Source organism: Salminus brasiliensis, chromosome 5 (assembly GCF_030463535.1).
Source record: "Salminus brasiliensis chromosome 5, fSalBra1.hap2, whole genome shotgun sequence".
NCBI classification, from domain to species: Eukaryota; Metazoa; Chordata; class Actinopteri; order Characiformes; family Bryconidae; genus Salminus; species Salminus brasiliensis.
In genome coordinates this window covers 21091329-21163417 of record NC_132882.1, presented here as the reverse complement: position 1 = coordinate 21163417, position 72089 = coordinate 21091329, and positions in this window count along the sequence as shown.

Below are 72089 nucleotides of genomic sequence, written 5' to 3'. Positions count from 1 at the left end.
GGCTAAGGCCTTCACTAAGACCCCTCACCACAAGCTCAATACTGTCCCTGTCAGCACGCCTCACCATCCCAATACACGCCCGCACACACACAAACACGCACACACTCATTCACTTTTCACACTATGTCAGAACCTGAGGATATACACTTGTTTGTCCCATACATACACACTATGTCCAAATGTTTGTGGGCACTCCTTCTAATCAGTGCATTCAGCTACTTTGAGTTGCAACCATTGCTGACATCGATGTGCAAATGCACACACAAAAATATTGCCAATAGAATATGACTGTCTGGAGCAGTAAAACATCAATTGCCACCATGCCAGGACAGGTGTGGGCTGGAGAGGGGTATAAAGCAACCCCAGCACTGAGTTGTGAAGCAGTGGAACTGTGTTCTCTGGAATGACGGTGCTTCATCCAATACAATCTATGATGTTCTTTTTCCATGAAACACTCCATGTGTTTTGGAGTTATGGCATAACTACATTTTGGAAAAGGACCATACCCCTCACTCCTCCGACTGGCCTGCTTTGTGTACATTCGTTCTTGCTAGTCACCTGCTTAGAAGAGACCATGGCTGTCGATTGTTGAGACAAGGTTTAGGGAGTCAGAGTATTTATACAGCTTCGACATTTGCATCACCTGGCCATTCCTAACGGTGACTGTGAACAAGCTATTACCTTAAATAAGATCTGAGATCTTGGTAAAAGTTTCCTGAGAGCTCAAATCTTTTGGGATGCTCTTTGGGATGGACATTTTGCATGGTGGTATTTTCCTTTTTTATAAAAAAAAAAAAAGTGTGCAAAATAATAAATAAATCCTGCTTAAAATAATGAAAATAATGTTTCATCTTTAACTGTGTCTTCTATTTGTAGTTGATCATAGGTCAAGGTCTATTTTGACTTCATCATTCCACAGCACTTGTTTCCAAAACTGATCTGCCCCGTGTAGATGTTCTGTAGCATACTTCAAATGTTGTGTTTTCTCAGAGCTAGTGCTTCTTCTTATGGCTGTTCCATGAAGATTACGTTTGTGCAAGCTTTAACATTTACATTTACGGCATTTAGCAGACGCTCTTATCCAGAGCGACTTACAAAGTGCTTTGCTATTTACCCAAGAAAAGCCTTAGCTAGTTAGAATAGACTAATAATTCAAAAGATACCTCTAAGCTTAGACATTGCTAAACACAATACAATAAGGCGACCATAGAACTATTCATCCAAGTACTCTCTGAAGAGGTGGGTCTTCAGTTTGCGTTTGAAGACAGCGAGCGACTCGGCCGTTCGGACACCCAGGGGAAGCTCGTTCCACCACTTTGGTGCCAGGACAGAAAAGAGCCTGGACGCTTGTCTTCCGCGGATTTTAAGGGATGGCGGGTCGAGCCGAGCCGTACTTGAAGCTCGAAGGGTTCTTGGTGCGGATCGGCTTTTGACCATTGCCATCAGGTATGGAGGGGCTGGTCCGTTCTTGGCTTTGTAGGCCAGCGCCAGGGTTTTAAATCTGATGCGGGCAGCTACAGGAAGCCAGTGGAGAGAACGCAGCAGTGGAGTGACATGGCTGAATGTTGGGACATTGAAGACATTGGGACATTGGGACATTGGGACACCCTCTTGACTCTAACCTTTCATGTAGGTTCTTGGCAGTCATATGGGGGGGGTTGAGGAGTTCTATCAGTAAAGGGAAGAGCAGGGGAAGTGGTGGCTCAGTAAAATCACTGGGTTGTGGGTTCTATACTCGTTTCACTCAGTTTTCATTGTTGGGCCCTTGAGCAAGACCCTGAACCTTCTCTACTCCAGGGGCACCTTAGCATGGCTGACCCTGTACTCTGACCACAGCTTAGGATATGCAAATAGAAGAATGTTGTTCTTTGTTCGTCATGTACGAGTATAATGACAATAAAGGTGCAAATCCATACAGTTTCATGAGCTTCCAGATCTCACCTTGACTTCCATAGTTCCCCTGAATTGCCATTTCTTGAACTGTGGAAAACACAACCTGGAAATGCTGGCAATATTTTAATAATCTATAGCATTTGCATAACCTAATCTGCTACAATTTGAGAAAAATACAATGGCTATATTAATTACTATTTTAAAAAGATTGGATTTTTGTCCTGAAAATGTGTGTAAACAAGTACACACACATACACACACGCATACAAACATCAACATAAACAAAATCACCCTCAGTGTGAACGTCTTGCTTGCACAAGATGACCCGACAGCACCTCTGACATGACAGCTTGAATGTGAGAGCAAGGCCCAGTACCCCTGTAACCCCTCTCCCCTCCTACCTCCTCTTTCCCTCTCTTCTTCTTCTTCTCTCTTTCCATCTCTCTATCCCCTGGGGAGGTGGAGCAGGCTAGTCTCTCGTCCTAGAACAGCTCCAGTGGACCAGAGAGAGAGATAGTGAAAGAGAGAGTGAGGCTGAAAAAGAGAAAGTGTGTGGTGCCCTGGCCTCCGTGCCCTAATAGGAGCTGACACTGTTGAAGCCACTCGGATGGACAGAGAGAAGGGGCAGCATATTGCGGGCGGCAGCCTCCAATTATTTTTCTGGCTCATAAGTGCAGCTTGTTTAACGGCGGGCCTGCATGGCTGACGGGAGCCTGATCTGGCAGCAGGCTGTCACACAGCCACGGCCACGAGTGCTCCCCAGGGCAAACGCAGCCAACTCCACTCTGCTTTACACACTCACACACACAAACACACACACTTACACACACACACACACACATGCAAAAAAGAGGGGGGCTGTCTGTATGTAGGTGTATATGATGGTCTGTATTTAAGAGTGACGTTTTTGTGTTTTGCATGTGTGTATGTGTGTGTGTGTGTGTGTGTGTGTGTGTTGTTTATAAAGCTTGCATGTAAAGGCTATATATATATATATATATATATATATATATATATATATATATATATATATATATATATATATATATATTGTATATGATGTGTATTTATTGCAATACAACTTACTATAAAACATTCACTTATCAATCATTAAGTAACTACTGTAAATATTCAGCAACTACTGTAGATTATACAGTAACTCCAAATTATTCAGTTATTACTGTATATTAGTATTTGAACATGAATTTAGTTCATAAATTCTATATTATTCAGTGGATATTTTAAATTAGTCAGCAATTACTACAAATTGTTCAGTAACTATTGTAATTTTTTTAAGAAGCTATTATAAAATATTTAGTGGCTTAAATTAACTGCTATAACTCCTCTAGGTATTAAATAACACTCAGTATCTACTATGCGTTATTCAGTAACTACTATAAATGATTCAGAAATGATTCAATGATTCATTATGTACTAAATAATGTATAAATTGTTCCGTAAATAGTATAATTTAATATTTAGTCCTCAAAGTTATTAAATAACATTTATAAATTATTCAGTAACTACTATAAATTATTCAGTAAATACAATAAATCAGTTATTTTAACTACAATAAATCTTAGTATAAAGTAATTAATAAGTTAACACATACATGATTCAGTAACTACTATAAATTGTTCATTAACTCCTATAAGTTATTAAATAACACACACAAATCATTCTATAACAATAGTACTGAACAGTATACAATAGTCAGTAACTATAGATGACAGAAGTAATATAAAAGGTATGCAGTTCTAAAAGTTTTGGTCCAATTGAGTTTTGGACCAAAACTTTTAATGAATAAATTGAGTTTTGTGCACGGCTGTGTGAGTGTGTGTGAGTGAGTGTGTGAGTGTGTGTGTGTTTGCATATATGTTGAACCCTTTCAACTCTAGACATATTTTATTAAGTTTTCAGTTACTCATCTTGAAGGCCTATAGATATAACTGATGATATCTCGCACACCAACTGCAGTGTCATTTTACTTGCCATCTGTTCTCAAGCGACATGAACTCACTCAACCAAACGCTGTTGTTTTAGGTGTTGGCATGGTGACAACCAACAAGGCTTATCAACATGATTTAACTCATGCAGCAACAAATTATTTTTAACATTGTTTTGTCTGTTTTCTCACGTATGGTCCTAGCATAGCCAGAGGCAGCTCAACCTGGGCTAAAAACACCTGAACTGAGTGTGAAAGTGCTCAGAAAGTTTCAGCTCCTGAATGAGACTGTGAAACATTTCATTCTGCTGCCAAGTTCCCCAAAAGAAAAAATGGTTCAATTGTTTAAATGGATTATGATTGGACCCAATACTCAATAACTACTCTTAAATTACTGTGCTGTGTGTGTGTTCTCTAAAGTCAGCAGTTTCAGAGAAACAGGGCTGTGTGTGCATGCATGTCCAAATGTTTGTGGACACCCCTTCTAGTAAATGCATTCGGCAACTTTAAGTTGTAGAGGTAAGAAGTATTGCAGGACTCTCTGGAGCAGATAAACACAAACATATTGGTGCCATGCCTAATGTCAGGCATGGTCTAGAGAGGTATAAAGCCCCCCAGCATTGATCTGAGTGTGTTCTCTGGAATGATGGCCCTACATCCAATACTTTTTGGGATGAGTTTGGAAAAATGGGATGAGGTCGGTTGGGAATCATCCAACATCCTGACATTACTTACTCTCTTGTTGTTGAATGCAATCAAATCCTCACGGCAGTGCTCCACTACCTAGTAGAAAACTTTCCATGATCAGTTGAGATAGTTACTCCAGCAAAAGCAGGATCAACTCTTTTTTTGAACCCTTAATTTCAGAAGAAACACTGAACGAGCAAGTGTCCTAATACTTTTGTCCATACAGTGTGTGTGTGTATGAACATGAACATTTGTGCTGCCATCCCTGTTTTGTGTGTGTAGGAATTGCCATGTGAATGCGTGTCTGGCCTGTCATGACTGGCTCAGTGCACTGCTTAGCTGTTTAGCATCTTGTGTCCTCCTTGTTTGTAAATGTCCCCCCTTCTTCTGTAGGAAGCAGCGCGCGTTTGGCTGTTATTGATGCTCAGACGGCCGGCTGGATGGCCCCAGAGCTAATCTGCGTTGTTATTGGTGAGGGGCCACTGAGCATGCATGCAGCATATGGTTGGCTGGGAAAGTGTTTTTTGCGCCACTTTGTAGCGCGCCACAGTTTTTGTAGTGTGCGACTGCGTCGAGATAATGAGTCGAGCTGGCCAGCCAGCCGCTCACACAAAACACACTCATTTACACGTGTGAAATATCTCTGCACTCGCTGTATGTGTGTGTGTGTGTGTGTGTGTGTGTGTGTGTGTGTTTGTATCCGTGTACTGACAGAGTAGAAATTGCTGTCATGGAATTTACATCAGTAGCCAGAGCCCAGCACTAAATTAGTCTGACAAAAATCAAGGCGTGCGATCGCCAGCTTTTGTGTATAAATCAATGAAGCAACTGTAGAGAACAATATGTTTGAAAAATGACTTCAATTTTTTTTAGAAAGAAAAGGGAAATGAGAGAGATCTTTCTCCTAAGTCTTTGGTTAATACCATTTGAGACTCACATCAGCGCCCCCCTCCCACCCCCTACCCTCCCTCTCGCTCTCCCTCCACAGTAAATCCTCGTGCTGGGAATTACACATCGAGCCAGCATAATTAACACATTAAATAAAACAGCCATGCATCAATGGGAGGTCTAAAGGTGGGCCAGTGAATTATTGTTTAAATTAAGGAAATACCCAATCTTTTCAACAGGCCATAATTTGCGCAGCCTGTCCCTGTGTTGTGCAGCACTAATCAGGGTTACACACTCGGCTGCTAAATTTCATAATCGGCTCAGGAGTGACTGGGTTTCCCCCTGTCATCGGGCTGCTGGGCCACGTCAGCGGCTGCCAGAGAGAGGTGCAAATACACACACACACACACACACACACACACAGTGACTTTCCACATGCACATTTGGCATCAAACATACTGTGAATAACAGTCAGTGAAACATTCTAGTAAATGTTTGTGTACCTGTGGTGTATCTGTGTCATCAAACATATATTCTTGCCAAAAAAAGTTTTCTTTTTTTTATTGTTTATTTATTCCTACATCAATTAGACACAGCAGCTGCTGTAATTATTTAATGATGACAATAGAAATAATATTACATCTCTTTAATTTACAGTCACTATTAATCCTTTAACACAGCAAGGCTTATTACACACGGCGGTGTATTACTCAGTAACTACAGGCACTTCTGTACAAACTGATGGAGTTTGTAATAACACTTTTGGCGGTCCATAGGCTGTTTAAGGGGTTAAGGTTTTTGCTCCTATAGAGTTACCAGATTAATTTTTGCATTTATTTATTTATTCATGGATTGTTTTATTATTATGTAGTATTGCTAATATTATATAGTAGTGTTTTTAGCAAGCATCTTCCTCCCCATTTTCGGGCAAGAGAATAGCAGTTCCTGCATTGCCTTTCTCTATACCCACCTTTCTCCCAGGAGCACTTCTGTACTTCAGCGTTTTTAAACAATTACATAATAGCAAATGCAGTTCACTATCACTCCTCATGAGTACAGTTATTGACACTGTTTTACATATGTTCTGATTTAGAGATGTTGCCATAGGGTAATATGAGTGTCAAAAGCTATGTAGTTCCCAAGTTAACATGTTTTACTGTGTAGAGATCTGAGCAGTTAGAAGCAGATTTACAGTGTTTCTAATTCACTATACTTGCAAATAAAACAGCAGTAAATATAAATCAAATCGTTGCTGTCAGGCAAACATCTTCTGTCTATATTTTGTTATTTGAATTGTTGACATAATTGGAATAATTGGAACAGAATCTGTTGGGTGGGGTGGGGGTTGCATGACAGCGAATATATATTAGATTATATACCACAAGAATTATATAATGTATTATTTAATTGTGTTTAAATACCATACATATATCATTTGTAAATGCTGATGTTGTAACTGAGCAAATTAGGAGCAATTGGTCAGTAAACTAGTCCTTAACGCTAAGAATTAAACTTGATTCCACACAGCACGTCTTAAAACACAGCACCTCTAAAACAGAATTTGATGAATTTTCGACACATGATAATTTATTGAAAAATTGTATGGGAGATTCACTCAATAAAACAGTAACAAATTGGACAAATATACTGTCATATACTGTTTGCATATTTAACATTTAATACAAAATAATGAGACATATCACACCGCCTTCCACATACTTCCTGCCAGGGGAAGTGACATCACTGTTTACAGAAAATGTATGCAGTTTTATATGAGAGGTAAAAGAGTTGACCAGAACATTGGGACAGACATAAAATGTGTTTTTAGGAACTGAAATGACATATTCTGCATAAAATAGCTATTGTATGCAATTAACCTCATAATTATTTAGCACAAAATTAGACGTAATTATTTAATGTAAAGTTGAAGTTGAATGAGGTAGAGACAGTCAATAATGTGTGTGGTGGGAGTCATTTAGTTAATATTTTGTATTGGAATAATAATGCTTTTTGGTTTATTGTTCATATGTTAATAAAAGGCAAAGACAACAGCAGTAAAGAAAAGCTCAGTTTGATAGGTAGGCAATTCATGGAAACACACACTGGGTCTTTTTGGTTGTAAAGAATGTGGTGGCATTTCTTTTCTAAGGACCTTTTTTGCTTATGTGTATGAATGCCCTCGCACACATGCACACACACACACTGACATACACACTCATACGAGAGGCTCTCTGTGCTGCTGTTGGTGAGGTGCAATGCAGAACAGGAGCTTTTAATGCATTGCATGTTGCCTGCTCTGGCTGAAGTGCAGGGGAAGCAGGATCAATACTATTGAGCTGTTTACCTTAGTGCCGAGCACACAGGCCCGCACCACGGCTTACCACTTGAAACATTAAACCAGACTATTAGTAATACTTTGGTCCTGCTCTTTAGCAACTGACCACCCTGACGTAGGGGCCTTGTACCTGGCACAAGAGTGGGGTGGGGAGGGTACGTCGGGGTGGGTTGCAGGTGGAGATGGAGCTACCCATAATCCTATGCTCCGAACCCCTCCAGGTTTGCCTTGTTTGCCTGCGGAAGCTAATGTGGTCACTCAAGCCTGGCGAGCTGCAGGGCATTGTGTTGCGGCTGCATCGTCCGAGAGCTCCCTGAAGCGCTTTGGCCTTCCCCTCCCCCCCTCGTCCTCCCCCGACCAAAAGAGCAGAATTTCTTTAAATGCTTATTTTTCTCCCGCTTCCCCTTTCCTCGTGCCCTTACACTTGTTTGTCCATTGATTTCTGCAAGGCCCTCCAGCCTTGGCCTCCCACTCCTCCCTTCTCCGTCTTCTCACCAACCCACCCCCCCCCCCCTTCTCTCCAACCTCTTCTATTTCTTTTAATCTTGTCACTGGGGTAATTTGTGGGGGGTGGAGAGGGGGGGTGATGACTTTTCATCAATACGAGTTGGACGCAGCTTTGCTTTTTTTAGGGGGACTCATTTGTTTGAGTCGTGTTTGGGTCCAAACGCTCATAACCACACACAGCTTATTAGTTTCATAGTACTAACAGAATAATTTACATGATTAATTATTAAAGATTAATTAATGAATAATAATCAAACAAAACATGGCTGGTGGAGGCTCCCAGTTGTCTCCTGGAGGAGGTGAGTGACACTTGGCCTTCTATGGCTATGATACTCTCTCTGTCTTGCCCCCCCCCTCCCCCCCCCCCACACACACACACCTACTCTGTTCTGTTCTTCTGACAAATGAAAGATAAAAAAACACAAATATTATGACATTATTACATAGCTATTAAGAGTCTCTATAATGTGCATTACCTAGTTTTTCATATGCTATTACATTATTCCACAGTTTATGTAATGTAAATAGTTAGTTTAGTATAGTTTTTGGTCTGTAGAAAAGAAATTTCTGCACAAGAATTACTTTTTTATTACATTTTATTATATGAATTATTATATAATAAAACATGTTTAACTTACAACTGCATCAATGAAAAGTTTAGAATCTGCACTAAAAAAAAAAATACAACTGAGAAATAATTTAACAAAATATAAGTGGTGTCATAAAGAGTATACGCCATGGGGGGGCCTGCTGCTGCTTTGCTGAATTCTGTGTGTGTGTGTGTGTGTGTGTGTGTGCGTGCATGTGTATGGTATTGTACTGTAGACTGTGCTGTGTCAGGCTGCTTCTGTCTATTTACTAGTTAGTGTCGAAGGCTGTGTGATTGGCAGATGTCAGTCATGCAGTGTGTGCGAGGGTGCTCAGCAGATGCCTGGCTCCAGCAGGAGCTCACGCCGGAGGAGCGCTCACAGGCCATGCTCAGAAGGAAACAGAAAAAAACAGACTTTCACACATTTAACACACACACACACACACACACACACACACTGTCACTCATTTTTTTCTTTCACACATCTCTTACCCATTCTCTCCTCTTTCAATCGTTCTCTTTCTCGCACTCTCTATTGTCTTTTTCTACTCTCTTTCAATCTCGCTCTCTCTCACATGCTTTTACTCAACCTATCACTCTCACTTTTTCTTTATTTTTATCCTTCCCATTCTCTCTCTCTCTCTCTCTCTCTCTCTCTCTGTCTCATTCTCTTTATCTCTCTCTCATGCTCTTTTTCTCAGTCGCTTACTTTCTCTGCCTTTTATCTTTCTCTCTCACTCTTTTTCTCTCTCTTTCAAACACTCTCGTCTCTCTCTCTCTCTTTCTCTCTCTCTCTCTCTCTCTCTCTCTCTCTCTCTCTCTCTCACTGGTTCTAAGGTCATCACAGAATTCATGTTCCTTAATCGTGTGACCTTGTTCACTCCAGGCCTGTTTGCCCCACCCTTGCTCACTTTGCATCTGTGATTGTGTCTTAACCTCGCACCACCATCAGCATACAGAACGCAGCAGCAGCATCACAACCTTAAAAGCAGGCAACGTTGTGTAATTGTAGAGACCTTTAAAAGGTCCTTTTAGAAATCAGCATAAATCAAACCAGAGAGCATGAGTGATGTAAGCCTTCCAAAAAAATTAATTAATACTAAAAAAAAAACCTAAAAAATAGCATGGCGACAAGAGAGGGAAAAGAAGCAGTGCTGCTCCATTATCATAATGTTTGTGTATGCAGAGCGGCAGATGCCCGGCAGAGAGATTCCTAAATGAAGGTTTTGACCTTGGACGAGCCCTCGCTTAGTTCATTAGTGACCCACCACTTATCTGCTATAGCACTGGCCAAAAGCCCATGCACTCTCTGTGGCCAGAGTGGACCGCAGAAAATGGCCATCGTTTAAATTAGCGAAGGGCAATTCCTCTTACTTCTATTCTCTTCCTTTAGAAACACACATAAGCACACACACACACACACACACACACACATACACACACACAAACCTATTTAGTTCAGAAAAACAGGGATAATGCCAGGTTAACTATCTCATACAGACTGACCCTTGTGTATGTGCAAGGTCTAGCCTGAGGGGTGAGAGTATATGTGTGTGTGTGTGTTTGGGGGGTAAATAAATGAATAAATCAGAAAAGGAGGGGAGCGGGGAGACAGTGTGTGGTCGATAGTGTCAAAAGCGGATGACAGATCTAAAAGAATGAATATTGATCTGAGCGGCACTTGCGCAGGACGACCGGTGGGAGGTCAGTCTGTGTAATTAGAGCACTGTGTCCCCTAAAAAAGCTCCAATTCTTCAGACACACACACACGATGTAATGCAAAAAACTGTCATGCAAAAACCTTCAATGCAGGTGTGTTTCTAGACTGCTTGTTGTACTGGGGTACACACATAATTTAAAATGGGCACAGCTGTCTAATAATATGATAAATTATTAATAATAATGATTAATGAATTAATATTATTATTATTATTAGTAGTAGTAATATTACTGTCACACACAGGCATGAAACATTTCTATGTGAGCTATAGGTAGAACTCCTTACATTGGCAATATCACAATGCTCATTTTGCAAGCTAGTGTTATCAATTACCCTGTTACTTGCTAGCATAAATAAAGCCTATGCTAACAGAACTGATGCTAGAGTTATTCATGCTGTAGTGGTCTATTATGTATTTTGGTAGGTTGGTTATACTGTTATACACGTGGACAAAATTGTTGGTACCTCTCAGTTAATGAAAGAAAAACCCACAATAGTCACAGAAATAACTTGAATTTGACAAAAGTAATAATAAATACAAAATTATATAAAAATGAACAAATGAAAATTCAACCCTTGATTTTGAACCATACTTTAACAGAATTATTTTAAAAAATAAACTCATGAAACAGGCCTGGACAAAAATGATGGTACCCCTGAAAATAATGTGACCAAAGGGACATGTTAAATCAAGGTCCACTAATTAGCATCACAGGTGTCTACAATCTTGTAATCAGTCAGTGGGCCTTGTTTTTAAAAGAATTCTATTGAAGCATGGTTGAAAAGCCATTTCTGACTTTCATTGGTTAATTTTCATAGCATTTTTATTTATTATTACTTTTGTCAGATTCAAGCAATTTCTGTGACCATTGTGGGTTTTTCTTTCATTAACCGAGGGGTACCAACAATTTTGTCCACATGTATATGTGGCTATTATAAAAACATAACTAAACCAAAATAAACTGGTTGTGACTAAAACTATTAGCAGCTCAAGCATTTGAAAGGGCGCTGGGGCATTATGGGAAATGTAGTGCCTGTAGTGAATTTGCATGGTGAGTCCTGTTCAGGATGAAATTGCCTTTTTATTGCTGTGATTTTAGTGGGGCATAGCAACATTTTAAAAATTCGGCCCAATGGCCCCTGTTTAAATGAAAGTCTATGTAAAATAGTTGTTTTGTAGAACTTTTGGAGCATTTCTGTTGGACCATTCATCATGTAATTTGAATATATTGTGAAGAACAACTGCCAGATTTACATTCTGTAAAAAAGTGGAAATCTGGAGGTTGGGATTTAAGAACAAATTCAAAAGTGGCACAAGGGGAAAATGTATAACTTACCCCTTCTTAAGTGTGCAACAGACAGTGGCGTTAGGTGTGAAAGCCTTAACCCCCTAATTCAGCAAGACTTATTACACACTAAGGCATAATATTTAGTATCTACAGTATCTACTTATTTACAAACTTAATATATATATATATATATATATATATATATATATATATATATATATATATATATATATATATATATATGTATTTATTCTTAAATATATTTTTTTTCAACGTTCTGTAATAACATTTTCTGTAAAAACACTTTTTGTAAGAACATAGGCTATTTAAGGAGCTTAATGTCTGGTAAAATGGAACAAACACAGTTCATTCAAAATAGTTCAACAGTTTTGAACCAGACAAGTCTTTCAACCTAAATATATAACAATACTGCAAATAATGCTGCTAACACAGACAACCAGAACACCAGTACGCCTCTATGACCCCAAATTCATACCAGTCACAGGTAGTCAGCATCACATGATCCCAGTTTAAGTAAAGCTACACTGACCAAAAGTGGTTCTTCTATGGTATGGCTCAGAGAATCAGTAGAATCACCTGTGCGTAACTACTTCTGTACCAGCTGCTTTTCCTCTTTATATTGTGTAATTAAAGAGTTTTATAGCAGGTTTTAAAATGTGACAGCACAACCAGCAGACGTGTTAATTATGGGAAGTTTGGATTGCCTTTTGATGTTAGAGATGAGAGTCCTCTACGTACCATTTGTACCATTAGTGGTCTTTGTGCAGCTAATGGGACACACAATTTGAATGGATTCCGATGGAAATTGACCTTTACTCACACAACAAGAGATCATAACATTTGCAAATATATGACTAAGATCCCACTTACACCTGGTCACTTCATATGACTAGTATCTGAATTGTATTCTGATAAGATTTTAGCCACATGATTCACAAAAGCAGTTGCTATCCACTGGTGGGACTGTTTTGCCAAATACACACAACCTGTCTGCAATGTATTTAAAGAAGAATTAAGAAATGCCCTATAACTGTCACTACAGCTACAGTCATGCTGTTTTTCTCCATTGTGGAGAAAGATACAAGCTGTACAGGGCTAGGGCAGTACTGTTAGCTGAGGTAACCTGACCTGACTGGCTGCTTTTCTCTGTGTACATTTTAAGTCACAACTATATGTGATTGACACAAGCTTGCTGTGGTCTCCATATAGCTTTAATTAAACGTAGTACTGTCAAAATGATGTCACACTGTTGATTTTTTTCTGCACTAAATGCATTTTTCATTTCTTTTGTCCTGCTTGACTTTTTTGAAAAATGTGCATGTGTCCATCTGCCTGTGTGTGTGTTTGGCACTGGTTTTATTGGTGGACGGCACAGGGCTGATTTAGTTCTCCTCTAAGATTCCCCTACCCCATTCTCAATGAGCCACACCCCCACGCATCTCTAGGCCATTACAATCCATGGGACCGTCCCCCATATCATATATACACACACACACGGCAGGGCTGTTACCGCCCGGGGACATCTCATGGTAAGGTGAACTCGGAATGAACCCACTCCAAACATAAATAACGTCTCTCATCTTTCCTTTATTCAGCCTTTTCTCTCTTCTCTTCTTCTGCTCCCTCTGTACCCCTACCTTTAGTGCCCCACTATGGTCTTACACAAGTAGCCGACACACGCCCGCCTTCTGGCAAAGTGCACACACACATACACACACACATAACGTCTTTGGGGCATATTCCCACTCACTTCTCTACCACTGTAGCTAAATGCTACGCTAACACTATACCTCCAAAGGGCAGTTGGTTAATAAATAAATAAATAAATAAATAAATATGTACATTTCCACATTTTCAAAGTCACCCAAACATATAGTCCCTACAAAGTCCTTAGTCCTTCCCCCCACTCCCCACCCCCAAAATACACACACACACAAATATACCAATTTATACACCTGATCATGCAATGTTTGTGGAGTATTTTTGTATAGTTCATAAAATGATTGCTGCAGTAACAGGCTCTACTCTTGTGGGAAAGCTTTACACTAGATATTGAACCATTGCTTTGAGGATTAATGTGCATTAAGTCACAAGAGCATTAGGGAGGTCAGGTACTGATGTTGGATGACTTGTTCTGGATCACAGGCATCACTCCAACTCATCCTAAATGTGTTGGATGGCGCTCCATCACCCCAGAGAACACAGATGCATTGTTATACCCTTCTAGTCAAGGCTTGGAATTGATCCTGGTGACCTTAGGCTCATATGTGGCTGCTCCAGAGTGTTCCTTTCTTTTGACTTTTCATACCATGGAGATTATAAAAGCTTTGTGTGTGCAATTTGAGGATGTCTGCAATGTGTGCACATTAACACAACTGATTGTACAATCTTTGAGCATGAAGGGCCCATTTACACCTGGCATTGACATGTGGTTTGTATCTGGAAAGTGTCTGGATACACTTTGATCAGATTCTGTTTACATTTGTCATTAAAATGCATCCCCTGCATGACCAGGTGTCACGGTAAGTCAGGCTTGGAGACGGAGGTGGACGTACATGCAGGATATCTTTCAATAAAGGGAAATAATACAAACCAAACAGAAACTAAACAAGCACTAAGATTACCAAATAAACAATACAAGAATCACACAAACAGGCCAACTTAACAAACCATGAAACCGACATGACCACACACCAATATCGACATGCACACATGCACAAGACCAGACAAAGGAATGCTGAAACAAAGGGGTACTAATAAAAAGGATAACGAGTAACACCTGGGAGTAACAAGGGGGGCGTAGTTACAAAGGAAACACAGGTGGGAACACTAATGGACAAGTGGGGCTAGGACAGACAAGACACAAAAAGAGGCAGACATGACACCAGGTGAGATACGATTTTACTTTCCCATGAAAAAAGCACATGAACGTGTGTGCACGTACCTCATTTCTGTTTTTAGTTCTTGTAAACAACAAGATTCTCATCAAAATAGTTCTGCTCTGGGAGACTGCATTTACAGTGGTTGCTCGATAGGATTTTTCTAACGGCCTGTGACTGACAGCAGCTCTAAAAAAACATTATTAATTCAGTATTTTGCCAGAAGTATTACAGTTGTGGGGCCCAGTGTTATATCTTTTCATGGAACCCAACGTCCATGGCAGCACCCCTGCTCATATTAACATTTTTTTGACAGACGTATTTCCGCTTGCATGACGGAGTTTGATCACAGAAAACACATTCCATTTACACCTGTTTTAAATGTGGATGAGATCCGTCTCTGACCACCTCTGAATGTGATCCGACTGATCCCATTGTAATCCCATCATAATGCATCTTTGGGGTGACAAGAGACAAGAGAAATCCCAATGTGGTCTGATCCCCAAAAACACATGTTAATGCCAGGTGTAAACAGGCTTAGGCTTTCCTTATACTAATATCATGACATTGAGTAGATGTCACAGTTTGATCTCCCTTGGTCAAATGGCACATTTTGTCATTTTTGAAACTGATCAAACATAAGAATAATAGATTTAGCACATTTTAAAACCGTTACTTTGTGTGTCTTTCATAACATGAAAAGATAATACATTAAACAATGTGGTCTGTGCAAATGTTTCAACAACCTAAGCGTTGCAAAGAATCGTTTTTTTTTTTTCTTGATTATAAATTTTGAACATCAGTCCTATGGCACGTCACAATTTGAAACTCATAACTCTAAGTTGAATTCAATTACTAAGCCCTTTTTACAAACCTTGTGCTAATACTCATCAAACATGAGCTTCTCTAAGTAACTGTCTAAAATTTAAGGTAATCAATGGCCACAAGGTAGAAAAAGACTTTAAAATGATCACCAAGCATCTCCATACAGACACTCACTGCTCAGATGCTGGTAAGGAAGACAAATCAAATATGCTGCAGAAGTCAAAATGAAACTCCTTAGCCACAATCGGCAGAGATACATTAGGATCTATCATGCTTTGGAGCAGTGTTGATGTCAATGGCATTGGCAGTATTCCCCAGGACTCTAGAGTATCCAAACTTTTGCACAAGCTACAGTAATGATTTAGGCGGTTTTATGTTATGAAAGACAGTTTAACTGTTCATTATGATGTCCTGAAATCACTGGGTTTATGCTTGATTAGCTACAGAGGCTGTGTTCACTACGTATCAATGAAAAATAACAACAGAATGTGTCATTTGGCCACGACTCTCCAAACTTTTGCATACAATTGCATAGAAGAAAAATAGCCAGCCTTTATTTCTTCATAAACCGCTTCCTCTTGTTTCTCCACTGCTGCACTGAGCTGTGTTAATAAGTGTCTCCTCCATGCTAACCTCTAGCCGTGGTGCTAATGATAAAGCCAGGCTCTTTACCCCTCTTTATCCCTCCCTCCCCCAGCGCACGGGTCCTGTTAACACACAACGCAGTTATTGATAGGCCATTGCCATTAGCCGTGTTTACCTGTCAGCTGGCACTGTGCTAATGAGAGAGCTTTGGGAGGAATAATGAGGAGGCATCTAACGACTAATGGATGTTTACAGCCTCTCTCACTCTCTCTCTTTCTCTCTCTCTTCCATTCTCTCTCTCTAGGCGCTAAATGCTAACGCTAAGGCCATGGCCACCCCAGCTCTCTCTGATGGAGGTGCCGTGGGTAATTGGTGGCGTGATTTGGGCTCAGACCGCCACAATTATCCAGGGAGCTGGACTAAGAGAGGGAGAAGAGGAGAAGGAGAAGGAGTGTGATCGATAACTGGAGGATCGGAGCTGACCGTGGCTGAAGGTCCGCAGAAAGTGAGAAGTGAGTGTGTTTGTATGTGCTTGCATGTGCATGTGTGTGTAAGGGGGCTTGACTTAGTTCTTTCAGGCCCAAAGGGTCTCCAGGATTATGGAAAATGTTGATATTGTCGAAATATCGATATTGTAAAAGGTTTAGACATTTTGCAAATGAATTGAGTAAAACCAAGCATTTCATTTTGGTATTAGTTAGTGACAAATCTTACCTTTAAGTGTGTGTAAAATCAACTTGTTACATTAGATTATTATATTATATTATAATATTTACATTTTATTATATATATTATTACACTGACTATACAATTATCAGGAACACTACTTGGAGACAGATGTGGTCTTTTGCTGTTGTAGCCCACCCATCTCAAGGTTGGGCTTCTTGTGTATTCTGAGATGCTCTTGTGGTTAACACAATTGTACAGAGTGGTCTTCTAAGTTACTGTTGTCTTTCTATCAGCCCAAAGCAGTCTTGCCGTTTTCTGCTGACCTCTCATCAAAAAGGCGTTCCTGTCTCCAGATAGAAATTATTCAAGGTATAATAGGAACCATGAAGAGGTCATGTTAACATGTACACTGATTACCCAAAGCTATGGCAAAATTATGACCACTCGCCAAATATGCTGTTGGTATGTTGCATACCACCAAAAACAGCTCACTCCACAAGGCTTCTGTGTGTCAGGATGTTAGCAGTAGATCCCAAAAATCCTGTACATTTTGTGGACCGGACCTTGTTAAAATACACCTCATAGATAACAGTGCACACATACCTAACTGCGATGTAAAAGAAAACAGGACTCATCCAACCAGGCAAACTTCTTCCATTGCTCCTGCTTTGACACTTGTGTCCATTGCGAATGCTTTCGGTTGTGGACAGGGGTTAGCATGGGTACTCTGATCCGGCACTCTTACAAAATGTCATAATGTTTTGGCTCCTTAGAGAAAATTAAGAGGTCTCTGCAAAGACACAATCCAGTGTTTTACAATACATTCTACAAATACAACTGTATTTGTGTAGTGGTCCAGAGTTCAATAGAATTATGGGCTACAGTTAAGGAACCAGTAAAACAGATCTCCTAAAGGCAGCATTCATCAGAACCTGTGATGATTCCAGCAGCCCCAAGCTCAGAGCACCTTGTGAATGCCTGTTGTAATTCTATCTCTGTCTCATGATGTGTTTTAGTATCTCCCCTTGGTCTCAGACTCTCTTCAAATAGGCAGTCCTGACCCTGCTTCCTTCTCCACAGTGGGAGCCAATAGATGGAGAACCCTGAGGAGCACTGGAGACTCATGCTGGTTGGACCTTATCGCTCGGGCACTCAGTCTCCACGCTAATTAAAACAACCCCTCCTCAATGGGAGAATTGGGAGGTACAATTACGGTGCAGGCCTCCGGAGCCTCATCGGATCTCTATTAAAGGAGAGCGTTCATTGTAATGATGCCAGGGTTTAATTACTTCCACGCGGCGGCCGCTGTAAAACACGCTGATAAATGGGCCGACACACTCGCGCATCATTATCCCCCCCCGCACACCCTCCCGTGCAGCGGCCTTGTTAGTGCGATTATGAGCTGAGGAGGAGGAGAAGGAAGCTACCTGAATACCAGGCTGAGCTCATACTGAGGAAACAGAGGGGGGAGGCAGGTGCCTCAGCATTTTACCACAACAGATTATACAGCAAAGACCTCACATAGGCATTTGACAGAAAGTTTGGAGGCACACACACAAAAAACACACACATGCCTACACACAATCAAACACACACACACACACACACACACACACACATATATATGCACCTACATAAAGACACAAACTCTGAGGTGTATATGCAAACACAGGTATCAGAGAAAACCATGCTCGCGCACACGCTTACCCCACGCTGCAGCAGCAGATAAACAAATGTACATATTCATAGTCATTAATTATGAGTTTTTTGTGGGTGCCCACTGGTAGGCTCCTTCTGATTAATCTTGTACCCCCGTTCTTCCCCCACACTTATTAAAGTGCTGAAGCAAATATCTTGCATGCAATAAATCCCACACGGAACATGATTAATCAAAGGTGTTGAACAGAGGGCCTCTGGCAGGTGGAGTTACAGTGTTAAATCACCTGCAGGGCTGGATGAATGGTCCTGTGCTGGAGCTATGAAGTAAGGATGGTTCTGTGGCATAAAAGACTGAAGTACTGTACATTGGGCTTAGCTTCAAGGCAGCCCTCTAAGGTCAATGTGTCGGGACCCTGCACACGGCAGAGTGGGGTCATCGATTCTGCAACAAAGCTCAAGCCAGGAGGGTCAGCAGGATTCTAGGTGGATTGACTTAGAGCAAGCCTGGGGATTATTGTCACTTTTTTTATTTGTCCTGTCGTTTTTTGTTTTTTTTCCTTTGTCCCGGAGGCAAGTTTCCTTTTTGTGTATTTCTTTTCTTGCTTATAATTGGCGAATGGTAACCATGAAAATAGTTTTAGCATTTTTATAATGTTTTACACTAAATAGACAAAAGTTTTGGGACACTTGCTCATTAATTATGTCTTCTAAAATTATGGGCATTAAAAAAAATAGTTTTTCCTGCTTTTGTTGAAGTAACTGTCTCTACTGCAGCAAGTTTGTGAGAATTGTACTGTGTTCAGCAACAAAGAACATGTGAGGTGAGGTCAGGATGTTGGATGATCATCCCCCCCCTTCATCCCTAACTCATCCCAAAAGTGTTGGATGGAACACCAACCATCATTCCAGAGAACACAGCTCAATGCTGGGGGGCTTTATAATCGTACAAGACCCTCACTACCCTACAAGAAATCATTCACTTATAAATCAATCTTTTAGTGTCATGATGAGTTTAAATTTTACCCTTTGGTGAACGATACATTCTCTAGATTCTTTAACACTCCGATCTGGCTGCCTTTAAACCCTCAATTAGAGCAAATAAATATGCTAGCAACACAAATAGCATTTTTCAACCAGAGCTAATTTTAGTGTAGCAGGCCTTCCCAGATTTACGCTTAACTGGATCATTCTTAATTTTCTACACCACTTCTCACTTTTTCTCTTCCCTCAGTAGTTGTGACAAGATTGACTTGACGGGCAGCTTAATAGCCGTAGTTATTTGACAGGCTAATTCACATTTCTGATGCGTTTAGACACTTCCCAGCTTTTGAGTGATGGGAAATGTCATAGCCACAGAGCTACAAGAGCCACTCTGAACAGTCATTTACTTACCAGTGCGTACTAAATGTGCATCAATATCCTCTGAATATTTAATCATGCACTAATTACTGATTAGCTAAGACAAACTGTTGCTAAACCACTTATGGGAAAATGTATGTAGAGAGGACACACTCTCGATGGAAAAACACTGAGTGTTAGTATACCTTTAGCTTAGCTGTTGTGTTTGAAAGTGAGCATTCTTTCTCAGCTGTCTCACTTTCCACTGCTGTAGTATTAGCATGAAGTGTACTAGACTACAGTGTCTTAGAACTAGCATGTCATTAAATGGTTTATAGAGACATGTGAGTCTTATTAAAAGGTTCTTCACATTCACACATCTCTATTAGAAATGTGGTTCTTAATGTGAAAACATCTGTTTTCCTTATTTATATTTTAAAGAAAACTTGCTCTATTGTCCTAATTGCACATTCACACAGCTTGCATAATCCCCGTAGAGTGCCAATAGAATAGGACTCTCTTGAGCAGATAAACATATGCCTAATGCCAGGCAATGGCTAGAGGGATATGAAACCCCCCAACACTGAGCTGTAAAATAGTGGAACTGTGTTCCCTTGAATGATGGAGCTCCATCCCATACTTTTGGAATGAGTCTGGGAGTCTAGGATGTGGTGGGATGGTGACAATGCAACTTTTTGACCTTGTTGACGCTCTTATTGCTCCATACAATCAAATCCTCACAGCAGTGCTCCAAAATCTAGTACATAGCCTTCTCTGGACAGTAGGGACAGTTACTCCAACAAAAGCAGGATGTATATATATTTTAAAAACATAGAAACACTAAATGAGCAGGTGCCCCATTACTTTTTTCCATATAGTGTATCAGAGTGGGATTACACAGTGCTATGTCCAGTAGAAACTGAAACTCCACCGTTCCCTCAGAGGCCTTGATTAGGGGCATGCTCCAAGCAAGTGTTATATCAGCCATCTCAGTGCTGAAGCACACTGCCAGTTTCAAGCTAGTGCAGGCAAACACACACCACCTAATAGGTTGCAGAGAGCTGAGGGAGCGGGCCCTCCATATACATCGAGCCAGTGCATCACAAACGTCATTCTCCCTGGCTGTGCCTACCAAACAGCACTCCAGCTTGAACAGCGTCTGGTCGCGTAGCAACACAGAGCAAATGGGCTTCAGGTGGGATGTATGTGTGCATGTTTTAGCATGTGTTTTTAAGCTGGGGAGGTGTATGGGGAGTGTGCCTTGCATGCAATATGTGTTTTGTGGATTTGTGTGTTTAGATGTTGTTGCGAGGTAGAATTAGATGACATGACGCAGGAGGAATGTTGCCACAGCAGTCGAAGACGTATCTGAGAGGAGCACCTTAGATCCCCTAGTTGAAAAACTGGGGAGGGAGGGCTGTTTAGTTTTATGTTAATAGTGTGGAGGTTTACATAAAACTCTATTGACAGTTAACATGCCCTTCAAGGTGTTCTTTGTGGTTCAGCACTTCTGTCAAGTTGGGAGGCGAGTCATTTCGCCCTCACCTTTATTCATATGCTTGACTACTCTGAGCATTACGGAGCACCGGAGGGCCCAGAAATGTGAAGGTGGGGGTCAAAGCCTGCCCTGCTGCCCCAGCCAGGTGTTCTGGGTCTGGGGTTAGTCAGAACGGGGGAAGGGGGGGGGGGAAATAATGAAATAAAGTAAACATCATGGCAGGAGGCATTATGCAGAAGCAGAGGAGAAAGAGATGCAAAGACAGAGGGCATATGCACAGAATATTGGCGAATACTTTCAAACCTCTGCAGAGTCTTTTGGATCTTAACCTTACCTGAGCCCAACAACAGTCTGTTTAAGCCCCACTGCAGACACCAAATGAAACTCATTATTCTCAGTGGTAGCATCTCATAAAGTAGGTTGTAGTGTAATATCAAGGACCGCTATCATCACCTGGGACAAAATGTTAACGTAGCCTTTCAGAATGACCTGTATTGCATTAGGTTTAGATATCACTTTACCAAATGTATTTATTTCTCAATTCATGTAGATTCATAAAACTACACGCAAACAGACATGGAAAATTTGGTACAACATGCAAAATATGTGGCATAATAGTCCTAAAAAGTCCTATTCCTTAAAGTTCCTGTGGCAGTGTTAAATATGCTATAAATGTGTTATAAATAATTCTTTGAGTGATGCCAGGGTGGAACCATTTTTGTAAAAGAGATGTGAACCTTTTAACCCTTTGCAAGTAAGTTCTGGGGACTCTAAGGGTCCACCCAGAGAGAATTCTTTTCATTTGAAAGGGAGAATTCATGCATTTAAGGGATGCGCTGTATGTTGTGGGAAGTCTAACCAGTGTACGGATTGTTGCATCACATTCAAAGCTAAATCTTCGGACACCATGGTACAAATATCTAAATTAATTCATATACGTTTCTTAACCAATTTAACATCTCAGAACCCTTTTATAAAAATGGTTCTGTATGGAACCAAATGATTGTCCATGTGACATTTCCATAGAACCTTTTGCAGCACCCCTTTATAAGAGTGAATGTGCCACTATCTTTGTGCCACTGCAGTGTTTTTATGTATGACCTCAGTAACACTCATGTGTGCCATATTATTGAGCTAAAACATATTAATTATCAATGCTTCACATGTTTTGATGCCAAAATGGACTGACATTCCTCCGAATTAGAGCCACAGATTTTAAAACAGAAGCAGAAGTGCTGTTGAAATACAGAAAAATGAGACTGGGTATACTGGGTAAACAGACAATATTAGCCAAATATTAAATGCTTCAATAGCTGCTAATCATAGTCAAACATGAGAGAAGGACAACAACTATGGAAAGTAAAGGCAGAGAAGATGCGTGTGTCTGTGTTTGTGCACGAAGGCCTGCCTTTGACACCAGTTGTTTGTAAACAGTAAAGAAAAGATCATTAAATTTACATTGGCTACCTTCTGGGGCATTTACTGCCATATTATTATTTTTTTGTGTGACGGTGTGGTGTATGAATGCAGGTGCTAATGAGGGGAATGTGCAAGACTGCAAGATTTCATGCAGATGCTAAAACACGGCAGTAATCCTTGTTTATGAATGAGCACACATGTTTCAGTATATCTGGTGATGTGGTTTATGATCCTGGCCCAATGCCTTCGAACAATATCACACAATTGTAGGGTATTACTGCTGCTGGGGAGGTACACAATGATAGCTGTTGGCTATGTTTGATATGATTTGATTGTATTCACTCATTTCACTCATTTGTTCTATATTCAAGTACTCAACCACACACTTCCTCAAAATGCCCGTTCTTGCTTGCTGCCAAGAACATAGTTTCAGAACAGATGATGAAAACAATAAAAAAGGAGGGAGAACAACTAGAAAGCACCGAAATCCATTGGAAGTGAGGGATGGATGGTGAGTAAGCTGAAAGTGAAGTTTAACCCAAAGCCCAGCAACTAAAACCTGGCATGAACAGTCGGGTCTCCTCAGGTTCAGACAACAACGTCTGCTCCATATACAGAGGGTCTATGGTACATAGACCTATTCTGTCTGCATGTGTGTGTGTGTGTATATGTTTTTGTCTCTCCACACTGCAATGGCCCTTGGATCCTACACACAACATTTGTTTCTGTATGTCTCTTGTGTATCTGTGGGCTACATGGGGGCGTGCAGTGGCGCAGCCAATATGGGTCTTCTGTTTCCCCTCCTAAAGTAGCATGGGGTTTTGAGAAAGAAGCGCTCAGGGTGTCAGCAGCTACACTGCGCCTTGTGGTGTAATCGCATTGCCTTTGAGCTTTGAGGGGCCCTGCACACACTTTCATTCCCCAGCCAAACATGCATGCCTCTGCAGCCTGTGTAGCGCTGAAGCTAACACGCTTAGAGTTGTTTGTGTTGGGGAAGTCTTTGGGGGGGACTTAGCGCGAGGCTGTGTGTGTGCCTTGTTGAATGCCTGTCCTGTGCCAGTCTTGCAGGAGGAGGCTGCTAGCGATGGCTCCCATTCAAAGCCCAACGTGGGCGCTTCCCTCCGCTAGCTGCTAGTGCACATCCCTCAGGGGTGGTGAGGTAGGGTGTTGGGGGGGCGGGAGGTGTTGAGGGGGGAGTGTTAAGGGGGAAGGGGTGGGGAGCCTTATCCTTCTTTCCTGTCTTGTTTCTTATTTCTCTTCTGTCCTGTTTCCACCTTCCTTCCTTCCTCGTCTGGGCCATGTAACGCCGTTCCGCCCAATTCTCCAGCAGACGCAGCGAGTGTGACGCTAGCGAGAGGTGATCAGATGGGCACCCTTCTGTGAACAAGGCTGGCAGCTTCAGGCGGGGAGACGGAGGAGTGCGAGAGCGGGCGAAAACATGAAAGAAGAAAGGAGAAGGAGGCAGAGGACGGGAGGGATTTACAGCAACAAGTAAACAGGGAGCAGGAAAGAAGACAAGTGGACGAAGGGAAAACAAAGTGCGATGTTCAGTTGAGCTGATTTGAGATATTGAAGCAAGGAAGAGAACAAGGGAAAAAAGAGGAAAAGCCACAGAAGGCCTGTTAGAAAGGGCGAAATAGAGCCATAGAGAGAAAAAAGGTGCCGAGTGAGAGGCGGTGTTTGCCCTCAGCGGCCAGCCTTATCCCTTTAGCCACGCGACTCCAGCGTGAAATGGCGCTAAGCGTGGTGGGGTGGCCAGGATGAGCTGGAGATTAGCTTCTGCTGGCAGGGAGGCTGTGATCTGAGAGAGTTCTGTGGGCCAGGCACTGCCGTCAATGTCCAGCGGCCCCACACCACCTCAGAGCTCCAAAAGCAAGCACCACGACACACACAGCTGCAAATCCTCCTCCCGCAGAGAAACGTGTGCTGTGCTCTCTTTGGTCTCTCAGTCCACTTTTTCGTCTTCTGAGTCTAGCTCTATATCAACCTCCAGCTCCCTGGCTGAGTTTGAATCTTCCAGTCTTAGATTACAGCCAGTGCCACAGTGACTTCAGTCTCCACATCTTGTTTGCTCTGTTTGCTGTGTAGCACACATGCCACATATGTGCATGTGTATTCATTTTTACACTCTCACCAGCAAGAGGCTTGTGCATATGTGCTTGTGCATGCGTCATCATCCCTCTCCAGGTTCCCTTTGTTCTTGTCTTTTGTGCCCTGTCCTTAAGACCAAGCACTTGCACACGCTTTTCATTCCCCAGTCAATATCTATTGAGCCACTCATGAAAGGGAAATGACAGTTACTTCATAACTTCCCTGGTTGATCAATACCACCTGCTAGGTCCAATTCCAGTCCAATTCCCCCTCACTGACAACACAGACCTAAACCACGCTCATGCTACTGCTAGCGTGATCCACTTCTGCCATAAGTGGGTGAGATTTCAAAGATCTAGCAAATAGATAATGACGGACGGGTTTCTGTTAAGTTAGCAGATTGTGAAGTCGAGGGCTGGTGAAAAGGTATTTTCATATTTGCTTTGTGATGTTTTTGGCTGTGGGCTGAAAGTCTGTTTTTTATGTATAATGGTGGTGTTTGAGAGGTGATGTAGGTTTAAACTGATGACTCACCAGAAAAGAAAAGTATGTCTCAGAACTTGGTGGTTGTTGCTTTATTCCACAATAGTTCCATTCCACAACACATTATGCTTTTACACATGAATTGTAATAACAGCAATTTTAATTCAGTAAATTAGTGTTGCATTGATTTACTGGATTTAATGTTGTTGTGGTAGTGCCTCAACACTCGGCCACCCCACCTAAACACTTCCACTTTTCAATAATACCACTCACAGATGTGAAATTTCTGACTTGACTGAAACTTAAAATTAGTTAGATAAAATTAGATAAAATTAGTACCACACTCAAATTCAAGAGCTCTTTAGAATGGCCCATTCTTTCACTAATGTTTGTAAAGGCAGACTGCATGGATATGTGCTTGATTGTATACACTTGTGGCAAATTGGACTGAATGAAACACCTGCCTTCAGTGATTAGGGGTGTGTCCCTATACTTTTGTCCATTTAGCATAGGTCGTTTGCAAGTGATACGATAACTTTCTAGCAATTGCTTTGAATTGTAATAGCTGTGCACACTGAATTATTCTTTTTAGCATATCCTCGTTGTCACACCTAAACCTTGTATCTCCAAAACAGCAACTTTCCAGGATTTAAATAGACAAAAAGTGAAAAACGGTAAAAATGGAGAGACAAAGTTTTTGTCAGACAGTGAGGATATTCTCTTTGTGTGTATTAATGCAAAAACATGTTGCTGAATTTGGAGCTTTCTGGTTTTAGATTTCTGGAATAAAAACAGAGATCATCTGAGTGCTCCACCAATAGGGCTTATAGAGCAGAGACAGAATTGGACATGATGCTCGATGCCTCCTCACTGTTTCAAACACACTTACACTTTTTCCCAGGCTGCCGAGAATCATCGGAGGCATCAGGTCCTTTAGAGCAGCCAGACGGCTGGCCAACAGGCAGACAGCTGCAGTCTCTCTCGCTCTCTGCCTTTCTCTCTCTCACACACTCTCTTGCTCTCTCTTTAGACCTGCTCGTTCAAAGCGACACTGGCTCTTTATTTATGTGCAAATTTGCTCTCGGGCCCTACGAGGGTGGTGCGCATGCTGAATCTCTCCTTTTGGGGCTTTAGCAGATTATCCCTCCACTCCCTTTGGTCCCGATCGCCCTAAGCCCAGCTGCCCTGACCTTTTGTCATTGAGACTTTCTCTCTTCTCCTTGGTCTTTCTCTCTCTCTCTCTCTCTCTCTCTCTCTCTCTCACTCTCTCTCTCTTTCTTGCCTCCCCCTCCATCCCAGACACCAGAGTTGGGCTGCTCCTCCTGCTCTCCCCATCGCTTCTCAAAGGGCTATTATATCACTCACTTCGTGAACAAAGGGCCCCAGAGAGAGAGAAGAGAGAGCGAGGGAGGGAGAGAGAGAGAGAAAGAGAGAGCGAGAGAGAGAGAGAGAGGGAGAGAGACTCCTAATCAATAAGAGTGGGCCACGTGGAGCTCTGAAGGCTAATCAATACTTTCTTCTTTCTGCCCCCCCCCCCCCCCTTTTTTTTTTTACCGTCCATTTTTGCTGCTGACTCTGACAAAATGCTGGGGCTCAATTTGGTGGGGGGGTCCTCTGATCACTTCTCCCAAGGGGTAAGAGACAGAAGGAGAGGGAGGGAGGGAGAGAGCGAGTGAGAGAGAGAGTAGACTAAACAAAGCCTAAGAACGAAGCAGTTAGCAAACCGATTGTGAATGTGTGTGTGCGTGGGTGTGCTCATGTACATGCGTGTAATTAGCAGTGAATTATCTGTGCCAAATAGACACGCATCCACTATGTCTGCCTCAAACTTCAGCACCCTCTCCTCCCTCGTTCCTCCTCTCTCCCACCACTTCTGCACCACATCTCCCAGCAGGTCAAACACTTGGTGGGGGAGTTGAGTCTGTATAGCCACTCCTGGACACACACACAGGGATTTGGAAAGCTCTGTCGCTAAGCCAGCTCATCGTATTCACCTCCATCTCTCATCTCCTCAGGGCTCCTGTCAGCTACTGGTCTTGTCTTCTTTTGCTCTTTTTTCTGGGCTCCTGCTGTCCCGCACACCTTAGTCAGAAGCTTCCTAATCAGGACACTGTTGTAGCTACACGATCTAATTGAGGGCTTCTATGCTCCACCCACAAATGTATTCGTTTTTGAACAACTGTTGGTAAATTATAAGCCAAGCTGCCTGCTATGTTGTTGGTGTTATTATATTGTATTAAAAAACGAAGGCGGTTCTGCGGGCTACGAGTGGTCTAGTGAAATATGGCGCTGTCACTAGAGGATTGCTGGTTTGAATCCCTGTCATGCTGCTAGTCATGGGCAGCTGGGGCCCAGAGACAGCACAATTGGCCTTGCTCTCTGCAGGGCGGGTAGATGGCGCTTTCTTCCCACATCACTCCAGTGCAATACTGGCCGGCACTGAGGTCTGCTGGCCGGGGACACAGCGCTTTCCTCTGAGCGCGTTGAATGCCCAGTTGCATCTGCGGCAATTCTGAAAACGGGTTGCTATCTGGCTGTGCATGTAATGGGGGGAGAATAGTTACGGGTTGGGTAATAGACTATCCAAAATGTCAATTAAAAAATAAGCTGGTTTAAATAAACAACATGCAGAATTTGCTACCATGTGAAAGTTGCCTCAATACACAACAAAAGACAACACCTGGTGTGCATGAATCATTTGACTACATAGTGAGAACCTTACTGAGAACCAACAATGCTGGGCTTGTGTGCTGTGCGCTTGTGTACAGCTCTACTGGATTTGTGTTTTGTTTCTGTATATGTCTCAGTATGGCTATAAAAAAACACTAAAACATAAAATCAGCAACTTTTTTTTTATGTCTGTGAGCTTCTCTTGCTGAGACCCCTTCCCCTTACTGCTGAAAATGGAAAAGACGGAAGGCAAGCAGGCCTTTTCTCTCTCACATTTCTGTTTCATTATTTTGCCTTTTCTCCCTCATGGAATAAATGAAATTAAACTTTTTTCACCTGGACCTTTTGTTATGAAAACATTTATTAGATTTTTTAAACAAATTGTCTTATAGTGTAACTGTCTCAAGCAGGGTTCAACAAATTGTAACTTTTATAAATGAAAAGGAAAAGAACACTGATAAATACTTCAGGCTTCATAGTTTGTGTGATACATTTATACATTGCCTCACTGAAACTGTCCTATGAAAATGTCCTATGGTGTGACACTATATCCTGATCAGGCAGTTCCACTGAAAAAACTGTTATTTAGTTAAAAAGTCCCAATTACAGTCATGTTACAGAGGTCCCTAGTAGCAACAACTGCCAGATTCAAATAATGTCAAAAAGTGATAAATAGAGCAAAAATGGAGATGGAGAGCTTATTGCATGACTATATGTATATATAGTCAATAAAGTAAAGACTTCACTGATACACGCAGACATGCTGGCAACCATAATCTCTTGATGACCTCACTCCTTTACTGTTACAGTACCTCTGTCTCTTCTACCCTTCGCCTCGCTTTCACACTGTATACACTCTCTCGGCCTGTCAGCGCCTGGAGGAACATGTTTTCTACTCATTTAACGCTACCAGGGTGTGAGTGGCTTGTTTGTTTGCGATGATTGTGTACTGTATGTGGTAATTAGCTTTTGCTTCCAGCTTCTTTTGTTAATTTGTGGAGCTCGTTGCCTCCAAGTCTTCATTAGTCATCTAACATGGTCTGCTTGTGTAAATACAAGCCAGCAAAATGGCAATTAACCTCGCAAATAGGTGTAAAGCACTGACCAGACAACAGAATACTGACAGGGCCTCACAGAGCGGAGCAGTTAGCATGGGGAAACAGACGGGGGGTTGGGGAGTAAGCAAACAAATCCCCCAGGCCTGTGTTTGTTGTGTCTGCGGCAGCCCTATTGTTTTGTTGCCTATTAAACTTTGACCTTTAGGCACGAGAGCAGGAAAAAAAGATTCAGACTTGGGAATGTGGCTGGCAGGTGGAGGGAGATAGGAAAAGCCGACTACTGCATGGAGGCAGGGAGGGATTTACCGAAACAGAGATCAGTGTTTCTGGTAGAATCATGTATTTGTCCCAGTTCTACTGCTTCAAGACATGTACACTTGCAGATATTAACAGTCTCTCTCTCTTTGCAAAAAAACAAACCTCTTTTACATGTTTGTCATGTTTTTGTATGATATCAAAACAGATAGAAAGCCAGAGTTTAATGTAAGTCACTATTTCATTGACTTATTATGTCATTATGTAATTACATTAATTACCTTTAAATATTATATCAATACAAAAATAATAAGTGGTACAATTTTAAACAGCATGCTAATTACAGGTTACTCATGCAGAACAAATTTGTAAATATATATATGACATTGAGGAACTGGCTTAAGATTTGAAGAAACTTTATTAGCTAAAAGAAATTACTGCCGGACAACCAATACAACAGGATTCCACCCAAAAAAAATGTATTTCCCAAATTAATCCATTATCTATAATTTTATCAAATTCTTATTGGTCAGGGTTACTGTGGGTCCAAAGCCTACCTGGAATCATTAGGGCACACAAGGCATGAATACCAGTCCATTGTAGGGTACCACACACAACCATTCACTTACATCCTTGGGCCAATTTAGCATGTTCACCTACCATGTGTGTTTTTGGGAGGAGGGAGGAAAATCTCCTACCTCAGATGGCTAAAGAGGTTTGGTATGCATCCCTGCATCTTCAGGACATTCTACATCTGCACTATGGAGGGCATTCTGATGGCCTCTATCATCACCTGGGACAGGAACTGCACTCCTCTGCAGAGGGCGATGTGTACACCCCAGCACATCATCAGGGTTCAGTTTCCAAACCTTCTGGATACACCAGCCACTGCCTGAGAAAGTCCAAAAGGATTATTAAGGACTCCACCCACTCAAACCACAGCCTGTTCTCACAGCTGCCCAGCGACAGGAGGTAGAGAAGACATGAACCAGGAAGTTTCTGAGACAGCTTCTACCCCAGGCAATTAGGCTGCTGACCAGCCAGTAGTACAGTGTATCGGTTCAGTTCGTCAGCTATCTCACCGGTCTCATCACACAAGATATCTTATCACACCTCCACCCCATACACACACTATCTCACTTACTTACATGTTGGAACTGTGACAGACTGTTCATTCACACCAGGGACTACTCCCCACTCACGAAACACTTGAAATCACATCTATCAAAAGTGTAATGCAAACATTTCAGATATATAGGAACAGTGCAATAATGTATGTATGTGTAATGTATATATATATATATATATATATATATATATATATATATATATATATATATATATATATATTGTTGTTGTTGTTAATACTGTAAGGGACCATACACATGTTAATGTGATGTGACATTAAACTTGATTTGATTTGATTTGAAAACCCTCTGAAACACAGGGAGAACATACCACACTTCTCTGACCCAGACCACTGGAGCTGTGTGGTACACACACTTCCTGCAGCTACACCATGCTTCTCTTCCTCAATTCAGTTTATTTCAAATTCATTTTTATAGCGGTTTTCACAAAATGACACTGCCACAAAGCAGCTTTGGAGAAATATGGGCCTGAACCCCTAGTGAGAAAGCCAAGGGTGACAGCGGTAAGAAAAAACCCACTTAGGGCAAGAAGAAGAAATTATGAAAGGCAGATGAAGATTGACAAGGTGTGTCTATCATTAAACAGAGGAATTCAGATTATTCGTAGGAATCCAATGAATAATGTGAGAGCCTGGTAGAGGCTATTTAAAAGAGTGAGAATGTGAGTTTTGTCCATGATGGGTTAGTATGAGCAGGGGATGTATTCAGTTTAGTGTAAATTTGAGAGGATAAATCTGTTTCATTCAGTTTTATATATATAAACGTTATGATGCAATACATTTGAAGACCAATGACAACTACAACTACAAGACAACTTTAAGGTCATTGCAAGTTCAACATTTCCTGGTACTTAATCAGGATTGTTGGCAATGTCAGATTTATCTTGTGTTTTAGCAAATAAATGGGGAAACACAGAAAGAACTTTAAATAGATAATATACTGCTGCATTGTATCATCTAGCTGTTAAGTCTTCTCATATGCCAAGATCAGAGGGCCAGAATAAAAAAGATACAGTAATATTTCTATCTTATTTGGTAATGTAGAGTTTGGTCTTCAGGTCACAGTGTACAAACCTTTAAGTTCCGAGATATGTTTAAACACCCTTATTTGTCTTATAACCCATGCTTTTAATGGCCTTTGTTTTGAGGATCATGGTTTAATTTAAGATCTGTTTGTCCAGATCCAGCAAACATGCTCAATGTGCCATCACTCTCATTTCTGTCCTAAATTTGTGAATGGGTCAAATAGTGCCATTGTTTAATGTTTTGCAACCTATTTTATTGGCTGTCGTAGTTCTTCAGGTCTGTTGGCTGGTCTTTGAAATGCATGGGTAGGGTAATGAGAGTTTTATGGTTTTGTATGTATGGTGTTGTATCGGTCATGTCCAACAAAAAACCTGAATCAATCTCTCTATGTTATTCCTTCTTTCCTGTTGGCACCACTGGATGTTGTGACAAAGCAGCTTTACAGTGATCTAGGTCCAAGTCTCATTTGAGCAAGCCAGTGGCAACAGTGGCAAGGATAAACTCCCTCAGATCAAAAGGAAGAAACCTTGAGATGAACCAAGACTCAAAAATCCACTCTCCTCTGGTTGACACCGGATAGCACAACAAATAACAGAACAGTAGTTTTGGATAAAATTAGATAAAACCTCTCCCTTTAGTGACCAGCCATCCATCCAAGTCTCAATGCCACCCAGCCAAGGCTTTCAACCCTGAAAGTGTCTGATTATCATCTGATGTGTTTGTTAAGAAATTTTAAGAAATGCCATCCAGAAACAGCAGCACTTGCTTCCACATGCAAAACCATCTTTCTTCTGTGCAGCTTCCTCAGCTGCCTGACTGTACTGCTGCTACTGACACGGCGACGGATGACACGAGATGTGTCCAAAGATCAGCAGCTTTACATTCAAAAACCACGTCTCTGGCAAATGATGCTGGAAGTGAGAACCTCTCAAAGCTATGCAATGGCCAGATACAGATCCATCTGTTGTGTCAGGCTGAGCTGAGCTTTAGTCAGGAGTGTGGCCTCTCACTAAGGAAGAGGATGAAGGCAGGATTTAGATAGTCACCGCCGCCGCCGCTGCTGCAGCTTGGGCTGGGGAGGGTGGATACCTGGAGGCTGAAGGATCAGATACAGCTGTCAGCCACCAAAGAGAGACAAAGAGAAAATCCTGATGTTGCTGTATATCAGCGCACAGACTGACAGACAGGAGGATACGCAGACAGAGAGAGAGAGAGAGAGAGAGAGAGAGAGAGAGAGACGGAGAAAGAGAGAGAGCATGGATCAGAAGTAGCTGTCGGACTGGCATATGGGAGGGAAGGCTCGGAGGTATCGGAAAGTAACGATAGAGAGAAGACAAGCAGTGATGTGCAGATGTCAAAGCAGGAGAAAGCAAGTGAGCTTGAGTTCCTTCTATATGGAGAGAGTTAGAGAAAGTGGGGGAGAGAGGGAGAGAGAGAGAGAGAGAGAGAACTCTCTTAGTAGAGGAGAGAAAGCTAGGTAGTGAAAATGCATATAGAAGTACCCGGTCAGAGATTGATAGCAGGAAAGCTGCTTTAAGGATGAAAGGATACAGGCTAAAGTAGAGAAGACAAAAGAAGTAAAGGAAAGAAAAATAAAAGTTACACAAGGGATAATAAGATATGAAGGATGAAGGAGTTAAGGAGAGGGCTAGATATGAGAAGGAAAAGGAGATGAAAGAGTATTGAATAATTGTAGTTCAGTATTGCTGCTTCATAGATAATTCATTACTATTTTAAAAAGTATTATTAAAGACAGTTATTTAAAATGAGTAAAATGTAGACCTTCACTGCTACTTACTTAAGCTAATCAATGATCTACATGTTAGCTCAATATTAGCTAATTTAGCTAGCTGACAAGAATGCAAAGCAGAACTTTTAAAAACATGTACCATTCACTCTCCTATTGATGTAGTGCTCACATTAAAACTAAATTGCCAAATTTAAATTCAGTGATTTTGTAACGTCACAAAACTGAAAGCCTTTGCATATCATCGCTGTCCAATGAAAGACATAGGAAAGAGTATCTCCAAAATGGTGAATTTACAGAAGAAGACAAAAATGGAGGCTTTGGATGGAATCTAATGTAAAATAAGAGCTTATTCAAAGTAATTTAAAACATATATTTTGGTCCATTCATCCAGGAGTAGTCACACAGTGAAAACAGCAGCTACAGGGTTTACACCATGGAGAGAAGTGAAAATTTTTTTTCATTGGACAGTAGCGATATATACGTCTATTAACCTACAGATGTTTAGCCTCGCTTGTTTATGTTTGCATCACTGTGTATTATAAGATGTGTTTCAGCCTGGACTGTTTTTTGAATGAGGCACAGCAACATTCATGCAGTCTTAACCAGGGTTGGGAGAGTTACTTTAATTAAATGTAAACTAAATTCCATGTCTTTACTTGTTCAAAAATGTGGCTGTACATAATCCAAAGAAATACTATTTTAAAAGTAATCTGATTACTTTCAGTTTATTTTGGATTACTAGTCTTTTTTAAAGTCACAGACTTAAATAAATGTTTATCTATAAATGCACATCAAACTGTCCTGTGTGTGCAAACCAACACTTAACATGTCCAAATTCTTTGTCTACCACATTACCATAACTTCTGGCGCAAAACTTTATCTCCAAAATAGGCATTTTTTTGGTTAATGTAAAAAGATTGTAAATTATTTTATTCCAGGTGTTTTGGATGGTTTATGTTGGCCTATTCATTAGAAAATGTCCAAACATCTGGCTGAAACAACCAGCTTAGACCAGCATGACTTCCGTGTTTATATACAGTGGGAGTGTAAATAGCAGCTGCCTTTTTTACATTATGTAAGAAAGTAAAAATCTCAAGTATTTGTGAAGGCTTTTTTTCAAACACTTAGTTGTATGAGCTCAGGTCAATGAGTTCTATATGCATAAAGAGCAAATAGAAGAGCACAGTAATGTGTAAAAAATATGTGAATTATTATGGATTTTTAATCTTGTATGAGGGGTCGGTCATTTTTTACTGGGGACTTTAATGGCATTAAAAGTTATTTCATGTGAGCAGTCAACAAAAAACATAATATATCTGTTCAGATTGTGTAACATGATACACATATCAAAAATGAAGTGAAAATAAAATGATTGACTGCAGTATTCTACAGTAACTGATATAAAATGATAAAATAAAATGAAAAATTGTCACTTTAAAACATATCAGTCCAGAATATTAGATTAAATAACTAGTGCACTAGAAGGTGATTTTCCTTCAGTTTGTATTTGCAGCATCTTACCTGAATTATGAGACCGTAGTATCTATAGAAACCATAGTATCTATAGGGGTCAGATCAGTAGCAGCCGATTTGAATCAAGACACTCAGATCACACTTAGAGAGACAGAAAAACTGGGCTTACTAATTTACACTTTATTACTGATACACTCAAGTTAAACTGCTAATTTACTTAGAAGATAAAAGGTTGTTGTCATTCAGTCAACTTTACTCTTGGAAGCAGTAGATGTTTCCAAAGGTAAAGAGTGGAGCTGAGAGTGATAGTGAGTTGAGCTCAATGGCTCAGGGGGTTAGAGGTGTCTGTGCCAGTTGGGGTCCAGAACATGGAAGCTGGAGGAACAGGGTTAAATTAGGCAGAAAGAAGGGTGGCCAGACCCTGTCAGTATGCTGCCTACTTTTCTAGTCCACGCAGAGACTGGACATGGCACAACCCGTTGGCCCCCGGAGCCTACTGTCAGCCCTCATGACTACACACACAAGCACAGTAAAGAATCATAAGGAATACTGTTTTACCCACAACCCAAGCCTTTCCCTTCATTCACTTCCTTCACTTCCTTCCGCCGAGTTACAGAATTACAGGTTAATATAGAAACTAATGTGTCATCACTGAATTGATTCGGAGAAATATCTGCGAGTCACACAGACAAGCCTACAAGCAGTGACAGATCTTAACAATAGAAAGAGTAGATATTTTGGTCTACATCTATTGAACGTCCACAAGACGTCTCTGCTGTCGATATGGTCATTTCGATGTGAATGTGAGGCAAAGTGTATCGCAGACAAGCGTCTGTGTATTAGCCCAGTATAGGCTATCTTAGTGTGGCAAGCTTTGAGTTTGCGTAGACCTGGGATCAGGTATGATCTTGGGCCGACAAAAGTTGTGATCATACTCTATCAAAGTTCAGACTGAGGCAATGTTTAATTGGCCGTCAGTAAGAGGTGCAGCAGAGGAACATTTCAGCAGTGGGGGGGCCTGAGCAATTTAACATTAGCATTCTACTTAGCATATTCTGTGACACTTCAGGGGTTACAAATCGCATTAATAAACGCTTAATTACTTTAAAAGAAATTCCTCGGGCATTAATCGAATATTAATTACTGCTTATCGTTGTCTTTTAGTCATGCTTAATTGCATGTTTTTCCCCCTCGTTTAAACTTTTTTCTCTTTTTTCCCCATCTTAGGGCGAAGGCTTTGGTAGCAGACAATAAACCTAGCTATCATTGTGGGTCGCTTTTTCATCATTTTAATTTTAGCCAACTATATTTATCATGTTTGCCCTAAACAAAGCGCAATTTCCATAAGACAATGAATCAGGGTCTGAAACATGAGTGCTCTGAATGAGGGAGTGGGTGGTACGAAGATTACACAATGGGAGAAACACTTCAGAAGTTTAAAGTTCTTAACTTGCTACACCAAGGTGGCGAAGCGGAGTTACTCAGTCTGCGGCCAAGGGGAGAGCGTGGCTCGCTGGTCTCTAGCGGCAACTGTCTCCAGGGTGACTGTTAGAGGTGTGCGCTATGGCATTCAGCCCTGTAGCAACAATAGCCAGTGTGCGCTCAAAGCTCAACTCAACCCTCTGCTCTGCGTGTATAGGCCATAATTTAAGCTGATTGGTTGTGCTTGCTAGAGGGCATTATTCTGCCCTGTCCACTGCTGTAAATCACTCTGACTGGGGAGGAATGGACGGTGAAATGAAGTAATAGTTTCTGGTTCATTTAGAAAGGCAGACAAATTCTGTTAAATTGAGGTATTCACGCTTAACACAGACAAACCCAGTTTAAAAGCATTCTTGAACACATATCTCCATTTCTCTCTCTCTCTCTCTCTCTCTCTCTCTCCCTCCCTAACACCCTCTTTCACACGCACTCGCAGTCAGATGTACATATGGGCCTGCAGTGGTCACTCATCCATGCAGGCCGCTAATGTTTTGTAGTTGTGACACAAAGTGCTATGGGCTAAAGAGGGGCGGGCAAGGGCTTGCTTTGTCCAATTCTGTCTCTCTCAGTGACCCATGTGCCCTGCAGGCAGAGAGGAGCATAGCCGCAATCTGTCGACATATTCTAGCCACACAGGCTGTACTGTACCCTCTACTTAACACTAAGGCCATCTTCTCAGGTATGATAATGTTCTGTTGATATTGGCTGTACGTGTTCATTGTTTTAGGTCACAATAGTAAAAAAAAAAAAAAAATACAAATAAATTCAAACAGATTTAATTTGATTTATTTGGACATAATTAAAACCTCTCTTTAGCCACAATATTGGAGTATGCATTTGAGGAAGATGACGAAACTCATAAATGATTGTAGCCCCATTTCCTACAATCCAAACAGTTCTTCCAGAAAGTCTCTGGCTTCACAATATGCTACGTAATCAATTACAAATTTTCACAGTTACACAGTTTTATATTTGGGGTCTCATTCTGGGTCTATTCATTTGAATAGTCATTTTTATAATCCCAAAAAGGATGGGGAGGGGGCTAGAAGTTGCAGAAACTTCAGAAGTTTGAAAACAAGTAAATACTGCTGTGCCCTTCCCGTTAGCATTTAGATCAAAATCAAAATTGTTTGTTTATGTCAGTAATAAAACAGAAAAACCATGTGAAATGTACCATGAGAGGCGGATGTGAAATAGAAAACCACAGAACAAGATTATTCAACCAACTGGACTAACACACTTGGGAGGCATAACAAAACAATAACCGAAAAACAGAACTTCTAGGTTTGTTGAAACTCCACACCTTTTGCTGTCAGCTGGTTTAAAGAAGCAGTGATTTTCTGCAAAGCCCCAAACAAAACATCAGTAATATTATGCCAGTCCTAGAAAATGCCACAGCTTCTTACCATTGCACTGAGTTGGCCACTGCTGCACGACTTTGACCTTTTTGCTGAAGGCTTTCCTAGGATGGAAGCTAAAGTTGGTAGCTTTGATCACCACAAAAACCTGCTCAATTGAAGCCGAGTTTGTGCACCAATAGAACATTTTTGTAAACAATGCTTTGTTCTTTGGCCAGGTTGTCCATTACTCACCCCAATCAGCCATTGGACTAGCTGGTGCATCACACAGTCTAAATGGCATGATTCAAAATTCTTAATATCTTTTGGCTCGGGAGCAAGTGCCACCTGTCAGTATCCACTGGGATGTATCCACTGTTAAACTACATGGAGCTGATGAGCCTGTCTTGTGCATCATCAATGGGGAAAGCATGTCTACTTCTGTGACCATGTTGACATGACAGTAGTCAATGCATAACAGCAGACAGAATCTTATTTCTTTACCAGCGCTGCCTACAGGTTGTTAAATGATTCAGTGTGCCCACTGCAACCACCTTCTACAGCTTTTGCTTGGCCACCTGACAATAGGTGTCCCAGCCACAGGAAAGACAGCGTGGACCCATTGTCAACTAAGGCAATGACAGACTTCAGAACAACAAAAAAGAGAGCCTATGTTGATGCCACAACCTCCCCACCACATGTTCAGCCTGATGTGCTCCACTCACAGCCACCTGGTAAGTGCTTGGCATACTGTCTTTCTCTTCTCACATATCGCAATTGCCCTGCACTCAGTACCAGCTCTGCCCATTTTGCCTCTGCTTGCTTCTGTGTGGTGAGGACAGCCAGCTGGACACGACATTGCAGACTTTCAGGCTAAAGTGTGTCTAACAATGTTTGAATATCATCAGTGATGTTCTCAGCTCTGTAGCCAGTGTCCCCTGTCATTCCCTGTTCTCTTGCTGACAGTCCCAAATCACTGCCTCTGTACTGTGGTATCATCTTAACAGCACCCAAGTCGCTATACATTCTTAAAAATAATGTTGCTACAAATGGTTCTTTGAGCAATGCTATACAATAACAATAAGATGTGTGAGGGTGGAGATTTTTTTAAAGGCATTAAACCCAATAATGTAAATGCTATTTACCAATTCTTAATGCATACTTACATCTTAATTACACCAAATCAAAAGTGTTTCTTCAATGGTATTGCCAAAAGAACCACTTGATGCACCTTTTATTTTTATTAAAAGAGTATTCTCTCTGGAAGACCAGCATCTGGCAGTGCCTTCCTTTCTGACAACAAACACAGCTGAGTCGCTGTCATTTCTGCTGTCTACCTATAGTGACATGCCATAACCATGGGCTGTGCTTCAGATGGCTCCCAGGCAATGTTGTATGTTTTTGAATTCTGTGGCCAATTTGACCCAAAACATGGCATTGGGTTTAATTAAGCTATAGAATAAGCTATATATTATTTTAAGGGTATATTAGAGTTTAGATCTAGTGCTGGGTGAGCGGTGACTGAGGGAATCGTCCCAGTGCTGTCAGGAATTGTCAGATGTATCAACTGCTAGCATCTCCTGTCAATTCAGCCATCATACAAAGCCAAAACCAGGGAGTTAGACTCAAAAAAAAAAAGAGAGAGAAGAGGCGAAAAGAGAAAGAGGAAATTTAGACTATGAAGGAAGCCCTGCTTGACATTTAAAGACACCACAAACAGGCACATGAACCCTTGGAAAAGGAAAGAGCCATAATAATCATAGAGGATGTATACATGAACATTTCACCAGAGCCTTAGACCACAGTCTTCATCTGTATAGGGGAGGAGGCAAATGTGTGTGTGTGTGTGTGTGTGTGTGTGTGTGCATGTCTGCATGTGCGTGTCACTGTGTGTGTGATTTCCAACTAAATCAGGGTAAATTACACAGTGCTCAAATGAGCAATAATCTACACATCGGTCCTCTGGGGTTATTGTGGGTGGTAAAGAGAGAGGAAGGGAGAGTGAGAGAGAGAGACAGGCACAGAGAGAGAGTCGGAGTGAGAGTGAGAGAGACAGAGTGATAGCGAACGGCTCACCAGCCAGCGATTATCCCCTAATTAACACTGATATCTCCCCCATGGACAATGTCCCATCTCATCAGTGGGCTGGCACGTCTTAATGTTAGGCGCTAACTGCCTCCTTCACATATGTCAGTCCTCGTTAAGGGACTCCACTATGTGATAATGCCCTCCCGCTTAATGGCTTGTAAAAGATGGTTAACACTCACAATTTGGCTTCTCCGCATTCCTCCTTTTGTACAGGAGCAGAGAGGGGATGATGGAGGACGCCGCAGGGGAACATGATTACATGAATCCATGTGGATACGGCAGAAGATTTCACCATGAGCAATCACAAGGCCTTTCACTGTAGGAAGGGTCAGCTGTCAGCACTGCAGATGCCACCTGTATCCGTCACTTCTGCATCTGCCTCAGCTGCATTCAGACCCGTTTGTAATTCAGGCCTCTTTTTTACTTACAAAGTGCAGGATTGGAAGGTTATTCCATGAATTAGCCTGCATTAGTTTTAAGTACGTTTTCTTTCTTTCGCATTGATTTGTCTGTTTCCTTGATCCTTCATTAAAAGTGGGCATTGATAGAGTGCATTAGTACCTCTTAAAAACAGTCTGCTCGGCTCTAATAGTCAATAGCACATGCACAGTACAACGATTGTACCCAAATGTCATTTCTATTTGATGAACAAGTGGTTAAGTGGCGAGAATTTAAAATGTGGCTCCTTAAGTTCATTCTTGCATTAATCCTTGTCGCTAAAAGCTCGGGAAAATCTCCCTCTTTTAATCAGCTACGATTGAACGAAGCAGAGAGAGAGAAAGAGAGAGAGAACAAATGTTCCTCCTGTAGCCTCTTGCTGAAAGACATGCCAATGTTGAGCTCCTCTCCCCTTCAGAACCCCTACATACATCCTTATTGTGACAATAAAAAAGCAAGAACTCACACACACACACACATTCACAAACAGGAAGACTTTTGATTTCCTGCTCGCCTGTGCTGGTGCATTTGGCCTCTCTCTCTCTCTCTCCTCTCTCTCCCTCCCTCTACCCATGCCTCCTTGATTGAGGGCTAATGAAAAAGCTGTCCCCAGCTCTGCTGCCTCCCTGTATCCATTAAGAATAATTAGACGGGAACAATTTTGATGCCTGTAACCTCGGCGAGTGTGGCTAATGGCGTTATAAATTGCTCCTTGTCCTGGGCCCTGCTAGCGTGTCGTAGCGCACCACGCAATGAGGAGGGCGCTCCGCGCTTAATTCAAAAGCACTCTGTCAACAGTGCTGATTTGTGTGCTTAATGAGAGCGTTTAAAACAACAAGCGCGGCTCATGCATCCTAATGCCACTGGCAGGAGCGGGTTCGATAAAGAGGCTTGTCCACCGTAATTAGCCGCGACAAACGGTGCGGGATTAAGAGACGGGGGCCCACCACTTTTAAATGAACCCCTGTTAGGCTGCTGCTCTCTCACGCTGTACCCGCCAACCCCTCGGCTTCCTCTCTTTCACACAGCCCCCCTTGCACTCTTCCTTTTATGCTTCCTCTGCCTTTACTGTGAGGTCATTGCATTGCAACAGCATCACATATATAAATCACGCACATGGCCTGACCAAGACGAAGGGAGATCTGCTGTACTGATTACACACACACATACACACATGCACTAAATAAGGGGTTTGTTAATGGCTTATAGCCAATACAGAAATGGATGTCTGTTTGTGACAGAGTGTATGCGTAAAAGCATACGGAATGGATGTGTTACACGAAGTGAACTGGCTGTGCTTTCTTCAGAAAAGCTTTGAGTCTTAGACCAAAGCTTTACAGAATGTTGCTAAAGCATCCAGTTCACGCTAGACCAAACCTAATGACCAATTGTAAAGCACAAACAGTGCAATTGTGTTGCTGTGATTTCTAACCTGCCTTTATTCAAACTGGACAAGAGGTGGTTCCAAATGTGGTGAGTCAAACCTTTTTCATTTATTAGTTACAAAAAATAAAAAATAAACATGGTCCCACTTTTTATGCAGTGTCTCTAATAACTGTTACTCACTGATTATCCATGCAACAGCCATGTAACTACTGGGGATGCATTTACTGTTACAGAGAGATCACAGTAGTGCAGCTTGTGTAAATTGAGGCAGGGTGTTGGATGGTTCATTATAGATGCTTTGTAGACACTCACCTGATATTCAACTAACAACTGAACATCGTCCAATGAAAAACACATTTCCATTTTTGTCAGTTTTTTAGTTTTCTCCATTATATGAACCCTGTTGCTGCTTTGTAAATTGTATTACAAATTCTGAATGAAATTCTCTTAAACGACTCTGAATACAATCTTTCAACATTGACTTCCGTTGAAAGTTAGGAAGGTTTTATACTTCTCCTGTAAAGTCACCATTTTGGAGATACATGTTTTTCATTGGACAGCTAAAATATGTATTAAATGCCACTGGGTTCAATGCAAATGACTGTTTATTGAATGTAACCTAACTTTGAACCAACCCTAAATCCTAATCCTAACCCAAACCTTAACATAAACCATAAATCTAACCAGAAACCTAACCCTAAAAGTGTAAGGTTATGGTTAGGGTTAGGTTTAGGGTAGCATTCTATAGACTGTCATTTACATTAGACTATAACTTAGATTACACTGTGTAGTTTTCTATTGTTTGGGTGGTGGGTCATTCTCAGCACTGCAGTGACACTGACATGGTAGTGCTGTGTTAGTGTGTTTTGCAATGGTATGAGTAAGTCAGACACAGCCATGCTGCTGGAGTTTGTAAATACTGTGTCCACTTACTGTCCACTCCTACTTAGTTGGTCCACCTTGTGGATGTAAAGTCAGAGACAGAAGCTCATCTGTTGCTGCACAGTCTGTTGGTCATCCTCTAGTCCTTCATCAGTGGTCACAGGATGCTGCCCAAAGGATGGACATTGGCTGGATATTTCTGGTTGCTTTAAAAACTCCAGCAGCACTGCTGTGTCTGATTTATAGTCGAAAAAAACTGCAAATGTGAGCAAGGATGCATGTCACTGGATGTCGTTGTAAACAGACAGAAATGAACTAGAAATATTTAAAGTAGTAAAAGGCAAAGTTTGTGTAGTCTGAGAAGATAATTCATTTGAAATGTATTTAAAATCAACGACTTCATGATTGACGCGTTCCTTAGCATCCTGCAGTGTACAAATACACACCCCTCAAGAGGTGCTGGCTAAGGGAGCAGGTCGAGATTTTGCGCCGCTTGCAGTAGACACGTACTGTTAGAGTCAACTTACAATGGAGAATCCACTCATCATGTTACTGTAACCAAGGAAAAACTAGAGAAATGTAAAATGTAATTTGATCTACCTTAATCTACACCCTAATCTACATCTAAACCTAACCTTAACCTTTATTTTTAACCTAACCTTAATGAAGAATCCTTACGCTTCTCCATAGATATCAGTCTGTTAATATCCAAACACTGTTCTTTCAGTTCTTCTTTGAATACATGACAGACAGGTTGTGTGACTGTTCTTGTGTATTTTGCACTACCAGAGGAAAAAGGACCAAATAGCTTGTGTTTTTGGACTGAAACAACCTATATGGACGCTTTCTATGTGAAATCGTCCAGCATAGAGGAGTCCATTGAGAACCACTGGAAATCATTAAAGACCATTTGATTCAATTTTATTGCAGTCATACTTGGCCAATAAAACCTGATTCTGTGTGTGTGAATGAATGAAGTACTGCGAGTGTTGTCCTTTTGCAGGCCCCATTCTCTGGATTCCATGATAGATGGAAGAGGGGAGAATGACAAAGGCAGTGGGACTTTAAAAGGTGTTCAATCCCCCTGTAAATGCACGCTGACAAGATTAATCGAGCATTGCAAATGGTAAACTCCGGACCCCTCTATCTCTCTCGCACACACGCACACATACACATTCCCTTTGCTGATGTTCAGTCCACTCGCACGTGCCTGGCAATGCACAAATGACTTGATGGGCAGTTAAATGCAGAGGTCGGGGGTTAAATGAACACTGTTGTTTATGAGGATGCGGTGTGAATCTATTTGCATTCTAATATTCCCCTTTTTCCACACTCGCCCCCCTCAACACACACACGTGCTCTCCCAAGCCCCTGCTAAGGGGGAGGGCAGCGGAGACGGAGAGGGTTTGGCGGACGGCTTGTTTTAAAATCCCATTATCAAGTTATTTATGGAATTCACGGCCTGACAACCCTGCTGACCTTGTTTTGTTAAACATGAAGCAGACACGATTTCAGCACACTGCACTGCCTATTAGCTTTTGTTTTCAATAGCCTTAAAATGTCAGCAACTTCAATCACCCCTGGGGCAGCTCTGCAGATATGGGCTATGGTGGTGCTGTCCAACAAACCAAACACACACACACACACACAGAGGCAAACACTTTTAATGCCCACCACCCAAATCTCAGATACCACACTGATTGCCCCCACCACGGCCTGTCTGTCTCACTGTGGTGATCCCGTTTGTCACGTTGGCTCACCTATATATTCATGGTCATCATTTACGCTGACCGATTCAGTGGCTGATGCACTGCTGATTTGCTCATTCTTCGGGAGGGGGGGGGGGGTCGTCTTGTTGCTTAAACATGTGTTCCTTTCGCCTCTCCATTTGCGTCAGTGAGCACACCTTCTCCTCTGTCTTCTCATCCACACTTTCACCCCACTTCTCACACACACACATATGCACACGCAGAAGAAGGAGAGGATTATTCAAAGCAGTGCTTGTTTATGACATGCTGGGAAAGGTGCGGGATGTGGACGGAGCGAAGGAGAGCCAGGTTCTGCAAGGTTGTATGCAAAGTTTGATTTCACCTTCTGCAAGGAGCGAGAGAGAGTGGGTAATAACCCAATAAATATTCTCCCTCTCTCTGACCCATGCGTGCACTTGTTAGCCTGTGTACGGTGCTCATTGGCTATTCCACATGTGGTAGCATCACAGCGGCATGTGGGGACCACTTTTTTTCCAACGGTGCTTCAGCTTAACTAACCAGCCCGTGCCTAATTAAGAGCACCGCAGTTGGTATAATCAGGAATAACATGAGCAAGTCAGCTTTTCCATCCATGGAAAACTCTAGTCAGTAACCTGTTTGATTATGACTAATGAAGTGTAGAATGACCACTGTGGATCATCATGAAAAGAATGACCTCCACAGGTCAGTAATACCACGGCATCCTTGGAGCAGGGAGAGTTAAGGACCTTGCTCAATGACCAAACAGTATTCCTAGCCATGCCGCTTTGCCATCAACGGCCAGAGTCAGTGAGAGCACAATTGGCCATGCTCTCTCCAGATGGGTAGATGGCACTTTCTCCTTTAATCACTCTTAAAGCAAAGGTGGCTGGGACAAAAGTTTTTTGGTGATATGGTGGAGCTGGGAACCTGGTGCTTTTCTTCACTGTAAACAGACAAAACTTTGTCGGCTGCCTGGTGATGCCACATTGGCGGCAGTTCGAAAAGAGTATCAGAGGAGGAGTATTAAATCCTTACCTTCCTAGAGTTGGGAGCATTGACAAAAAAATTGACAAAAAAAAACTTCAATGCATGATTCTTTTGTAAACAACATAATGCTAAATGAGCGTAACACTAGAATGACATGACACAAGATGTCATTTTGACCATTTTGGATTTCCAAGATGGAATAGATTTGAGAAATTAAACCCCCCTATCCAGGGTGTTACAAACCATAAAAAGAGTATTTCTACCTAAAAAGGCCACAGCAGTCATTTTGATCATTTCCATTAGAGGCACTTGCAAATTCTGCAAATCCAACATGTCTGTCATTACCAGAAACTACCTGAGATAAATGAGATAAATGAGAGAAGCAGGAGAAAGCTATATCAGGTAAACAGACACTGGAGATAAAACAAAATGTAGCTAAGTTTAATAGAGCTGCACACTGAAGGCAAAGTTACACATGTTGACTGTGCCGAGTCTAGTTGTGTGTCAGACGCTTGATGTGCTGCTGTTTGCTAGTATAATTTTTATCAGTTAATAAAAATAATGAAATAGTATTTCATAGTAATAATAGTGTAATAGTAAATAAATTAATAATTTTAACATCTGTCCTCCTGGGATGTATTTTGACACTTCTACAAATATTCAAGCTAACTTCAAACAGTCTGAATAACCGCAATGGCTGCTCTAGTAGTGTAGGCATAATATAAGACTCTGTACCAATTCAAAGTTTTTTCCAACCACTGTAAATCCAAACCAAGAACTTTTAAAAGAATGCAGTAGGAAAGAACAGTCTTGGCTTCAAACCATGAAAACATGCTTTATTATTGTTATTTTTTTCTTTCCAGACATGATTTTAGAGTTCTTGAAGAGTTCTATGCCCTCTCCCCATGCTGTGTATACTTCATGTATCAATTACTCCCCTGGAGGCTTCCTCGCAGCCAGCTAGCGTGTGCAGTATAGGCTAATATCTATGTGCATAGACCCACTCTTCATTGAGCTTTCTCTCCACTGGCCCAATATGTCTTCCATTATTCAGAAGGGCTCGCGCTGTAGGCAGGAACAGATTAAATCCCCCTCACGCAGCAGACCTGCCGCCGGACCTGCCTTCCTCCACCGTCCTGTTCTCAGCTCACAGCTAAAGCAAGCAGTAGCAATAGCAGCTAGAGACAGAGGCTTGTGGCCAAGATGATAGTAGCCTTTTTGTACATGCCCAGACCTGTGGCTTTAGCAGGTGAATAAATGAACCCCTACTCTGTTCTGAACTACAGAATGAAACAGGTTTAACTCCAAGACCATCCTGAAATAACCGCAGGTGCTATATATTCCCTATTCTTTGCAAGTGTAAGTCCAAGTCATTGTTTCATTCTGACTGTTTCATTTCTGAGCATCTGTTATAGTTGATGCTGCAATACTGAACTATACTGAAATGGCACTGTGCGCTTATAATTATCTTTATATTTTGGTGATGATCAGCAGAAATATCAGCAGAAAATGCTGAATCAGCTATTGGAGAGGGAAAAAAATAGATAAAATAGATAAAATCAACAAATTTAGCCTGACACAGAACACACTCTCACAGAACACACTATGTGATGTCATTGTTATGCCGGCCTTACAACTAAAACTTCAGGAGATTTCACTGTCGCAGACAAATTTCCAATGTCAGAATAAAATCATTTGAGTCCTGCTGCTCCTGTCGTCTTGATTATTTGTTGTAAGGTGGTCAGGATAGCTGTCTTAACTCTGTTCTTATCTTAATATTCCGATATTGGTTTTTAGTCTGTGTGACATAGACATTGTGAGTAACCAATAGGTAAGCTCTCTCCAGCATCAAACAAGAAGCAGCAAAGCGGCTCCTGCAAGATTCTCAGTCTTTGCCAAATCATCTGTGAGTAATGACACATTGTCTTTAGATATAAGAGAGAGTGTTAGACATTATTATTTCAAAGGATGTTGACATTGTTTTCAAAGTCATCTAGTGTATGGTTAGCATTAGCTGTGTATTTAGCTGTGAGAGTTAGGGTTTACTTCCAGTCCACTGCAGTACAGTAGCAATTGGAGTTTTGAATACCCCCTGAAGGTCACGATTTACAAATGCATTTTCTGGACAAACAGAACGGACAAAGAAAGTGAAAAGAGCATGTGACTGACTAGATGGAGTAATATTACGGGCTACATAGTGTTACGCAGTTCTTATGAGCTATTTCGGGGCCACTCCATCAACGTTACCTGTAGTGCAGTAGCCGGTAGACTGAGCACAGAGTGACATTGAGAGAGACGCACTTCTCCCTATTAAGGTCAGAGGAGCATTTCAATGATTTTAAATCTTAAAATTTAAATTTAAATTTCATATAACATAATATAATATTCATCTGTCCATGAGTTCAATATCAATACTGAGGTCGGAAAGTAAGTAGTACTTATGTGACAATTCTGGTATTAGTCTGAAATGTTAATTTGTGTGATTGTTGATAAAACTGCTTCTTGAAGGTATTTCCTTTGACTTATGCATTAATATAATATTTTGTTAGGTATGTACTGAACACTTTTTCCATGACTGGACAATTCTTCATTTTTTCTCACCAGTCTATTCTTCAGTGCACTTGGACAGACTGTCATTCCATTTTAACCCAGGTAAGCCCACAGAGAACTCTCACCTTGGAGACCTTGGACCCTAATGGCCACAGTCATCCACAAGCTGGTATACAATCAGTTTCAATTCATATTAGACAGACATGTATTTCTATTGCATGCGCAGGCTCATATTTATGCATTTATTTTCATGCCACCACCTGGAACCCTTGCTAATCTCTATGCTGTGAAGGAGCCACTAACTCTCTTGGTCTCCTTCGCTGTACAGCTCTCTCTGTATCAGCATGCTCTCACACACACACTCTTACACCTGCTCCGCCTTATTCCAGCACCCACACCTGAAGTAGACCCCCTATACTCCCCTGTCTTGTAAGCCCTAGGCAGTGCAACATAACATCAAATGTTCCAGTGTTTCATCATTTCTTTATTTATTTATTTACATACACACTGTGACTCCCCCTGTCTTTGTGTGTAGTCTTCTGTCACTCACTCTTCCAGAACAGTCCACAGATTGTACGTGAAAGTCCCGAAGCTCTAGAGCTTTCCATTACCCCACTGCAGGTATCAAAGCAAACCAGAGCCTCCTTCAATGCTTACTAAGAGGGTAGCAGCATGCTCAAAGAAACTAAAACTGTTCATAGTCAGCATAAACGACAAGACTATGTAGCACTATGTCTCACAAGCATGGTCAAATAATGGATGTAGAGTGTAGAGGGTACAAATGTGGCTCCAGCAAAGCTGAAATCCACTTTTTTGGCATGTCTGTCAGCCCTGCGGCCGCGTTCTTACTTCAGTGTGAGGTCTTCTTTAAGAACTCCCCGACCGGCACTGACCAGGCGAAGATCGCCTTGATAGTATCCCGGCTCGCAGGGAAGGCTCTGGATTGGGCCACTGCCACCTGGAGGGAGCTCAGCGAAGGATCCCTCTCGGAATACCTTAAACATTTTAAGGCGGTGTTTCTACACCCCCGAGAGGGACTCACCAAGGGCGACCTGCTGCTGCGCATGGAGCAGGGCTCCCAGTCGGCGGCTCAATACTCCCTGGAGTTCCGTACTCTGGCGGCAGGGAGCGGGTGGAATCAGCCGGCCTTCTTGGCCCTGTTTTGTAACGGGTTGAACCCCCGTCTGCAGCAGGAGCTGGCCTGTCGGGGCGAGACGTTGGAGCTGGACGACTTCATCGCGCTCGCGATCCGGCTGGACCAGCTCCTAGGTCGCCCTACTCACCTCAGACCCCACGGATCGGTCGCCTGCCCCAAGAAGCAGGCCAGCCAAGGTGCACCAGGGAGTATTGGACTCTCCTGTTCAGCGGGTACGGCGGCCCCCGCCTCACCAAGTACACCGGAGAGTGAGCCCATGGAGGTGGGTCTCGGCCGCTTGGCACTGGAGGAACGCAGTCGTAGGACCAAAGAGGGGCTGTGCTTCTACTGCGGGGAAGCGGGGCATCGTCGCAGAGACTGCCGGAGGAGGATCCTGATGGCTTCTCGCCCTAACACCGATGGGCGCGGGGAGAGGACTCCTCGCGCTAATGCGGTGAGTCTGCCCGTTCCGGGGCTGGTGTCTAGGTCGATCACGTTGCCGGTATTAGTGACCTACCGGTCTCAGTGTGTGTGTGTTGCAGCGTTGATCGACTGCGGCGCGGAGGGGAGCTTCCTGAGGGCCGACATCGTGGAGCGTCTGGGAATCCCGGTGGAGGAACTCCAGAGACCTCTCCGCATCACCGCCCTGGACGGGCAGCCCATGGGTCCTCGCCCCATTACCCACGTGACCGCTGGGGTCCACCTGGCCGCGAGTTTCCTGCACCAGGAGGAGGCCTCACTGCTGGTACTCCCGGCCTCCGAGCATGCTCTGATACTAGGTCTGCCATGGCTTGGTAAACACAACCCTCACATCTCCTGGCCAGACAGTATCTTGGTCCTCGTATTGCCGTACACACTGCCTCAATCTCGCCCCCCTTAGCGTCGGATCCACCTCGGTGGAGAGCCCTGAACCCGAAACCCTAGTCGTCTTGCCGTCCGAGTATGAGGACCTTGCTGATGTCTTCTCCAAGTCCGGTGCTGCTAAGCTTCCCCCCCACCGCCTGTACAATTGCGCCATCGACCTAGTAGAGGGAGCGGTCTTACCTAAGGCACGAGTTTACCCCCTCACTAGGGAGGAGGAACGGGCGATGGAGGATTATATAGACGAAGCCTTAGCACAGGGGTACATCACGCCGTCTAAGTCTCCCGTAGCGTCAGGGTTTTTCTTCATTCAGAAGAAAGAGGGGGGGTTGAGGCCGTGTATAGACTACCGGGCACTTAACGCTATTACCAGGCGCTTCCCCTATCCCATGCCGTTGGTCCCGTCTGCCCTCGAACAGTTGCAGGGGTCGCGGAGGACTCGTTCCAAGCACTCAAGCGTGCTTTCACGTCGGCCCCGTTGTTACGACACCCCGATCCCCGTAGGCCGTTCGTGGTGGAGGTGGATGCCTCCGGTACAGGGGTGGGGGCCGTCCTGTCACAGAGACAGGAGGTAAGCGACCGCTTACACCCCATTGCTTTCTATTCCAAGAAGCTCACAGGAGCAGAGAGGAACTACGGGGTAGGGGATCAGGAGCTCCTGGCGGTTAAGATGGCACTGTCCGAGTGGCGTCATTGGTTGGAGGGAGCTGCCCACCCATTCCTAGTCCTTACCGACCATAAGAACCTCGAGTATCTCCGGCAAGCTAAGTGTCTGAACCCCCGACAAGCCAGGTGGTCCCTGTTTTTCGCCAGGTTCCAGTTCCACATCACATACAGGCCGGGCTCCCGTAACACTAAGGCGGATGCCCTCTCCCGCATCCACCAAACGGCGGAGGGGGGGGAGGTCGACCCGGTACCCTTGTTACCACCTTCGGTCTCAGTCGTGGCGATACAATGGGACCTAGATACGGAGATAGCTGAGGCACTTTCCCGCTCCGTCGTTCCCACAGTGTGCCCCCCAGACAAGGTCTACGTACCGAGCACGTTCCGGGAGAGGCTCATTGGCTGGGCCCACGCCTCTCCAACGGACGGCCACCCAGGTGAGACCCGTACTTTCCACCTACTGGCGGCCAAGTACTGGTGGGAAGGGATGCAGGCAGACATTCACCGTATAATTGCTTCATGTAGCACCTGCGCCCTGTACAAAACCCCCAAGACGCTCCCTTCGGGGAAGCTCATGCCTCTGCCCGTCCCCGACCGCCCGTGGTCTCACCTGGCGGTAGACTTTGTCACGGATCTGCCCGAATCCGGGGGTTACACGGTGGTGATGACGGTGGTGGATCGTTTCTCGAGGGGGGTTAGGTTCATCCCGTTCCCTACGTTGCCCACAGCCATGCAGGCGGCCCAAGCCCTGGTAGACCATGTCCTCCGGAATTTCGGAATCCCGGAGGACATAGTATCAGACCGAGGGGCCCAGTTCACATCCCGGGTGTGGGGTGCGTTTTGCGAGCACCTGGGGGTGAGTGTAAGTCTTTCCTCAGGATACCACCCTCAGACCAATGGCCAGTGCGAGCGCACTAACCAGGAGCTGGGGAAGTTTCTGCAAATCTACTGTCACGACTACCCCAGCGACTGGTCGCGGTGGAGCGCGACCACTGGCCTCACCCCCTATCAGTGCATGTTAGGCTACCAACCCCCGTTGGCCCCTTGGACTGCTGCGGAGACCCAGGTACCAGCAGTAGATGCATGGATGCGCCGCAGCGAAGACGTCTGGACCAAGACCCATCAGCACATCCAGACCTTCCTGCGGCGCTACAAGACACAGGCGGATAGGAAGCGTGGGGAGACCCCGTCATACGCGCCTGGAGATCGCGTATGGGTCTCCACACGGGACATTCGGACTGGTCTTCCGTCTCAGAAACTGGCAGCTAAGTACATGGGTCCATTCGAGGTTGTCAAACACGTCAATGAGGTTTCTGTTAAGGTTCGTTTACCCCCACACTCACGAATGCATCCTGTGTTTCATGTTTCTCAGCTCAAGCCTGTGGTGTCGGGGGCCCCTGGACGAGGCCACCCTGGCGGACACGCCGCCGGAGCCTGTAGAGGTGGAAGGGACGCCCGCTTACACGGTCGGGCGAGTACTGGACTCCCGACGGCGCGGGGGCCGACTGCAGTATCTGCTGGACTGGGAAGGGTATGGTCCGGAGGAATGGTCCGGAGGAACGCTCCTGGGAACCGGCTAGTAACGTCCTGGACCCGGCATTGGTCCAGGAGTTTAATGAATGCTATCCGGACAAGCCGGCTCCCAGGCCTCGCGGTCGCCCCAAGAAGTCGCGGGCCCCCGCCCGTGGAGGGCTCTCCAGTCGGCAGGTGCCACGGTCCGTCTCGTTGGACCGAGTGGGCCCGCTCCCGGACGTTCTGGGCTCTCAGGGGTCGCGGGCCGCGGTCCACAGGCTCCTCGGAACTTTTCAGTCAATGTTGGGTTAATTTCTAGGTTCACGTACTTTCTGTTCCTCCCGTGGGTTTTTTCACGAAGGACTTTTATGTTGACAGCGGTCGCAGTAAGGCGCCATGTTTTCTGTTTACGTCTGATTTGTTTCACCTGAGTGCTGGGGTACAAAGGGAGCAAACGCAGATGCCTCGGCGCCGAGAATTACTCTTGCAATGCCAAGCTGTAAGGTTGGCTTCAAGGTCTGGAGACTTCTAGGAAGTTCTACAAGTTCTAGTAGTATATGCGCTATTGGAGCGGTTTCACGTTCAGGAGTTCGCTGTTTGGTTCACCGGTTGGTCGCCAGGGTGATTTGGCGTCCGGTTCCCTAGCACTGAGTCGAGTAAGTTCGTCAGCGCCTGACGGTTTTTGACTTGTCCCCTCTCGCTTTGCTCCCGGACTGCATTCCAGCCTCAGGTGGTTTCTCCCCGTTCAGTTGTCACCTGTTTGTTTTCTGTTTCTGTTTATTGGACCCTGTACTTTGCTGCCTCGTTTTGTTTGTTTGTTCATTTTGGTTTGGTCATTAAAGACTGTTTTCTCTGCATTGCTCTGTCCCTGCGAGTGTTCCCTTGTCTCGCCTAGCCAGCATGACAATGTCCAAATTAATATATATATATATATATATATATTTATTATTTTTTTTTTTTTTTTTTTTTTTTTTTTTTTTTTTTTTTTTTGGACTTTGTATGAGGGTTTAAATTAATGAGTTTGACCAATCAGATTAAATGTTGAGTTTAAGTTAAGACATTTCTATTTAAAATAATTTTACCATTAGATCAAAAAACCTGCCAGGCTCATCTGCCTCTATATTCTGAGGTTATTACTTTTGTCAGTAGCCTCAGATTCGACCAGGAGTCATATAATCACTGCTGTGGAGCCAGCCTGTTTATTTTATCTAATAAACTTCATCTACAGAAGTGCAGTTTTAAAAATGCAAAACCTTGGCTGTAAACAAGCGGAAAATATACCCTTCTGAAGGATAGATTTCAGAAGACACACTAAATAAGCAGGTGTCCAAATACTTTTGTCCATATATTGTATAACTATGACCGTTTTTTGGCATCAGTCATGTAACTTATTGCCACTGCACCCACTCTGCCATGAGGCACATAAAAATGGTTATTTCAGCATTATTGCTGCTTCCTGCAGGGTCTTGTTGAAGGGATGGTCTCTCAAAGTGGGTTTATAGGCTAAACGTCTTCAGAGTGGAATCTGACTGGTGCTGTTGTGTGTCATCACACCCAGTTAAAGTCTGTTCAGTTCCAAAGTAACAGTTCTCCTGTCATCAAACACGTTTGTGTAACGCAAGGTGTCTGGCATCGTGGATATGTGAACAAATGCGACCACAGTCTGACCGAACAAATTGGATTTGGTCACTTGTAACTTGCAGTGTGGACGGTCAGTCTAAAAATCGGATTAAAGAAACAAATCCAGTTTTCTCTGCTGTGTGAACAAAGCCTCAAGCAATCTTGAACAGACGAAAAAAAACAGTTTCTCATTGAGGAAACTCTCTGCTGGACTGGCACCTCTTCTGCTTTGCTCTCATTTGAGTTTGTCTAGGGCAGAGAGACAGGAGCGGCTCTACCTACTTTCACGTGATGGATCACAGCAACGTGGCCTTAGCGGAGCTCCTGAAAAATCGGCCTGCTAAAACCAGTCGTACCTAAGAGCTAGCGTCCCTCAAATGAATATCTGCTTCACACTGTCCTCTAAAGTGCATTAGGGAAGGCATGTCATTAGTATAAGAGACTGGTAGAGAGAGGAGGACGGATGGCGGTGGAGGGGGGAGATGCTTGGGGTGCCTCGCACCCAACATGCCCTCCCCCAATACCCCCTCCCCACATCTGTCTGATTGGGGTGGCTGCTTTACCCCCAATAGAATTTAGGGGGTGTAAGCAAAGATCCCCTTCCCCCCAGTCTTGCCTACCCCCCCATATGCTTCTCATTCTTACACTCTCTCTCTCTCTCTCTCTCTCTCTCTCTCTCTCTCTCTCGCTCTCTGTCTCTCCCCAACAGGGTTGTGGAAGTGCATCCTCATTTAATAATGCATCAGAGACAGGGATGAATCTGGCCTCACCAGCTCTGACCCAGACGCATCCAGCTTCCATTATTTAACATTTACACACACCTTCCAGCCCATCACTACCTCAATATTTAATGGCTTGGTGCTTTTTTTTTGGGGGGGGTAGATGGAGGGGTCTTTGCATTGCCCAATATTTCCCCCTGCATAAATATAGACTGTATACGCACGAGCATGCTTATGTATGTGTGTTTATATGTGCAAGAGAAAGAGATCAGGCCTTACTGTGTGTTTCAGAGGGCGTGTCCTAACATTGTGGGTCAGAACACACACACACATACACATACTGTATGCAATGCAAGAGTTGCAAGATGGGCTCAGAAGATGCATGTATTAAGGCTTGCTGATTTCGATAGATGTAATATTTTTTTAGTTGAAGTGAGTGTGTGACACCTGCAAGATGCCGATCAGGCAGAAGAAGCCACTTAAACGTAGAACACCTACAAAAAAAATTAACGATTATCTTCACCCACATGCTCATCTCACACTAAGGAGTTCTAATAAACTGTTGTCTTTCACTGTGCTGAATGAATCCCTATAAAATCCTCTGTCATAAAAAATTTATGATCATGCAAAGTCGTTCTACAATACGTTCGTTACTGAAATTAAAATAATTGAGTTCATGAGCCATAACATTAGTACATGACAGGTGAAGTAAAAATCATTGATAATATCTACAGTGGTATCTCTCAAGGGGTGGATATATTAGGCAGCAGGTGAACATTCAGGTCTTGAAGGTGATGTTTTAAAAGCAGGACAAAATGTGCAAGCATTAGAAACTAAGCCACTTTGACAAGTGCCAAACTGGATGTGTGATTTAGCATGCAGTATATACAAAAACGACTGGTGGGTTTATGACTGTCCTTTATGAGTGTGCAATGTACATCTTTAATGAAATAACAAGCATTTGGTACACTAGTTAAAACCTGTTAACACCAAGACCTCTTAACTTCCTGTTAGTGATCACGATTGACTACACATTTTACCTAAAGATGTATGTTCACTTATTGCGCTCCAGAAAAAGAAGAGTAAAACATTTATTAAAAGCCAAATACTGCTAAAAGCATTCTTGTCCATGAGGAGTGTATATAACCACATCTCTATTTTAACAATTATTATTAACAATTTGATAGTCAGCCAAAAACATTTTTGTTGAATGAATCACAGGATGTGTCAGAGCTACAGCATGTGCATCTGCATCTGCTAATTTAAGCCACAGAAAGAAATGTGAACAACCAGCAGAAATTCAATGCTAATAATAAATCTGAAGGAAAACAATGTGGCATCCAGTTAAGGGAGAATATTTAGATGGTTATAGCTGGTATATATATACCAGATAGCTGGTACTGTCGTGTGAGTTCATGTATGCCCAAGTGAACTTGATATGTATGAAGAGGTTTTGGATTTGGTTTGACCAGTTACATGTCGGCATAGAAGCAGGAGAATGAGGAAGTTATTAGTAGTATTTATGCATGCCTTTAAGCAAGTAGGAACAAGGAAATAAGGTGTTTCCAAAGGATCCCCAACCTAGAAACATACTTGCATTTATTTCCATAAATAAATTTGATATGACACTTAGTAACAAAACAGAAACCAATAGGTATACACTTCGTTAGTCACCAGCACCCACATATGTTTCTGGCAGCAAAGCAGAGAGAAGAATCTAGTACAGCAAGTAATAAGTGGGAGAACTTGCACACTTGGTGACTGATTAAATACTTTTTTCCCCACTGTATATTTGACGTTCACATTACCTTGGAATCAAGGAACTGTCCATTTTTTTTGCAATTATGACCATGTGATCTTATGATCAGGTGTGATCTTGTGCTGTTTTCTACGGCTTTCTGTTTTGCTGTACTTTATCATGACTCACTGTAAAACTTTACATCATGAACAGTTTTTTCATCAAGAAATGCAAAGGAGCAGTCTGAGATGAGGGTTTGGTTCATTCTCTCAATCACACTAAAGCAATGTTTCTCTGGATATCATTTATTTGCAATCTTAATATATATCCTCACATGACATGTTGTGCTAATAGATAGATAGGAATGTTTGGTTATTTGTTATCTGGGTATGTAAGCCCTGATCATCTCGTAGCATCATGGATATCATTGCACCACAAATTAAGAATTCTGATAAAAAGGCTGCCTAGGTTAAATGTTCTTAAAATAAAAATAAAAATTCAAAATGATACAATAAATGTCTTCATTGTACCATATATAATCATTTTACTGTTAATTTACAACATTAACATGGATGCATTATTGCCTTTTAAGGTAAATTTGCTGTAATAAAAAATGTAACAGCAATTACAGTAGTGTAATTATTACTGCAATAAAATGTACAGGTATTTATAGGTACTATGATTAAATGTACAGTATGCATACATTGAAGTTTACTACAGCAACTTACTAGCTAACCTACAGGTTAAAAGTTACTGTACATTTTACAGTGGTCTTTTGATATTTTGTATTAAACAAGAGACAGATTTATGCAACTTACTTACTACTTATTACTACACTTACTACATTTGCTTGTAAATTTGTTAGGCACAGTCTTACCACAACCCACCACCATTACCAGAGAGCAAAAGCTAACACTCTGTAGCTTTTTGCAAACCAGGCCTTTGCCCTCATGAGCTTCTTTATGCCCTTCAGTTCACTTCCAAACTCGTAGTTACTCTGCATGCCCTTGATTCCCTGTTTCTGTCTTTTTCCTTTCACCTCCTTTTTCTCCCTCCATCCTTCCACGCATTTGTAAACACAGGACATTTCATTATAGAGTGCAGTGGAAAAAAATCTATCCTAACAAAAGGAAGTGGATGAAATGGACACAACTGTTGACAGCAGGGTGAATGACGTGGCTGCTGGAAGCTTAAGTAACCTCCCCCCATTTCCATGGCTTCTTTCCTCTTCCATTTCTCCTTCATTCCTTCTCAGTCTTTCCACCCCAGCACACCCCCCTTTTCTCCTTTTCCCGAGGAATCCATTTCACATAATTAAAGACGCTCAAATGAAATGGCCCCTCTGGAAAAGTGGCTTTCAGCGGTGAGAGTGGGAGTGCCTCAAGGAGCCATCCTGGGCCCATGCTCGGATAGCACACCATGTGGCTCCGCCTCAGCGTCGATCAATATCATCTCCGTTATTAATATCAAAAGCGCATTACTTTGTTTTGCGTCTGGCAGCGCGCCAAAGCTCCAGGGTCCCGCCTGCCGCTCCCCCCTGGCCATTTACCAGGCCTATAATTTACTTTGGTGAGTTTTTAAGGTATTGTTTTGTCAGGGCCAATCAGGACTGAGTAACAAATGATCCCGGCAGAGTGGTGGGGTTGCTCCATCCTTAAGTGGCACACGTGGCCAAATTCATTTTTGAAAGTTTCATGTCAATTACCCCTGTCCTTGACTGAGGGGAGTGAGGATGGTGGAATGGGCAGGGTGGAGGTCAAGGGAAACTGATGGCCTGCGTGACTCTCTCTGAGGGATGAGGTAACAACACTAACAACTGTCCCTGGGCCAGAATTAGACATGACGCTATCTTTAATTGGTGCATTGTATTAAGGGGGGCGGCATGCAGTCCGTGTTGAGAAACAAAAAAATAGTGAGCACTTAAAGGAAGAGGGCCCATCGATTTTCCTGATGCGTTTACCTCATACAGTTAGCCCACCTCAGGGGAGATGGGGAGATGTGTTGGAAGTGGCCAGACAAAACACCACTGGAAGATTATTAATCCACATACTGTTACAATCTGCTGCCTACCTCACACTCGCTCTTCACCTGTAGCTTTAGTTCTTTCTCTACCATACTCAGAAACTTGTCCGTAAAGTGAGTAAACGATTGCGTCACTTTGGGTTTTGCGGCTTACTGAACTGCTGATGTGTGACTGTATCATTTCTGAATTAACTGCATTTCTCAGTGTAAAGTCATCATTTCCAGAGAAGGACATAGTTGACTGAGGTGTGTTCCTCCCATGGTGCTTTTTGCTCCACCGAAATATGCATACATAATAACACACCTACGCTGTAAAGAAGAGAAATGTTCAAAATGACAGAATTCCCACACGTTTAGTGAGCATTCTCAGAAACATGTTTAATGCAGATTTAGACATGAGAAACATGTCATTCATTCATTTTCACAAACAAACTAAATTAGACTAGTTCCTGCATGATGTGTGTTGATTATCTGTAATTAGGACAATGATTTGGGCCACTTTCATATGTGCTTTGAAATCTGATCCATATTCAATATGCAGCATTGCAACTTAGTGTGAACAGCCAGATAGGACTTTATGCAACTTTTACGTCAATTCAACTCGGCATTCATCATAAATGCACGCTAAGGAGAAGGGGAACTGGACATCAGCAGTGAGGGAAAAAACAAACCACTCCGTGTTTAAAGACGTTTCCTAAGAAATGTCCAAATTTAATCACAGGACGATGTGTCCGTAGTGCCAATGCATAAGCTTAAATATAAAGTTTAAAGAAGCCAAGGCTGCAAACTGAGGTGTTTGTGGCCAAATAAAGTGTCCTTTACACAGCAAGCTCGAGCGCATTCTCAGTGATTAGACAGTTATAGTTATTATCCACTGGTACTTACTAATAGCTCCTGTAATGCTGGTAAAGATGAAACCAAAACTACATGTGAAGCATTGCTCTTTTATGCCAGGTATCAGTCACCTTAGTCAGTTTACCTTCTGTGTGAACGTAGTCTTGAAGTTTTCCTGCTACAGTAGATAGCCCATTCTAGAACTGCGGGTCAGTTTCTAGGTTGAAACATTTTACTCATCAGTCAACTCAGTTATTGTTAAACTTTTTAAACCATTTAAACCATTTAGACCATTAACAGAGTTTAGAGCAACAGAATTTTCCACCATTTGTGCCTTAATGCTGTGTGCTAACCCCGAATTAGACTACACAAAGCATGTCTAAAAACTTAATTTTATATTTTTAAACATATTATCATTTATTAAAAATTGAGAGATTGGCTCAATACCTGGCACATAATTAACACACTGTTAGTTTATCCTCAACATTTTAAACAAAAGAGGATGAGAGGATTGAGATCAGAGGGAGTGACATCACTAAGGGCAGGTCACATGCTTAAAGTGAGACATAAAAGAGTTGACCAGAACATTGGGATAGACATAAAAACATGTTTTAATGACTAAAAATACATATTCTACACAAAATAAATATTTTATGCAATTGATTGTGTAACTGTTCAAAGAGTGAGGACAAGGAGCTTTCAGAGGCTTAATTGTTCCATGTTAATTCACATTGAATTAGAAGGTGAAGACAGTCAATACTGTGTGTTGTGGGAGTCATTTACTTAATAATCTGTGTATAAAGTGTGCCTACAATATACATCCAATATCATTGGCAGAGGAATTGATTGTATTTAGTATTATTATTCAAAACTCATTCATTAAAGATTGTTTTCTTGGAAAAATAGCAGAAGGTTAATCTAGGAGAATATACCTCCAATTTGATAATGGAAAACACCACACTAGTCCAACAAATATTTCAATATTCGTTTTATCTTCTCTTTACAACAATAGTCTTATTTTTTACATTGATTTTCATTAATAATTTTATAATAATTCTTATAATTCTTCTTCTTCTTCTTCTTCTTATTATTATTATTATTATTATTATTATTATTATTATTATAATTACACTTTTCACTTTCTTTTACCATTAGGAAGCATTGATTTTAATAGAGATTAATCTTTTAAAAGCCTAAAGAACCATATCTTGATGTAAATGTTCTTTGTCAGTTACACATCTGGAAACAAAAGTGGTTCTTCTATGGCAGTGCTCACAGAGTGTTTGTAACAAAATGTGTCATTCTTTTTCACTACTGGTTAAGGTTTGCCTAGTCCAGGTGGTACTCTTGCCTTGTTCCCTAAAACTCCAGGTAGGCTTCAGACCCACTGCAGCCCTGACGAGAAAGAAGTGGATAGGAAAATAAACAGATATCTGGTTGAAGTTTGGAGTGACTCATGACATGAAACATGCCAATCCCAGGAACAGCTGGTACAGCTCATTTACCTTCTAGTTGGTGTGATCTTCTAGTGCAGTAGTTAAAGAGCATACCTTACCTCTCAAGGGACTGATCAATATCAATATCAAGGGGCACTGGGGGTGGGGGGCTAGTGTAATATCTTTCCATGGGGCCCAAAGACACAGACAGCATTTCTTTCATTTTTATATAATTATTTCAGTTAAAATGATTAAATTAAAATATGAATTGGCAAGTTGTTGTTTAGTGTTACCTCTGTTTCTCACCTCCTCCTCTTCCTCACATCCAACTCCTTGTCACTCTTTGCACTTTAATGGATGTATTTGTTTCTTTTCTTTCATTTTCTTTCACAAGAAATGTCTAAAACTGAAAAGGAAGATAAAATGAGATTGAAAGAAAAGGAATGAGGAGAAAATAAAGAAAAGGAAAAGTGAGCGAGTGTTGGAGAGAGGCTGTGAATGATGCTGTGTTGTGGTTCAATGGAGGATGTTGGAGGTGTCTAACAGATGTGGAAGGTTACATCTCTGTTGAAACATTTGGCCTCCAACAATCAGGGTCACAGCTTGCTTCACGCCCCATACTGATGCCCCTCGCTGAGGGACCATAGGCGACTGTAGCGGCAGCGAGGGTGCTAATGTATGCTCCTGTAGTTGTGCTCGGCGCCAGGTGCAAGAAACGCGCGGTGCAGGGCGTCGTAAACACTCAGGTACACTTCACCTGACGTCCAAAGTGAGAAGAGAGAATAAAGAATGGTGTTCTGACACATGAAAGCCAGAGAACACACCAAACACCAAAACAGACAGACGCTGGAGGAGGTGAGATGGCCAGAGGCAGTCTGTGTTTGCAAAGGGAACGGCAGAGCTAACATGATAGGAAGAAGTTGTTGCTTCACACTGTACCCTCAAGCTACAGCACTTCTGCTAAGTCTTTGAATGGGAATAGAGAAATATCTTAGATCTGACAGATAAGAAATAGAGATGGGGGAGCTCATACAGCTGGTCTATTAGAGCTAAAGGGAAGCTGTTGTAGACAGAGATTATGGATCAATGCTGCTTTATGTGTGTTCATTAGGGCTCCATTACATATATACACACACATACATAGTTTACAGTTGTCTATTGTGGTCTATAAATCACAGTAGAAAAGGAGATGTGTAGTACTTGAATTTTAAAGCCAAGTGTATCATATTTGAGATACACTTGATATACACTATATAAAGAAAAGTATTTGGAAACCTGCTCATTCATTGTTTCTTTGAGGGTATTAAAAACATTTATCCTGCTTTTGTTGGAGTAACTGAGATGCTTTCCAGGGAAGTGAGGTCAGGAAGTTGGTTGATTACCACCCCATCCCACCTTATCCCCAACTCATCCCCAAATGTATTGGATGGAGCACCATCATTCCATGGGGGGGGGGGGCTTTGTACCCCTCTAGCCCACGCCTGGCATTAGATAGACCAATAGGTTCCTGCTCCAGAGAGTGCTATTGTATTTAAAATACATCTCTACAAAGACTAGGCAAGCTGGGTTTGTGTGTGTGCATTTGCACATCTGTGTCAGCAATGGGTACAACTTAAGGTAGATGAATGCATTCATTAGAAGGGGTCCTTAAATATTTGGACATATAGTGTATTTGCAATATCAGTGTGATAGTTAAATAGGATATAACTAACTACATGAATCATAATGAATTACACAATCAAGAAGATGAAAATCAGATAATATCTCATGGTGGATTATCCAAGCATCAGGAAAACATACAGATTTCTGTTTCATATGATTTGAGTAAAAATGTATTTTTGATCTACATATTTTAGCTTGCTTAAATAAACCTGCTGTTATTAATATATTCCAGATGTTTCAAATATGATACAGAATAAAATATATATGAGTCTATATGAGTATTATTTGTTCATTTATGTATTTATTTCGTTTTTTGTTTATTGGTCAAAAGGTCAAATAAACACTGTAGTTGTAATGAATTAGACTTGATGGTTCAATTTAAAAGGTAAGATCACTTATAAGCATATTCGTTGTAACATGTTTTTGTCATTTCTTTTAACAATAAAACCAAAACATAGAAGTAAGAGCAGGCAGAATTGGAATGGCATGTAACTCATTATGTACAAAACAATTACTGTTGCTGTGTGGTGGCCAATGTCCTGAAAAAGCCCTGAAATCACTGCTGCCGTATGGAGGGCAATGGCCTCGAGATTTGGATGAGAAAGAGAATAATATTTGTTTTTGGTCTTTCAATGGACAGATATGGGACAAAGAAGACATCCCACAGATTGCACATTTGAATTTGCCATGAATGTGAAAACTGATCGAAAAAAACATCCATATAATAATGCTTATTTCACTAGGCTGTCTTCACACACACAAATATACACACACTTCTCATCTGCTTCCTGCCCCCTGAGACCACCCTACCTCTTTATTCATTTAATTACACATTTATCTTCTGGAATATTTATTTGATTTACTCTCTTTTGAATGTGCATTTAAACAATCTGTAAATATGGCAGCACTTGCAAATAGTTCACAGACATACCGTTCCTCATTAACCCTCTCTAGAAGCAAAAAAATAAAAAAATAAAAAAAATCATTAAAAGCTCATTAAATCATATTGCTGTAAATATCAATACACCATTCGGCTGTATGGAGGAAAGTGGTTAAAGTGATAAATCTCTTAGCCGTCAAAGGGCCAGAAAGCACTACTGCTCTATGGTACCTTTGATGCCTCTTGGATGAGAGAAAGAAAGGGAGAGAGAGAGCGACAGATAGACAGACAGACAGACGCACAGAGAAAATATATATATACAGTATATATTTTATTCTTTTCATGCCGTACTTATTCCACAAAATACTTCACTATTATCACATTTCTAATCCATTCCTCACAAAACAGGCCATTGCATCCAGAAGAAAGCTTCTTTTACACTTAATCTTATCTCTCTGTCTAAGAACTGGCTTGAATTAAAGCAACATAATGTAAAATTTTTAACAGCTTCAAAATCACGTAGTAGTAGTGGTGCTATCATTCCCACTCCCGATTCTGCATGCTGCTACTACTGCACTGTGTACCATTGACGAAGCAGGCAGGACTTCTCTGCTATCACTTCAAGTGATATATCTCCCAGCTTGTCCAGAAATGCATGTGCAAAGCATGTCCTTTAAGGGTGACTCAAAGAGGGTATTAAAGGGTATTAAAAGGTTTATCCTGCGTTTGTTGGAGTAACTGAGAGGCTTTTTATACTAGATTACAGAGCATAGATGTGAGGATTTAATTTTAAACATTAAACGAAGTTAAACGATCAATCCTCAACTTCCCAACTCATCCAAAAAGTATCGGCTGGAGCACCATCATTCCATAGAACACTGTTCCACGCCTTTATAGCTCAATACTGCACAATACATTTGCACATCTGTGTCAACAATTAGTGCGACCTAGCTGCATTAAATACATAATACCTAATAGGTAATAAATGCACATCAGGTCTATTAATGGAAATCCTGAAATTCAAGTATTTACAGCATTTAGATTCATTAAATCCCACATTGCCCTTCCTCCCTTTCACTGAGGTCAAATAAAGCTGACAAACAAGAACAAAACTTTTCCACCTTCTATCACCCGGCTCTTCATTATGCCATGTCCATACGTCCATACGCTTTCTCTCTCTCTCTCTCTCTCTCTCTCTCTCTCTCTCTCTCTCTCTCTCTCTCTCTTTCTCTGTTTCTCTCTTTCTGTCTCTTTCTCAGGCTCTCAGGGAAGATGTATGCCGGTATCCAGGTGGAAGAGGCGAGAGAATCAATAGTGGCGCTGTTTGAAGTTTTCTGAAAGACTTCCTGAGGAAGACGCTCTTGTCAGGGTGATAGATAAGTCAGGCGCGGAGGCCTGGCTTGGCCCGAGCGCGGCCTCACCTTTTTAAGTGGGGCCCTAATAATAAAAGGCCATGAATAAAACATCGGGCAGTGCGGCGCGAGCTGCATTAGTGCCGCCACCCTGTTATAAATGATCCCCGTGCCCGGCCGCCATCCCAGTAAAAGCCCACAGCATCACTCTAAAGGAGAGGAGAGAGGGAGAGAGAGAGAGAGAGAGAGAGAGAGAGAGAGAGAGAGAGAGATTGATATGCATGTATATTTATTTATTTTTATGTTTCTGAGCTGGGCTAGGAAGAATAAATAAGTAAAAGAATGCAGCTGGTGAGAAGCGACAATTGTTCATTTGCTACTGCGACTCTAACTTCTGGGTGGGGTGTGTGTATGTGTGTGTGTGTGTGTTTGTGTGACGTGATTAGCACAGCAGAGTGATTATGTCTCTCGAACTGCAGCTCCAATCTGCTCAGAGGTGACCTTGAGCATAGATACATAAGCACCGCACAGACACACACACATACACACAGCTCCGGTAGAACTATTGAGCTTTCACCTTATTAGCATGGGAACTTCTTTCAAACTTTTCTGTGCAAAACAGAAGCAGCGTTAAAACAAGACAAAGCCAAGCAAAAACACGGCATATGAATTCTTCCTTAACCTCAGTTCCGTGGCCTGTGTTAAATTAGGACTTGAGATGTGGATGTAGAGCAAACTGTTGTTCTTTTCTGTGAGAAATCTGACTGATTCTGGTCCACTGTGGCACTAGGACGTTATGCCTCTCTTACATAACATGTCAGCAGTGATGTGACCTAATCTCTCAAGCTGAGTCAGAAGACAACGCTTCTCATATGAGAGTTCAGTTGGATACACTCCATTTATCTTTAATCAGTGTTGTTTTAGTGTAATTCAACCGGAATTACTTCCTATAAACAACCACCTGGTACTCCATAGCAACCACCTGGGATACAATAGCAACTGCCTAGCAACACTCTAGCTATCAGAAAGCAACACTGTAGCAAATACCTGGCAACAACATAGGAAACATCACCAAACAATAACCAAACAATAAGAATGCTAACTTCTATAAATGCCTCTAATTGCTTTGTTATGCTAGTGGCAGCCTAACATTTACTTTTCACACACTGGTTTTAATACTGTCTATGGAACTTGCATGTTGCAGTCCTTCAGTAAGTGTTTCAGCATTCAGCTTTACTCTAAATAATATTGAAGGAGCTTGCAAACATTTTAGATATCTGCTGATGTTGTCAGCCAATGTTTCATGGGTTAACTGCTTAACACAGAAAGGCTTTTTACACACTAAGGTGTAACTACAGGGACGTCTGTACAAACTGGTGGGGCTATTCTTTGGGCCTAACACTGGCTGGCTATAGCTCATTTAAAGGGATGATGGTTTCAGCAACTTTGTTGTACATTAAATATGCGACTAAAAGCACACATTATAAGCAGTCATACATTCATTTTTTTTGTGGTTCTATTGTTCAAAAACATTTTAAAATAACAAGATCACTTCATGACTTCATATTTTTGCATCCATAGACAGCAGAGTACCAATATGACACCCAAGGGACTTCACTTTGCTACGCATGCAGTGATGTCATCATCAATTAAGTAGGTCAATCAGGAGGTGGATTGGAGCTCTCCTTGCACACTGTGTTCACTGAGCTTATCAGTGTATAAAGGTAGCACAGTGCTGTCTTTATGACTGGATTAACTTTACTCATTTCTGCAGAACTCAGACTGCTAAGGGCTTATGATTGATTTTTTTTAACAGTAGAAGGTGACTGAAGTGTAAAATACTTTCATATTCCTTCATGTTTACTGGGTCAGAATGGTTCGCTGTGACAAAGAAAATTTGAAAAAATCATGATTTTTTATTAGTTTAGTCAGATCATGCTGTTTACACTTGTAAATAAACATGATAACAGCACTGAGAAGTCGCATTCTGAGAAGTGTACATTAGAAAGCAGAACTAGGTGTTTTTCTTGCCTCAGTATTAATGGGTTAAGTGTGTTTATGTCAGGATGTATTTTGAGACATAAATAATATCTCTCTTTAGGCCTGACCTCATTTGTCAGTGGCACAGAGTGTGTTTTCTGGGCTCACTCTCATGTGGGCCCACATGAGTATAAGTGGGAGGTCAAGTGAACACACAGGGTCATGCTGCTGGGGTGGGGGTCAGCCTCTCGACCTTTCCAGCCATGGACAATATGGGGATAGCGTTCCTCTCGGTGCACAGGTGTCTGAGTCAAATATAGCCTAAGGGTTTCAGTTCTAACCAGTCATCTTAGACATTCTGGATAGGTTTAGATGATAGATATATACATATCATCTATATAGATAATTATAGATGTATATCATTATATATATATATATATATATATATATATATATATATATATATATATATATATATATATATATATATATATAAAATGATAGATAGATAAATAAATAAATAGTCATTTTAACAATAAGTATTAGTAGCAGCCAGAACAAGTTTGCTAAGTAGCATACGTGTGTGTGTGTGTGTACATATGTGCAAGTCTGTTTCTGTGTGTCCCTCATTAACACTTTGGGGGTTGAGGAGATACACACTGACCCCATTAGTTGACTGTTGCATGTGTTTATGGGTAGTGTTAACATGACTAAAGCAACAGGGTTAGCAGTGTGCTGTTGAATGCTGAGTGCAGGGTGAGCAGCACAGCTCGTCTTTCAAGCACAGTCTGCTCCCACTACCTCTACACACTGACAGCCCCCCACTGTGACACACAACCAACAGGAGACACTGACCTGCACACACACACTTTACGCTCTGCTTCTGTTCACTGCTTAAACTACCCCCCCTCCTCCGACTCCATAATCAAGTCACATGATATTAAACATGGCAGTGGGTTTTCTCATATTCATGTCTCATCCACATCTATGAAGTAGAGGTGTAGTACAGTGCAGTGTTTCATTGCTGGTCTTTTTTACTTTTTATTTTTTTTGTATAATTTGAAGGATGGATGCTAATACTATATAATAAGGAAACGGGCAATAGCGTGTCACCTGTTTGTACCTGTGTTCTTATCTGATAATGTTCCTTTAATTCTGAATAATGTATCCCATATTAATGACACAGGAATGTCCAAAGGTGCCCTTGAGCTTCGTCTATTGTTATAGTGTTCCGCATATAGATAAGCTGCAAGGCGGTTCTGCCCACACCAGGCTGTGGTAATTAAGTTTAGTGCTGTGATATCTAAATGCAGGTGAGTTGTGCAGGCTTTGTAAAACTGCTGAATCTTACATTCGGTGCTGCTGGCCACCAATGGTTAAACCACAGTAAAAATGAAGAGCATGTATATATATATATATATATATATATATATATATATATATATATATATGTGTGTGTGTGGGTGGGTGTGTGGGTAAGGCCAAGACAGGGGGTCAGAGAAAATTTATTAAGTTATCGATTGCCCCGTTTGGTTATCGCAAGCCATGGCCATCTCACACCGGGAGAGGAGGGACCTAATAAAATTTTTGGATGGGGGGGGAACTTAATTCTGCCAACTCTGCCAAATATTAATCTCCTAATTTTTAATTTTTAATCCAGACAGAGGGGGAAAATAAATGCCTCCGTCCAGAAGGGCATGGTAAATAATTAAAATTGAAAATTGATTGTTTGCAGCAGGCCTTAGATTTATGTGCGTGGGGCTTGGTGGCCCCCTCGAGGGAGCCACTCCCACGTCTGCCCAGACCAGAGATCCAGTGTGCTAAGCATTTTTTCACACCATTCTCCACCTAATATGCTAAAGAGAGAGAGAGAGAGAGAGAGAGAGAGAGAGAGAGAGAGGTCTAGCTCAGATGAATACAACGACATTTTATTATGTTTAAAGAAATCAATGGATTGAATCCTCACCACTCTGCCTCCTCCCCCACTTCATGCTTCTAATATTTATTTCAATGTCTTGTCAATAAATTTAACAAGGTTATCTTTTATATCGCTTTACCCAGGGAATTTGATTGAAGGAAGTTATATTTGTTATGCCCGATTAAAAAAGTCTGGGTCGATATGAGCAACAGTCCTCCCTAGTCAACCCCCCACTTCTCCAATCCTCCCAGTTGTGGTGTAGAGGAAAGATGCAAGGTGCTCCCTCTGGGCTATTATTCAACACTTTGCTTAAAATGTGGTAAAGAATTTCAGTTCCCCCCACATATTACATGATGTATAGCAAAAGTGCCCTGAGCCCCCCAGCAGAGTCAGCCTGTGCTGCTGGCACTGACTGTCTGTACAGCTAATGCACTTTACCACAAACACATAAAGGCCCTGCTCTCAAATGAATGAGCAAGCCACTGTGGCCTCTGCATAATTTATCTTCTTCAAGTGATGTCAGTCATACTTGCGTGGAAGCCCCCTCCTTTAAGGTAACTAAACAACAAACCTAGAGGCTACATTTAGTTAACACCATCCTACTACTACTTCTTCTACTACTACTACTACTACTAATAATAATAATAATAATAATAATAATAATAATGAGGAGGAGGAGTAGGATGCCAATGATGCCGATGATGATGATGGCGATGATGATTATTATTATTATTATTAATAATAATAATAATAATAATAATAATAACAGGCTTATGGTTGTTATATTAAGACACATTACATAGTAACTACACTCTTAGCAAATGTTTATGTAGTTCTGATAATGAGTTCATAATGACTGTGGAACATTTGTAGGAAAGGTTCTGTATTAAACCATCAGCAAAATGTTTTTCTACCAGTCCAAAGAATGATTTAACCAGGGAATTATTTTAAGCACTTGACTGGTTCTATATAGAACAGCTGCTTTTACTACAGAACCATTTTATTAAGGTACTGTAAATAAAACATGCATATATGTGATTGTGGAAGTGTAGAATTAAAGTGCGGATACAGGCTCCAAAGATTAAATCAGTTCATATTATTACTACTACAGCTACTGCTACTACTGCTACTACCACTATTATTACTTCTACTGCAGCCACTTATGCTATTATTACTACTACAACAGCCACTACTGCTACTAGCGCTATTACTACTTCTACTACAGCTACAACTGCCATTACTACTACTACTACTATACAATTACAACAACACAGCTACCTCTAGTACTACTTCTAATGACATCCTGTGTATAAAAATGTACAAAATCCTTCACAATTCCTCAGTCAGCTGATGCTCATGTTCACAGAGATATCAGGGAATGGTCCCACTCTTGGGCTGTAATATAGGATAACCTCATAACCTTAAAAGAGCCATGATCATGGCCACACACACACCCACATGCAATCCGTCAGTGCTGCTGTAATTCTCCCATGTGTCAGCGCCACGTGTGCCAACACCACACAAAGGCTGTGAGCCACTGGAACCTTGGAAGAATCAATTACTCCCTGATGTGTGTGTCTCTCTCTGTGTGTGTGTGTGTGTGTGTGTGTGTGTGTATGCAAGAGAGGGAGAGAGAAAGAGAGAGATAGAGAGAAAGAGAGAAATAGAGAGAGATAGAAAGAGATGGAAGCTATACATTCAGAAGAAAGCTTGCTGGTTTCTGCTCTGCTCTGCTTTGCTCTGCTCTCTCTCTCTCTCTCACTCTGGCAGCTGGGTGGGGGCCATCGCTTCAAATTACTGTGCCGATACACCTCTCAATCCTTCTGCTGCCTCCTCATTACATCTGCATTATTCCTCTCCCCTTAGCCTCATGCGCAAATTGCCGTTATCACAAACAGTGGAGGAAGCAATATGTTTGAAGCTCACCAGTCCAGGTGTCATAAACACACAGAGTGAAAGAGAGAGAGAGAGAGAGAGAGAGAGAGAGAGCAAAATAAGAAAATGGGAATGACAGTGACAGAGAATGACTGACCAAGAGAGAAAGGAGAGAGAGAGAAAAAGTAAGAGAGATAGAAAGAGTGAGAAATATGGAGAGAGGAAGAGACAGAGAAATAAAATAAAGAAATAATTAAATAAAAGAAAAATAACATTAAACCCTTAAAGACTATTTGTCTAATTCAAATGTATTAAATGTCACTGATGTATTAATATTAACAGCAATATTTTCTCAAAACCAAAAATATAAGAAAAAACCCCAACTATTCAAATCCTCAAAACAATCCCAATGCATCTACAACCAGCGCTTCACACACACCACTCCCAAAAAGTCCCCATTCAACACCATCCCACTCTATAGTTATCCAGGATACATTTAACACACTGGAACTTAAAGATGGAGCGAGAGAGAGAGAGAGAGAGAGAGCAAAAGAAGAAAATGAGAATGACAGTGACAGAGAAAGATGGGGAGAGAAAGAGACAGAGAAAGAAAATAAAGAAATAATTAAATAACAGAAAATTAACATTAAACAGAGAGCAAGACACAGAGAGAGAGAGAGAGAGAGAGAGAGAGAGAGAGAGAGATTTGGGGGTTTAAATCCCTTTATTTACATAATTTACAGCAAAGTTCTGCCATTGTGGAGAGAGAACTCAAACCAAAACCACGATTTCAGCTTTTTGTGTGATTCTACTGAACAATTCCAACACATCGACACCTTGCCCTGCACACACCATTCCGAAGGAGTTCCCAATTCAGCAGCATCCCACTCTATAGTTATCCAGGATACATCTCTTGGAATAGACACATCCAGAGGGAGAGAGAGCAAGAGTGAGTGAGAGAGAGAGAGAAAGAGAGAGAAAGAGAGAGAGAGAGAGAGAGAGAGAGAGAGAGTGCAGTGTGGCGGGTGGATGTGGGTTAATGCAGTCTTGGTTTTGCTCTGGGGGTGTGGTGGTGTGGTGGTGGTGGGGGTGGATAGGGGTTAGGTGTGCCATTTTAATTCGGTTATGTGAAGCTATTTGCAGACTGATTAAAGAAGTAAACAGAGGTGTGCTCTGGGAGAAAAACAAAAAAAAGTGTTTGTCAGATGTGTGTGAGTTGTTTTGGATGTGGTTTGTGCCAAAATATGGAGAGTGAAAACAGACACCTCTTCAACACACCTGCCCAGGACACACACACACACACACACACACACACACACAAACACACAAACATCCTATTTCGTTGCACTGGGAGAAATAACCAGAAGGTACTCAAACACGAATATAATTACTACATTTGCATCATGTGCTTAGGTAGCTGCTACTTCACACAGTGCTGTTAGCATTAGGGAAATGCTTCAAACACAGTACAGTTGCACCTCTTACACCATCCACTGATGTTCCTGTATAAATATTTGTCCTGCAGTCTATATTCCACTGTTCTGCTATTATTGAATTTTTAATACAGTCAATAGTCACAGCATAATCTGCTGAATTTGGTCAATAAAGAGGAACAAATGCAGGTGTGATGTTAGTTGAGGGGGTGTGAAAGAAAGCAGTAAAATGTATAGTATTAAGCCTTGATTGTTTTATCAATATAGTACTAAATATTATTTATAGCATATAGCATATAGCACATCTTCTAGCATTGCATTTTCTATATTCCCAAACGTGTTACTGTTGATCTGAATGATTCATCAGCGGCATGTTTTTTCTTTTCACATAAGAATGTGAGAAATATTGTGTAAAACAAATTAAACATGATTTTAACACACACCATCTTTATTTAGACATTGAGTTTTTTATTTATTTTTTATAATAAAAAAAGACTGGATAATGATTGCAGGCTCTATGTAATACATTGCAGGCCATATGCAAATATATTGAACATTCCTGTATGACAAAATTATACATGATTCAACAATTACCATATCTTTACTGAGGCCCTTTGGATTCTTTTTCATATTAAAAAGGGACTGAAGTGGGGAATGATTTCAGGGTCTATGTAAATATACTGAACATTTTGTATGACAAAATTATACATGATTTGAGCCGGGCTCCTGGGCCGGCCCTCTTAATTGAAAATGCTGCTTGATAAGTGTAAATGGCCGTCTTGTTTTCCATTAAACAGTAATGTGAGGGTATCAAAGTCAGGGAGCTTCGCAGGGGTTGAGGATGAGGAGGGAGAGTGTGCTCTCAGGCCA